We start from the raw sequence: 72,089 nt of genomic DNA, 5'->3' as shown, positions 1-72,089 counted from the left end.
AATATCAAAACTGTATTTTTCATTTGCATTTATTTTCATGGATCGACTCATATATCAACTAAATAAGAATTATGAACAGTTTAAGGTTACAAATAATTTGAATTATACTGTCTAAGTTGTATCAGGTTATATCAAATAAAGTATACTTTACATACTCCATACATCATGTGCGATATAAAACAGTTGATGTGAAAAGGATTCGCTATCATGTTTCGTGTTGGCGAAGATTTTAAAGCCTTCTCTCTATACTCTATAAATGGAAATGGAAACACAAAGGGCAACAAATCCTCCTTTTTCAATCACGATGACTTACCATCGGTTCGGACTCGCACAAGGTTTTCCAAAAAGCGTATGAGGAGGATGCCATACAATGTTTAACACATTGTTTTTGTTTTTTTACTAAAGTGTAACGAAAGTAATAGAGGCCTCTAATTTAAGACAAAGAAAGGGAATTACACAAAATTCGTCCTAACGATTACTCTGGTCATTTGTGAATGTGTAAAGCAAATCCTCGACACACAAGGTGTGATATAACTATTTCACACTGAAGTGATAAGTGATATAATTCTGCTTAAAATGGACGCAGAATAAAATCTTTCCGCCACCGTCATCTACATACTAATGATTCCTGGTCAAATGTTAAGCTGTGAACAATTGAAACAAATCCGAAATTGAGTGTATGAGAGGTTCGACACATGAGATTTGTAACATGCATTCAAGGCGGGGGTAACAACTCGTATAAGCCTGCCGTGAAGGAGATCTATAACTAAAAACAACACACAGTCTAATTTGAATAAAACCACATGAACATTGATCCTAAAAATGAGTATTCAAAATACAGTTTAATAATTTCATAAGGCAAGCAGTACATATATGTTGTACAATGAACACACAGAAGAACTGGTGGACTCTTCTACTCTACAAACAAAGCAATGCTATATCTATATAATTTCATGGCTGCGTAATTTCATCATGTCATTTGCAGAGTTCTGGGCTCACACTTAGGTGAATCAGGTATCAGTTTTTCCTTGTCATTTGTGGTAAATGATAGATTCTCTGACGACTTTACAGGCGGTTGCCATGACACCGAAAAACACTCGGTGTCTGAAATAAATATTGATATAAAATAGACTTAGTCAATATCATATCTAGACCACGAGCACCACTTTAATCCTATGTGCGACTATATTATCAATGCATGTTTGCTTTGTAGCGACTTACTTAGTGATATCTCGTTAAAACGACATATTGTATCGTTTAAATGATTTACTAACTCGTACAAAAATAATTAATAATAAAAAAATAAATAATTGATATCTCGTTTAAAGGAACTTGGTCACCATTTTTTCCTCGGTAATGTATCTGAAAACACTCATAGTATTGCTATATTACTCTCTGATAGTGATTTCGCGGAAAATAAATACACTTAGAGTATATAAAAAATATTATGGTTTGAGTGGGGAGCGAACACTCGCCGGTACAAAAAGGAAAACAGAAAACAAAAGCTCACGCCCACAAAGACGCATAAACAAACGTAAGAATACCTTCACCATTTAGGCTTTTGTTGTAAAGCGAAATGAATGCTTTTATGAAAACCTTGACTTCAAAGACAATATTTCAGCATATATCAAATTTGTTGAAGGGTTCTTAGTGTTAACAATCTTTAATTCGCCAGACTTTATTTCGTCATAAAAAAGTGCATTTTACAAAAAAAAACATGAGCGAGTCCATTTAAGGCACGGTTTCATAATATTAAACGTCATAACTGCAGTGGTAGGAACGTACGCCAAGCACACCTGCTGAAACAGTTCCACGAGTACTAGAAAAACGTCCACAAACCAGGGAGTTTTCATGTTTTACACAATTTCACGACATTGTTCCATAAAAGGCCATATAACTCAACGAACAACTTTATATTTCTTGCATGCACGGTAACAGTACATTTCTGAAAGTTGCTCGTCGTATCAGCCTGAAAATTTAATAAGTATATTTTATTGATAGGCTTCCCTGCGGACGGAATTATATTTCTTCAGCTAGTGTCAACAAAAACAATCATGACACATCATGCAACATTATCGGTGATCAAATCTCAATTGATGACAATGGTATATTTATGTCCGCCGGGAACCCTTCTAGGCAACAGGTCGGCATGGTATCATTCAGGCAATCGGACTGTTCTATACAGGTTTTGAGCGTTAAAAGTCTGACAACCATTTCACAAGATTCAGAGAGCATTTTAACGAGATCATGCTGCCTAAAATAATAAAACAATCATTTTCTTTGACTAACAGGCCTAGTTTAAGCCTTCTATAAGTGAACCCCTCCCCCAATCCGTGCATAGTACACAACTTCTGTGTATTGATCTTAATCTTAATTGCCTTGTGCTATCCTATCAAATCTCCGATCTGAGTATCCTGCTGTGCAGTTTTGGAAGTGTTATTATAGAAACGGACAATACATCCTGTCTTTCAGTTGTTGTTCTTTCAAATAATAATAATAATAATAATAATAATAATAATAATAATAATATTATTATTATTATTATTATTATCATTATAATGCCATAGAATAAGATTTATGTCATATGAAATAGCCCATAAATATGATTTAATCAGGATGCTTCACAATTTGGATATAACAGTGGTGACCATGCATATAAAATGGATTTAAGTATAGATTTTATATAACTATTTAAAAACCTATCACTCTTGTTTGTTTAGCTTGTTTTTTTTCCAATCGGTATAATAAATAAACACATTGGTTATGCATATTTGTATATATATATATTTTAGTGAGACAATGAGACAATCTACTCGAAAAGTGTCAACCCTAAATGGCACTGGACCAAAAAATAAATACAGATGGAATTGGCCCTTTCTGTGACACCAGTGCAATGAACAGGAGATGCACAGTAGGGTATTCTTCCAAACATTCCTTAAACTAGGCCTTTAAGCTAAAGAAATATAATTCCGTCTGCAAGGAAGCCTATCTAGAATAAAAATATTTTCAGGCTTATACGAATAGTTACTTTCAGATGTGATTCATTACCGTGCATACAATGAATATATAGAGTTGTCCGTTGCCATATTGGTTTTCATAGAACTATGTCGAAAAAAAGTGTAAAACAGAAAAAAACCGGTTTGTTGACCCGTTCTTAGTATGAGTGGATCTGTTTCAGCAGGTGCGCGTGACGTACGTTACTACCATTGATACTTCCGTTGCAGCACGCTATATAAAACACACGTACTGTTGTTGTCAAATGCTAAGATATTATCACGTGGAGAATAATACACTGTTAATAAAAGTAAGTCATTACTTTTGTTATAAGAATTTTCTATCCTTGCTATATCAATAGTTGAACCTGTTGAACTCGACTGCTGCTGAAGTGGTGGTCATTCGGATGGAATTTTAATTCGGATAATGTAATTTTTCGATTTATATTCTCAAGCGGAGAAAAACTTCTTAGAAATCAACTGAACCGTCTCTGTATTTGCTGTAACTGTAGGTTAAATGTAGTATTTTGAAATTATGAATAAGTCTTTATGCGCTCAAAATAATTCGCAAAAATGTATAGTATACATACAGAAAACATAGAAATTGTAATTAAAGCGTGCAACCTTAAACGAACTACGCTTCGTTAATCAAAACGCCTTGGCGTATTTGTTGATAATAAACTAGTTTTGGTTTAATTCCAGTTTGGCGATTATATTTTTATTGTGACAATAGTATTGTTTTTTTTTCGTTCCATCCAGAACTAGCTCACTTTGAAAAATACAACATGTCAAACTGTGATTCAACACGTGTGTTGAAACACCATTTAGTAACAAAAGCAAACGACCATCTGCGTCCTCATTGTTTTAAAGAAATTCCGAAATAATGGCTACATGCAGAAGCCCCATCATCAAAACGGCCTTAGTAAGTCATCACTCGATCAGACGACTAACTTTATAAATTGAACGATTCACTTCCTCGGTTAAACGACTTTTAAAATTACTCATGTGAACGAATGTGAACGTATTTCATCCTTGTTTGTTGTCCTACATATAACTACACTTACCTGTATGTTTATTACCCTTTTTGCTGTCGGAAGTATGCACCATACTTCCGACAGCACAAGGGATAGTCAACATACAAGCGTCATCTCTTTTTGGTTGGTATTGGTTGTGGTAGTTGTTGGTGTTGCTGACGGTGGGATTTAAGGGCCAGCATGACTACCCTGGGTGCTACCAGAAGTATGGTGCATAGTGAGCGCCATCTTTATGCTGGGTTTGATTGGATTGGTGGTAGTGGCAGTTGCTGTGACTCATGATGGGGCTTGAGGGGGAGCCCGAACTACACACGTTAGAACATATAAAGACGCTTACTTGTATGCTGACTACTTTGTGCACTATCAGAAGTATGGTGCACAATCAGCGCCATCTCTATGTTGGTTTGGTTGGTGCCGGTAGTTGGTGCTGATGCTGGAGCTTGAGAGGCAGCGTGAACTACGTTAGAAAAAAGTATGAACCTGTATTTTAAAGTATGTATTTAGAAATCATGTGTTTTTCTCTCTAAAAATATCATATAATCTTTCAAACATTAAGATAATTCACCATGAGACAAGTCTGATATTGTTTTAGTTTTAGATATTCTTAAATATATTCTTTGTTTGGTTTGAAGCTAATTCTATAATAAGCAGAGTTTATTGTAGGTGAATGTTGTTTATTTATTTTCAAACAGACCTTGTAGGTTAAATAAACAGGATTAATAGGTTCATATCATCAAATGTATGATGTGTGTGTTACATTTGCATTACCATGGCTTTGTTTAAAGGGACTGTGTTACAGATTGGCACCAAGTTTTTTTTTTCTGTAACGAATCTCAGGACAATTATCTAATAGAATGTGTTACGCTTTGATATCATAATTGTAAAAAAGTACCACAATGTAAAAAAGAAATTGTGTCGGTGACCGGGTTCGAACCCGCGTCGCCAAAATTGAAATCCAACGTTTTACTAATTGAGCTATTAAGGCTTACTCTTATCAAGTGACATAATTAAGCTATACACATACCTCGGTAATATCACGTGATAACACCGACTAGCCAATCACGCATAAGGAATAATTCTACCAGATATCTTTTTTAATGGAAAAATACGAAATAACTGCTGAACTTAATTAAATTGTAAACTATGTGGTACTTCAGTTAGTAAGTTCCAATGCATTGTACACATCGATGCCAAGTTTATGTCATTTTTCGACAATTTTCTTTTTCCCCGCTATTTTATCATCTGTGAGACAGCCCCTTTAACGTTTATAACATAAAACTTGGTGTCAATTATTTCATGTTATATACGTGTATGCATATTCCAAACCGATATTAATTATGTAAATGTTAAATTTATACAGGTTTTAATCATAATCCGTGTATTTGAAAAAAAAAATCGTGACGGAACATTTGTTAAAATAAAGATGAAAAAATGTACCGAACACGTCTGTAAAGCGCCTTAACGTTCGATTCGACTTACCTCTCCGCTTAGCGATTTTTACGGCGGCGTAAATTGCAAACCAAGAGGCAAGCATGATGAGCAGTGTGACCGCAATAAACACGTCCCAGTGGATCCGTGGAAACATGTTGTAACGGTAGAGGGCGCTACTGTGACCATGGAGGACATACGGAAACTGATGGACTCCTCCTACAATGTAGCCATCTTGGATGGAATAAAAAGTAATAATATTCTAAAAAGTACTTATTTAGTTATGAACAGCTAGTTAACAAGTTCATAATTATTATGACAACATTTATAAAATCTCTGTAGTGGGTACGGTATAGGGTGTTGCTTTGTGCTGCGGCCATGAGAAAATGTGCATAAAGAAATGGAGAGTTCAAACTTGGTCGCCATCTTGGCAATTGTCAATGGAATTTGAAAAGTTCAGTTTCGTGGAAATGTGGACAAACGGACTGGATGCATGAATAATGGTGTCGTTTTTAATCTAGAAAGAGTAAAAGTGGGTATAAAGAGCAAAGTATGACCTATCATGAATGAAAACGGTGTAAACATCATTCTTATTTATATGGTGTTGAAATTGTCTAACATGGGGACCATCTTTTATCGAAAAACGCGTTTGGTCTTACCCTCTGCGTGTTCTGTGTAGAACTTGATCCTGAAAGATTGTGCTGGTTTTATGACGTCCTTATATTGAATGTCAAGGTGGAGGTTGAGAGCGGGTAGGCAGACAGGACTAAAGTCGAACATCCCACACCAGAACTTCTGTAGGTACAAAATGCGTAATGTACTATATGAATAAAATAACAGTGCATATCTTTGTAAGCGTGTACACATAGCTTTAAAAAATGAAAACCAAGAATAAGGTACTGTTATAACTCTGGTCAAGAGAATTAAAATGCCCGTTTGATTCAGACTATACTCACAATATCATCATCATTATTATTATTATTATTATTATTATTATTATTATTATTATTATTATTATTATGAATATTCCCGTTTGATTCTGACTACACCAACAAGAATTATATCCAAAAAAGACGAGACAATAAGAATTATTTTTATTATTAGTAGTACATGTAGTAGTAGTAGTAGTAGTAGTAGTAGTAGTAGTAGTAGTAGTAGTAGTAGTAGTAGTTGTAGTAGTAGTAGTAGTAGCATTATTATTATTATTATTATTAGTAGTAGTAGTAGTAGTAGTAGTAGTGGTGGTAGTGGTGGTGGTGGTGGTGGTGGTGGTGGTATTATTATTACTATTATTATTATTATTATTATTATTATTATTATTATTATTATTATTATTATATGCGAACATACATGCCTACTGAAGAATGCGAAGTGTTCCGATTTGGATTGCCATCTCACTTTGAGGTCACAGTCTACGTCCTCATGGTTGGGTGACAGAATCAGTACACATATTCGGAGTGCCTCGTCAGTGTTCGTTATATCGAACGAACATTTCTCGGCTAGCCCATTTTCCCAAGTATATGCCAGAGTTACCGTTTTTGAGCTGTTTAATGCTTCACTCCCTCCACATCTTGAAGGCAATTTAATCTGTGCATCTACAATATATATGTTTGTTCACTGGTTTTATTGTTTGCCTTGTTGCTATGACAACGTTATAGAAATGTACATACATATATAAATGTTTAGTATGTACGTTCTAAGTATAATTTCTAGTATTAACAAAAATAAAAAAAATGCTTTATGAGTTCTGGCCATTACATGAAAGTTAATTCTTGTTTCTAAAACATTAACAACATTACAGCTTTGTTAAATGAGCCTGTTTCACTTTCTAATCTATAGGCTCGGGCTTTAATTAAAGGAAAACCCTTATTCAAAGTTGATACCATGTACGCTTCAATGGATTGTCACGAAATATGTATGGCATTGCCTAGCAACAACAGTTTAACAACGGATTGTTTTCTATACATTGCTTTTGTCATTTAAATACGGCTCTCCCAATTAAACAAAAAAAAAATAATAATAAAGATGACTCAATTGTTTTACAACTTCGCGCCATATGTCTTTTTTATACTTATCTTGGTCTTTGAAAAGTAAAAGTAATATTTATACCAAAACATGAGGCCAATGTGAACAGCATTGGCAACAAACTGCCGTACTTGAACCCCTGCATGTGTCTGAAATCAGAGTATATCATTTGATATTATTAATAATGATAATATAAAGTCACAATAGTTTGATTCACGTTATATTTCGTACGAATGAGTATTATTAAAGGTGCACTCTTACTCCCAATTAAGATTTACCACTATTAATACAATGGTTTTAATATATCAAAAAAAGGTGAATAAACGTCAAAAACAATGATTCTTATGAAGGATACTGAGTTTAATTTGAAAGAAAGGTGCAGAAAACACGGCATTTCCACCTTTTGAGACGATAGTAGATCACAGTAAATATTTTTGCACTCACCAATCATTTAATATTTTTGCGTTTTCAACTATTAAATACAAGGTTGCAATCTTGTTATCAGTAAATGCATTTTTAGTAAGTAGTTAAAGGTTTATAACTCATTTTTTTTTTTTTTGATAAGCATGTGTTTGTATTGATTTTGAGTGTCACTTTATAATACGTACAGATCTCCATCGAGTTATCGTCTATTTACGGTAAAATATGTGTTCAACAACATCTCTTCTTGCCATTGAATACAGGATCAAAGAGCTTGTTTTATTGTCATATTCTCATATTCCATAGATAGGATCATTAATGAAAGCCATAATATTCCATTTTTTGTTTGATACAACATGCGAAGCTATGCACCATGAGACAGTGGTGGTTTCAACTTCAAAGGTATGATGATATCGAGTGCATATTTTTAATGATGTAGTTCAGCACCCTTTTTTGTATCATGTCGTAGCTGTTTCGCCTTGCTAGTGATGCTTAGAAACAGGTCTGTAAGTCGATGCTAGAAAACTATTACAACGAAGCATGACATTTAAGCAAAGATTAAATTATTTTCTGGATTGCGAACAATTACCGAACGTCAAAGTCGAATAAAGAACCACGTTTTGCAGTCCAAGATGAATTGCTGTTTTATATGTATGATAAATTGGTGGCCATGCTTATATATTAGTATATACATCTTAAGCCGGATTATCTTTTAAATTATGTATACAGTGTGTGTATACCACGTGATAAATTGTGTCATAAATGCGACGTCGGAAGGCAATAGTTTGCTTCGAACTTTAAACAAAGATAACTTCACTATTTCTTCACCATTTTAAACGAAACATAGCGCAGTCTACGCTGCTTACGGAACCCCGCCTTCGGTGTTTTACCAGAGTTTGATTGAGATATTAGTTTCTCTTAAAACACTTCCACAAACCTTTTCATAATAAAGCCGTCTGACAGAGCACTGTAAAAACATTATTTTGGAATCAGGTTTTGTGCTTGATGAAACTAAACACCTTATCAAACTCCGGTAATAAAACGAAGGTGGAGCTCTTTAAGCGGCATAGACTGTCCTTTGTTTGATTTAAATTGGTGTTGTTAAACAAAAGTTATCTTTGTTTTAAGTGTTCATTTTAAGCAAAAATCAAGAGTTAAGTTATATGTTTACATATTTTTATGCACTTAAAGTGATTTAATAATATATTTGTTTTATGATATGAATGTCACATTTCGTATATTTTCAATCACATCTGTCCCAAAAAGAGAAATAATTATGTGTATGCACACCTGCATTAGGTGGTCACCTGCCTTAAGCAGCCAATGTGGTCGTTTCCCTTAGGTGGCTGCTAAACACAGGCTCAACTATAGGTGTTTTACTCCTGCAAGATGTTTTGTTTTTCAAGTGTTTAAAACTGTCAAAGTGTGATACAGGAAATAGATAGGTTGATTATGTTTTATGAACTCATATAAAAACATATCAAACAACTTGTTCGAGTTTATTAATAATATTGAATGATTCATATATATAATTTTATTATATACGCGGTACCAATATGCAAGCAATGCATATTGCATAACTCCACCTAGTGCAATGCAGGCGTAGTACTTGACTCATGCAGTTTTGTGTGCTGATTTCCATTTCACTCAGCAATCGCCTCGTGCAATTCGAATCGGCGAAAATCGACTCGAGTCAAATACAATATCCCGAAAAAAACGCAGTACTAATAACCCTATTGTGCATCACTTCTACTCAAAAACCTTTGAGACAAACATAGATATATTCTAACACTTGTTTTAAAACGTATGCATATCTGTACAAGCAGTATATACTTTAATTTCTTCTTTGTAAACGAGAACACAAAAAGAATGATATTATACAACAGTTCTGATACCTACAGTGTTAATACGTGTATCCTCCTAATGAATAACGTCAATGATTCATGACATCTCATCCTTGATATCACCTACATGAACTGTCTTGTCCAATGCAATATCGATTCATGGAAGTTCTACTTATAACATCTCTGAACCTTATTAAGGCAGACATGGTCTATAATTTCCGCTAACAATCCTAGAAGTTAAGGCGTAACAAAAAATGTTTTGTTTACGGTTTTCCGACCTTCCCTAATTCATTCCCTCCGACCGTATGTTTTGTAGTTTGTTTATGGACATTTTTGTTTGATTGTTTTATCTCATTGTTGGTACATCTTTTCGGCAGTTTCTTAGTTCGAGTAAATGAATTGTTTACATAGAGATTGTTCGAGTTACCGTTTATCTAGACCAAGTGACGCCTCTTTTAAGGGTGAAAATAATAGTCCGACACCACTCTACCTAAAAGTACAAAATAAACTAAACCCTCCCTTTTGCGGCCTCAAATATGAAAACAAACTATTATTTTTAGGCCTTAAACTATACAACAGTGTGCGCCTTGTCGGAATTATATCGTTATTACATGATAAAACCAAAATTATTACATTGAGTGTTTTCGAATTACCAATATTTTGATATTATACTAGTATTAAAAGACATGGGTATCCATGGTGTAGGCATGTGACATATACCGTGTATGGCTAAGCCTAGAAAAGTTGCATTAACGCAGATTATGAGAAAAAAACAGCAGCTTACTCAAACATGCGCCAATTAAGGGCCTTCCACATGTGTACAAAAGTGGGTGGGGAACGCATAAAATACTTATCAATTTTTGAGGATCAATCTCTTTCTGGAGTAAATCATACATCCTTTGCGACATGGTGTGTGGTAATACGGATTTGACATTTTTTATGATAGAATATTTTATCAGATTTGGGATCAAAAAGCATTTGCATTTTATTGAAAAAGTGTTTTGACAATATAAGTATATTTTGTGTCAAGATTCTTCAGATGTCCAAATCAACAATGTCTAGGGGTTTAATTCCTGTTGATATATTTTCAAATAAGAAAGATATTCAATAAAAGGGTGAAAAATTGGATCAAATTCAATTCCTGGTTACAAAAATGCAAATATCCTTTTAGGGGGAATAGAAGCAATCACCACAATGCCGCAAAACATTGTTGATAGGGTAATGATAACTATTTTTTGTATAAACATTTCTGAAAATGCAAATGCTTTTTGATTGAAACTTTGATAAAATCTTTCTTTATAAAATTGCTCAACACCTTAATTATTATACCTACAAATGTTGCAAAGGATGTAAGTATTAAAAATTGAACCTTAAAACTAAATAAAATATTATGTTTTTAAACATGTTATCTTCTGTTCCTTCAAACAACTTCTGCACTGGTGAAGCCCTTTACTTTACTGTAGTTAAAACTTAACAACTCTTCAAACATGATCAACGAATAATGAATGAATCTATATACATTTATAATATGAAAACTGGGATACACCTTTGATCAACATAACATTCAATGTGGGAAGCAACTTGTATATACATGTACACCAGAATGACGAAAACCGGGATATGGAGAAGCACAAGTAACGAAAGGCTTTGGTACAGAAAGTGGAATTTTCATGGTCATGTTTTAAAATATAGATTGCAACAATGAAGCCCTACCACCGAACATCAAAGGAGTTCTATTTAACGGATCAAAGATTGGCATTAGACCGCATTTCAATCACAATATAATGTTTGTATTTATTTAAAAATGTATATATTTCTTCCCCTACTCTAATGGGTCCTCCCTTTTAGGATGTGGATCGTGACGAGTGGTACCTGATTAACATCATAATCCTTAGCCTCAAGAAATGCATCGGCATCTTCTGGGGTCTTATCTCGAATCCTGAATGACCCAAAGAACAACCGTTTCTTACAAACCAGGTTTTGGGGTAAAACCATTATGATAACGCAGGTTGTACTCATCATACCTGATTTCCCCAAAGCATTCGAAAGGATTTCTCAAAAGCATTCGAAAGAGTTCGACGCCATAGACTTCCGAAAAGGGTTACTTTTTAATTCGGAACAACATCTTTCAGTAAAGGTAATTAATATTCCTGCAAACCCACGCCTAAACAGTCCTCGCCAATACGAAAAGTTTTATATTACGTATCCCAGATCAGCATGAGCACAACCACGTTTCTTTCATATGAAGATCATAAAACAAAGACTGGGCTTTCTATCACAAAGATACACAGCTGATACTTTTCTCAATCTTCTATTCGGAGAATAGTAGAATAGAAATTAATGGTTAACATTTTGCTCACAAAGGATATAAATACTAATTGCCGTCTCATATTTGACTTACAATCAAATATAGAAGCCAGCAATCAGCATATTAGCGTTGATTTTCAAACTAAATAACGATTTTACATTCACAACCTGAATAAAATAGCTTTGAAATGACCTATCGTGGTTCGAGAAAGAACCCATTGATTTATATGTATGTCCGTGGCAAAGCATAGCGGGTAGCAGTTTTACAACCCTACTGTAACTATTGCATATCTGGTGGTTAAATATGGGAATTTACCACTGGAGCAAAACAAACAGTTGATGTACATGATCTCCAAAAGGACATCAATATGCATAAATTATTTCCTTTTTATATGGTATCATGCCATTGAAACTGATTGCACACGTTTTTGCTGGGAAGACTTACAGCTTTATGTAGCCTATTTTCTTTTTCTGCATTACCCTTTCTTTCGTTTAAAATGAGTGCGCAGGCGCAAGCGTCACTTCCTTGTCAAAATGTCAACATGGCGTCAGATGAGGATAAAGATACACTTTATTGCATTTGTAGGCAACCCTACGATGAGAATGAGTTTATGATTGAGTGTGACATATGCAACGATTGGTTTCACGGAAGGTGAACTTAATTTTCATGTCCATTTCGATTGCCTTTCATGCATTTTTGCTATGTAGGTCAAAACCTGTCAAATTTTATTTTCAAAACAAAAAAATAAGAACATTTTGTCAGTATGTTTTTTATCTTATTTTTACTAACCAGATGTATAATTTTTGTTTAAAAGGAAAACTGTTGTGCGTGTGAGTAAGAATTGTAGTGTGTAGGGGTTTAAACCAGCTGTCAGTTCGTTACAATTAAAGCGCTCTGCTACTGTTTTGGCGACTGTGGGTATGAGTGCCACGACGGTCTAACTTTCCTGTCACAGGTTTGTTTTAATAATGGCAGCAGTAGACGGCAGGAGTACCTCCATCGACCAAAAACGTAATTGTAGAGGAGTGTAGTGGTTGTAAGTTAGAACCAGCCACCTGGTTTGTTTAGTTAGTTAGCACACTGTACTAGTGTTCAGGTGGTTGTGGGTATAAGCCCCACACTTTGCACACTTTAACTCTCACGTTTACTTAAGAATGAGCATTCTGGTTAGCTTAATTGGTTAAGCGCTGTGCTGTAACTTCTAGTCCTTGGAAGTTGGGTAAGAGCTTTCGATTCTGCAAACATTTTTTGGAAGGATTTTTATAGAAATGTATATTCTTTTGTAGCAATTTGTGTTTGTAAATTGTATGTTGACACAAGATTTAAATCACTTTGTTGATGTAAAGTTTTAACCATTTGTTGCTTGTCAAGTCATAATTATTTCATGTGTCGTAATTCGTATGAATGAGCAGTATCCTGTGAAATTGTGTGTTCTTTACACTTGACAGCTTTATATGTTACTATATTTATTTTATGTTTTCAAATTCATTTCAGTTGTGTCGGAATTCTAGAACATCAGGCACCAGATATTGAAATTTATCATTGCCCTAACTGTGCTGTTCGCAACGGGCCATTAGTTTGTAAGTTGTATTAATGATACATATAAAAAAAAATGATGTTAATGACAATTATCCAATTATTTGAATGACAAGTTATATGTTAAAAAATTAAAAAAAGAATATATATGTTTTTTCTCTACTGATGGCTCAATAAATAATGCTAATAATTCTGGTTTCTGAAATTTCAAATGTATAAAGTTGTGCCGCATCTTAATGCAAAATGCAAAATAAATAGTCCAATGAGAAAATGGTGTCCTTTTATGTGATAAAAGTGTCAGACAATGATTGGACATCTCATAGAGAAGCAGAAATACTGAACCTTTAAAAATTGTAACTTTTGAAATTGTAATTTCAGCATTTTGTAAACAAACCATGAATAATCATAATTAAGAAAATGCAAAAAAACATTGATACTGATAATTTTTAAGCCCCTGTGTTTTGATGTGAGGTCATTGATATGTTTTCCTTGCGATTTCTAGAGATGAACATTCACACTATCTTAATTGATTTTTTTGTCAATTTCAAGGGAAATGACTCTAATGTCAACTATTTGGCGGGTAGATTTGACAGAAATTTAAATATATTTTTTATCTATAGACAATGTGTTTTTTTTCGAGTTGTTCTGGCCACTTTGGGGCTCTTTCCACTCCTGAAAAAGGATATATTTTCCGCCTAGCTAGGTCACATAATCTCCCTTTTTTGAGGAGCATTAACCTCTTTACATTAATGAAATGTGGCAATAAAGTGCCATTCATTAATATGTCAATAGATTTTTGAATACAAGGTTTGAAAACAAGTTGAACATTATTTTAATCATGTTAGTATTTTTCCCCTTTTTGCCAACATGACACTATTTTTCCACTATTAAAGGGCCCTGCCAGCATTCTCTTAAAAATGGGGAAAAGCACTGATAGTCAAAATTAATGATAATTGGCTGTTTGCCTACATAGACATATTTATATCCATTATCCAACCACTTTATTGTTTTTACTTTTTCCATGTACAGCAATGATGCAAAGTTGAAAATAATTGATATATCCATTTTAATATTTACTGTCAAATAAGGTATAAACAACTATTTATTTGGGCTTGTCATGATGAAAGTATTTTAATTTTATGTTAATTGATCTTTTCCTAAATCTCATTACTAACTTTCAGTGAAGCAAAGAAGAAATTGGCATCGCCATGATTACTCTGACAGTGGCGCATCAAAGGTAAGATCTGCAGCTGAGTCGTTACAGACAAACAGTTTGTTTTCTTTATTTATTTTTCTTCATTGTCCTGGCAATTGTAAAATGCTTGACGACCTGTTCAAAATTTTGTTTTAAGGTAATCCGTTTTGTTTATAAATAAACTATTCAGGAAATGTATGCATATAAAATGAGAAGCAAAAAATAAAAATAAAACAAGTATTCAATGATATTATTCAGTCAGATATTTGGTTATGATACAGGATGATAACCTGTCAAACTCTTTAGTTTATAATTATGACATACCCCTTCTGTCTGACTGGACATTATATATTCTTCTTTTTCAGGCTGTGCAGACAGGCACTGTTGTGTTTATTAAAGAACTCAAGAGTAGACCATTCCCATCGTAAGTGTACTTCTTTAAAAGGTCATGCTTTTATTGAAAAAAAACAGCTGATTCAGTCTGGACTTATTCTTAAATATATATTTAAAAACTTTTCAAACAGAAGTCACCAATTTCTTAACTGATGATGTTAGTATTTTCCTTTTTGACAAAACGACGCTTTATCCATATTGTCACCATTCCCTAAAAATTGAGAAAAAATCACTGGTTATAGCCTTCTTCTGTCATGGTCATTATGTTCATTCTGTATTTGGAATTAAGTGGATAAAATTGGGTTTTGTTCATGAAATGCTGTTTTCAAAAAGCACCTATTCCATGCAAATGTCATGATATTTTCCAAGAATTAAAAATTCCTTGCAAAAATATAAGGAAGACGTGAATATGAAAAAATATACAATGGTCGAATTAAATACAATGGTCAAATTTGTAAATAGTTACTTGATTGGCAGTTATAATAATATGATTCAGACATTAAGTATTGTTCTATAAATGGAATGGGTTTCATTTTATAAGACATACCGGTGCTCTTTTTTCCTCAAAATGTGGGACTTGGTATGATAATTGTTCCAATCCAAATGTCACACACAGTCATTTACAGGCAAAATCCCTGGCATGTAATGATATTCGCTGAATATTTGTAATATACATCTCATCACTTTTTTGTCAGAGCTGATGAACTTCCCATTCTTCGGTTGCCCGGTCATGCACCGAGCAAGAATTACTTTGACAAGCATGGGTTTGACGTTCCAATTCTGATAGAGAACAAGGACGGGCTAGACCTGAAAGTTCCACCCCCTAGCTTCACGATACAGGATGTTGAAGATCATGTCGGTATGTGTCTGAACTTAATTTTACATCTAACTGTAGGTATCTGTATCTACAGGTCTTTGTATATGGGACTTGATTTGTAAGTCTCATCACCTATTATCTTCACTATATCGGATGTCTCAGACCCTGTTGGTATGGGTCTGTATGTCTGTTGTTTTTTCTACTTGAGACCTGTTTGGAGTCCCTTTTATTTCCCTGTACACATGTGTTATCATAGGTCAAGGCCATCTCTGGTAACACTAACAAATAACATGTCCATATTTTAGGCACCTTTTTTGGGGGGGGGTTGCATGCATAAACAATGACATAAATTCGTACTAATAATATTTTGAGCAACTCAGTACAATATTCAAAAAGTGACATTTTCCCTTTACCTTCGAAGCATTATAACTTGATGATATTGGTGTAGGTTGACCTTAACACGCAATCATACATGTAGTTAAAAAAATGTAGCTACATGTATAAATCACTCTTAAGCTAGTTGGAGGTACCAAAAGATTAATTTAGTTTCATTTCACAGTATATTATTATGTCCTTTTGGGTATAGATTGTCCTTGTCTACCAGGGACAAAACAATACATGTACAATCAAGTCGCAATAAATTTAGCTCACACAATTATAACTTGAGATATAACATGACGATGTCTGAAAGAAAGGGAATATAGCCGGGGCCATGAGAAAGGAGTTTTCAGTGTTTACTTTGCTAAAAAGGGAATTTCCTGATTTTACAGATTCAAAATTAAAAACAACAATTTAATTCATATTCATGTATTATACATGTATCAAAACACTTTACACAATCAATATTTTTTCAATAATAAAGGAAACAATTTGACTTGCAATCATTTTTTTCTTCAAATTTAAGGTTTCCAACATTAGGGATTATGGAGGGGGATTTTAACCAAAATTGTGGGGGTGCATATTCATTGGCTTGAGGAAGGGGCCTCATATCATCTTCAAGATTTGTCAAAAGACAGGGCTGTCTAAAGTATATTTTGAATCTTGTTTTCCAGGCTCGATGCGGGAGATAGACGTTATAGATGTATCTCGTCAGGAAGACTATAAAATGCTGATGCGGGAATGGACAGATTACTATAACAGTACTGACAGAGAAAAAATCCTCAATGTCATCAGTCTGGAATTCTCAAAATCAAGGTAATGCTTTAAAATTCATGGTGTACTTTACAAGGACTTCCTGAAAATTAAGAGTCTATGCTGGGGACCCATAGTTTTCAACTAACTGTCCATCCTTTGGACCCCTAAAAACATTTTGAATACTTACTGTTATCCTTACTGTCAACCATGGGGGTCACATGAACCCCAGTAGAAAAAGCAATGGTACATCTTATCCTGTTGCTGTGTAGAATAGTATTGATTGATTAAATTTTAAACTCATAATAAAGAAATGGATACAAAGAGGCCCATTCTGGGGTATCACATTTATTAATCATGTTACAAAGAGGCCCATCTTTGTGTCGCACATATATGAATTATGATACAAAGAGGCCAATTCGTGGGTTGCACATTTATGAATTATTATACAAAGAGGTCAGTCCTGGATAAGAAGATTTATTAATAATGAAAAAAGAGGCTCATCTTTGGGTCTCAAATTTATTGATTTTAATATAAAGAGGACCATCCTTGGGTTTCACATTCATCAATTACGATATAAAGAGGCCATTCACATTCATCAATTATGATATAAAGAGGCCATTAACATTCATCAATTACGATATAAAGAGGCCATTCACATTCATCAATTACGATATAAAGAGGCCATTCACATTCATCAATTACAATATAAAGAGGCCAATCCGAACAGTTTAAAAAAGCAGGTTTAAAAATTGTTGATCTTCAAATTAATTTGCTATATTTTGTAGACAAAATTATATAATAATAATCTGGTTAGGATTTAGAAGTCCAATGAGAATAGCACAAGACAACATCAGAATTACCAATGAAAATCATCACTTAACCAAGTATGTGATTGAGACATTTTCTGAAACTGGCAACCATTTTCAATCACAAATATTTACATTTTCCCTTGTGTAATTATAAATTTATTTTTATTTACTATTTTCTCAAGGATGTCTGAGCGTGTTGAAGTCCCCCGCGCAGTTCGAGAGATAAGCTGGGTGTGTAACGGGGTCTGGCCCGACACTTTGCCAGAAGATTGCACATACTCTAAGCCCGAGGTGCAGAAATATTGCCTCATGGGTGTAAAAGACAGTTTTACCGACTTCCATATTGACTTTGGCGGGACATCTGTGTGGTACCATGTGCTTAAGGTGGGGTTTTTCAAGTGTTAAAGAAATTTAAATAAAAAGTTTAACATAAATTCTTAAATATTTTAATAAAAGGGTTCACATAAAATGATAGTATCATTGGGGGGGAGGGGGGGACAAGCGCTTTTTCAAACAAGCAATCTCTAGTTTAATTACTAGACTTCATTCAAACTCCATGCAAGGGTTACTTCCCTTTGCTTGTACACTTGAATCACGTATAGCAGACGGTGATGATCAGAATCATATGACTGTGTTGAAAATCTTGAAATATTTTATTATTCAAAACTACTTTATGTTTTGGATATAAAAAAGAGTTATTATTTTATAGAATTAAACAACAGATAAAGTAAGAAAAGCATCTTAAAAAGTTATATAGCTGAAATGCAGATGATAGAGATCTTCTGTGCTAGTCAATGGAGTTTATTGCATTGGAGATGGGACTATATGGTCATGAATCTTCCAGCTTTCAGAGTTTTAACAGATGTATATTTATTAAATGAGTGTTTAACTTTCAGGGAGAGAAGGTGTTTTTCCTGATCCGACCAACCAACGCAAACCTAGGATTGTATGAAACATGGCTTGGAGCTTCTAATCAAAGTGAATTGTTCTTCGGTGATCAGGTGTGTGAATATTTCTGGTGAATTTAATTTTTTGCTCATCATTTGTTCCCATTTGTGGTTGACTGAGATATTTTTTTGTCAGAAACCATGTTGCCATAGATCTAAGAATTCAGTGTGTGTAACATCAGCTAGAAGTTCTCTAATAAAACTGCTTACTTGTAAGGGAAGTGTTATGTGTCGGCTTCAGAGCCCATTGTTACAAACATTCTCAAGTCAGGCTTTATTTTTCTAAAAGGAATGGAAAAAAAGAGTTCTTTTTTAACTTTATATAAGTGCTTTTCTGAGTCTGGGTCTAAACTATGAACCCAGGGACCGTGATTACGAACAGTTCTTAAGTCCGAGTCCAGACTCAGACTCAGAAAACACTTTAATTTAATTACAAAGAATCATCTTTATTCCATTTTATTTATAAAAATAAATGTAAATGCTTGATCAATTTCGAATAGTAATATAATTCAACAATTTTCATCATTAATACTTCACTAGAAGGAAAAATACAATGAAAGGAAGATTTGCAGTTTTGCCACTTGAGTCTGTACTCAGATTTGAGACTGTTTGTAATCATGGCCTTTTGGGCTCATGTTTATAAACAGTCTCAAGTCCAAGACTAGACCCAGAAAAGCATCTTTATTAAATCACAAAGAATTTTCTTTATTCAATTTGTTTTACGAAAATAAGTGTTAATAACTGGACAATTCCAACAGCAATTGAATTCAGTAAACTTTATTATCAATACTCAACTAGAAGGGAAGTTACAATGAAATAAAGATATGCAGTTTTGCAATTTAAGTCTGAACTCAGACTTGAACCTGTTCGTAATCATGGCCCATGGTCTTTTATAAAGTAAGTCCAAATACAAAAAAAATTACCATAGCACATAGTAGTAGAATATAACAATGACATTTCACTTCCAGGTGGATAAATGTTACAAGTGTGTGATCCGACAGGGGCAGACAATTATGATTCCCACGGGCTGGATTCACGCTGTGTTTACACCACTGGATTCACTGGTGTTTGGCGGCAACTTCCTTCACACCTATAACATCCCTCTCCAGCTGGAGTATGTAGATTAAAAGCTCATTAAACTGTTATTGAAGTGTGTTAGATTTTAGCTTGACTAAAGGGTCAAGGTATTGTGATAGCTGATGGTGTCATTGTTAGCATCATCATCATCATCACTCATAAAGCTTAGCCATAACTCTAAAAGCATTCAAGATATTCAAAGGGAAAGTGGTACACATGTTGCCAGAGAGAGATGTTGGCACTTGTATATATCAAGGCACATAACTCTGGCTTTAGTTATGGTCAAGTTATGCCTGAAGTTTGAATGAGGTTAGATTAATTTAGTTTAAACTTTATTTAATTTTACAACGATTGTGAAACAAGCTATTAGAACTTATATTAATCACTCTCATTGCACGATGTTGCGAGAGTGTGGTCTTGTGTTGTTGGGGAAACCGGAGTACCCGCAGAAAATCCACTTGTCTGGCTTGGTAACCACTAACCAAACTCACTTGCGCCCAGGCCGGGAATCGAACCAGGGTCACCTTGGTGAAGAGTGAGGGCGCTAACCACTGCTCATACCGGACAACCATAGGTTAGATTAACACCCAGATAGAGGTCAGATTGTTCAAGAAATATATAAAAAAAAATGACTATTATCTTCTATAGTAAACTGTGCAAGCATAAATTTTGGTTAGAAATGTTAATTTTGTTATTTATATTGAATGATATTCATCAAGGCTCCTGAAATTTTGTTATTGAATATAAAAATGCTTGAATTACTGTCTGCCAGTTCGCTAATAACTCTGATTGAACTATTTCAGGGTTTATGCAATAGAGAAACGAGTAAAGACCTCAGAGAAATATTTGTTTCCATCTTATGAAACCATCAACTGGTATGCTGCTAAATATGTGCTGGACACAATGAAAGGTATTGCCATGTAAAACTGATTACCTGGTAGTTTAACATTAATCAAATTATTCATTACACATAAACTTATTCAGACATCATCATCACATGATGAACTTTATGATTAATTTTAGGTGAGGTGCTAATTCTTAAAGTTAAAGATATTTTGCAAAAATAATGTAAAACCATATACATTATTCAGTGCTCCTGCAGGTTTAAAATCTTGAACAAAAAAAAATATTTGAAATATTTTAACTTTAAGATATGACACATTTTTTAGCTCACCTGTCACTTTGTGACAAGGTGAGCTTTTGTGATCGCCTTTTGTCCGGCGTCCTTCGTGCATCGTGCGTCGTCCGTCAACAATTTACTTAAAAGACATCTCCTCCTTAACCGCCTGGCCAATATTAATAAAACTTCATAGGGATGTCCCTTGGGTGGTCTTCTATCAAAGTTGTTCAAAGAATTCAATTCCATGCAGAACTCTGGTTGCCATGGCAACCAAAAATGAAAAACTTTAAAAATCTTTTTCTCCCAAACCACAAGGCTTAGGCCGTTGATATTTGGTAGGTAGGATCACCAAATGGTCCTCTACCAAGATTGTTCAAATTATGGCCCTTGGGTCAAAATTGGCCTCGCCCCGGGGGGTCATGGGTTTTCTCTATATGTTTATAGTGAAAACTTAAAAAATCTTCTCCTCTGAACTTCCTTGGCCTAGAGCTTAGATATTTGGCATGATTCATTGTCTAGTGGACCTCTACAAAGTTTGTTCAAATTATGGCCCTGGGGTCAAAATTGGCCCCGCCCCGGGGGGTCATGGGTATTTTCTATATGTTTATAGTTAAAACTTCAAAAATCTTCTCCTCTGAACTTACTTGGACTAGAGCTTAGATATTTGGCATGATTCATCGTCTAGTGGACCTTTACAAAGATTGTTCAAATTATGGCCTTTGGGTCAAAATTGGCCCCGCCCTGGGGGGTCATGGGTTTTCTCTATATGTTTATAGTGAAAACTTCAAAAATCATCTCCTCTGAACTTACTTGGACTAGAGCTTAGATATTTGGCATGATTCATTGTCTAGTGGACCTCTACAAAGATTGTTCAAATTATGGCCTTGGGGTCAAAATTGGCCTCGCCCCGGGGGGTCATGGGTTTTCTCTATATGTTTATAGTGAAAACTTAAAAAATCTTCTCCTCTTAACTTACTTGGACTAGAGCTTAGATATTTAGCATGATTCATCGTCTAGTGGACCTCTACAAAGTTTGTTCAAATTATGGCCCTGGGGTCAAAATTGGCCCCGCCCCGGGGGGTCATGGGTATTTTCTATATGTTTATAGTTAAAACTTCAAAAATCTTCTCCTCTGAACTTACTTGGACTAGAGCTTAGATATTTGGCATGATTCACCGTCTAGTGGACCGTTACAAAGATTGTTCAAATTATGGCCTTGGGGTCAAAATTGGCCCCGCCCTGGGGGGTCATGGGTTTTCTCTATATGTTTATAGTGAAAACTTAAAAAATCTTCTCCTCTGAACTTCCTTGGCCTAGAGCTTAGATATTTGGCATGATTCATCGTCTAGTGGACCTCTACAAAGTTTGTTCAAATTATGGCCCTGGGGTCAAAATTGGCCCCGCCCCGGGGGGTCATGGGTATTTTCTATATGTTTATAGTTAAAACTTCAAAAATCTTCTCCTCTGAACTTACTTGGACTAGATCTTAGATATTTGGCATGATTCATCGTCTAGTGGACCTCTACAAAGATTGTTCAAATTATGGCCTTTGGGTCAAAATTGGCCCCGCCCCGGGGGGTCATGGGTTTTCTCTATATGTTTATAGTGAAAACTTCAAAAATCTTCTCCTTTGAACTTACTTGGACTAGAGCTTAGATATTTGGCATGATTCATCGTCTAGTGGACCTCTACAAAGATTGTTCAAATTATGGCCTTGGGGTCAAAATTGGCCTCGCCCCGGGGGGTCATGGGTTTTCTCTATATGTTTATAGTGAAAACTTAAAAAATCTTCTCCTCTTAACTTACTTGGACTAGAGCTTAGATATTTAGCATGATTCATCGTCTAGTAGACCTCTACAAAGTTTGTTCAAATTATGGCCCTGGGGTCAAAATTGGCCCCGCCCCGGGGGGTCATGGGTATTTTCTATATGTTTATAGTTAAAACTTCAAAAATCTTCTCCTCTGAACTTACTTGGACTAGAGCTTAGATATTTGGCATGATTCATCGTCTAGTGGACCGTTACAAAGATTGTTCAAATTATGGCCTTGGGGTCAAAATTGGCCCCGCCCTGGGGGGACATGGGTTTTCTCTATATGTTTATAGTGAAAACTTAAAAAATCTTCTCCTTTGAACTTACTTGGACTAGAGCTTAGATATTTGGCATGATTCATCGTCTAGTGGACCTCTACAAAGATTGTTCAAATTATGGCCTTGGGGTCAAAATTGGCCCCGCCCTGGGGGGTCATGGGTATACTCGATATGTTTATAGTTAAAACTTCAAATCTTCTCCTCTTAACTTACTTCGACTAGAGCTTAGATATTTGGCATGATTCATCGTCTAGTGGACCTCTACAAAGATTGTTCAAATTATGGCCCTGGGGTCAAAATTGGCCCCGCCCCCGGGGGGTTATGGGTTTTCTCTATATGTTTATAGTTAAAACTTCAAAAATCTTCTCCTTTGAACTTACTTGGACTAGAGCTTAGATATTTGGCATGATTCATCGTCTAGTGGACCTCTACAAAGATTGTTCAAATTATGGCCCTGGGGTCAAAATTGGCCCCACCCCGGGGGGTTAGGGTATTCTCTATATGTTTATAGTTAAAACTTCAAAAATCTTCTCCTCTGAACTTACTTGGACTAGAGCTTAGATATTTGGCATGATTCATCGTCTAGTGGACCTCTACAAAGATTGTTCAAATTATGGCATTGGGGTCAAAATTGGCCCCGCCCCCTGGGGGGTCATGGGTTTTCTCTATATGTTTATAGTGAAAACTTCAAAAATCATCTCCTCTGAACTTACGTGGCTTAGAGCTTAGATATTTGGCATGATTCATCGTCTAGTGGACCTCTACAAAGTTTGTTCAAATTATGGCCCTAGGGTCAAAATTGGCCACACCCCGGGGCTGATGGGTTTTCTCTATATGTGTTATAGTGAAAACTTAAAAAATCTTCTCCGAACTCACAAAGACAAGTAACATCTTAATTTAAACTGGATAACATATTTAGTACACATACCAATTTTCAATATGGGCCACATACAACAATTAATAACAAATATACATATATATAGATACACACGTAAAATCAAGTAGTGACAAGAGCTTAGATATTTGGCATGATATATCATCTAGTTGACCTGTACCAATATTGTTCAATCTTTGGCCCTGGGGTCAAAAAATGGCCCCACCCGGGCGGTCATGGGTTTCCTTATATATGTATATGATGAAAACTTAAAAAATCTTCTTCTCCGAAACCAAAAGGCGAAGGCCTTAGATATTTGGTATGAAGCATCGTTTATCGGACCACTATTAAGATTGTTCAAACTTTAGCCCTGGGGTCAAAATTGGCCACGCCCCGTGTTCATAGGCTTAGGTTTTCAATATTTGTATATAATGGAAGCATTAAAAAAAATTCTCTCCGAATTCACAAGGACTAGAGCTATTTGGCATAATACATCATTAAGTGGACCTCTACCTTTATTGTCCAAACTTTGGCATTGGGGTAAAAAATGACCCTGCCCCGGGAGGTCATTGGTTTTCCTTATATGTATATAGTAAAACCTTAAAAAAAAATTCTTCTCCAAAACAACAAGGCTTAGGTCTCCAAAACAACAAGGCTTAGGTCTTAGATATTTGGCGTGAAGCATTGTTTAGTAGACCTCTACCAACATTGTTCAAACTTAAGCTTCAAAATTATCCACGTTCCAGGGGTCATGGGTTTCTAGCTCCCCAGTCACTTTGTGACAAGGTGAGCTTTTGTGACCGCCTTTTGTCTGTCGTCCATCATGGGTCGTCCCTCATGCGTTGTAAGTCAACAATATACTTAAACAACGTAGCAACCAGTGATTTTTTTAGCATCCAGTGACTTCCTTCATCAACCAATGACCTTTTAACAACCTGGGATTTCCCTTGTAACTAGTGATAAACCATTATTTTTGTCACTTTTAAGTCGGGCTTGTATATAGAGAATTTACACTAATCCGAGAGAAAAAATACTAGTTTTTTGCTGTCGGGCTAGTACTAGTTTCGACCACTGCTCATGACCAACATTGGACCTACTTTTTTGAGCGTAGTACTATAGAAAATAGTTACTGAGTAAATCGGTTTCCCGCAAACGTTTTGCTATCGCAATTAAACTAATTCTTGTTGTTCATACACCAGACTCCATGTTATCATCACTGTTCAACATATCATCCTCTTACTTGATATACTCCATAAGTCCTAGCTTATTCCAGACTTCTAAAAAACCTTAACTACTTTGAACCATCCAGATTTCTTATCAAACCAATGTGCAATATATGACAGGTGAGCAATTCAGGGCCATTTGGCCCTCTTGTTTATTTAAAGAATTTAAACAAAAAAATTCTTTAATGGAATTAAATAAATAAAATTTCTGAAAATACAAACTGAAATCTTTGCCTTTTAGCTTAACATGGTTACTATTGCCTTCTTGCTTTGCATAGTAACCATTGCCTCCTAGCTTTACATTGTTACCATTGCCTTCTAGCTTTACATCATTGTTACTATTGCCTTCTAGTTTTACATTGTTACTGTTGCTTTCTTGCTTTACATTGTTACCATTGCCTTCTAGCTTTACATTGTTACTATTGCCTTCTAGCTTTACATTGTTACTATTGCCTTCTAGCTTTATATTGTTACTATTGCCTTCTAGCTTTACATGGTTACTATTGCGTTCTAGCTTTACATGGTAACTATTGCGTTCTAGCTTTACATGGTTACTATTGCGTTCTAGCTTTACATGGTTACTATTGCGTTCTAGCTTTACATTGTTACTATTGCTTTCTAGCTTTACATTGTTAATATTGCCTTCTAGATTTACATGGTTACTATTGCCTGCTAGCTTTACATGGTTACTATTGCTTTCTAGCTTTACATGGTTACTATTGCTTTCTAGCTTTACATGGTTACTATTGCGTTCTAGCTTTACATTGTTACTATTGCTTTCTAGCTTTACATTGTTAATATTGCCTTCTAGATTTACATGGTTACTATTGCCTGCTAGCTTTACATTGTTACTATTGCTTTCTAGCTTTACATTGTTACTGTTGCCTTTTAGCTTTACATTGTTACTATTGGTTTCTAGCTTTACATTGTTACTGTTGCCTTCTAGCTTTACATGGTTACTATTGCCTTCTAGCTTTACATTGTTACCATTAAATTCTAGCTTTACATGGTTACTATTGCCTGCTAGCTTTACATGGTTACTATTGCCTTCTAGCTTTACATGGTTACTATTGCCTTCTAGCTTTATATTGTTACCATTAAATTCTTGCTTTACATGGAACCTTACTATTGCCTTCTAGCTTTACATGGTTACTATTGCCTTCAAGCTTTACATGGTTACTATTGCCTTCTAGCTTTACATTGTTACTATTGCCTGCTAGCTTTACATTGTTACCATTAAATTCTAGCTTTACATTGTTACTGTTGCCTTCTAGCTTTACATGGTTACTATTGCCTTCTAGCTTTACATGGTTACTATTGCGTTCTAGCTTTACATTGTTACCATTGAATTCTAGCTTTACATTGTTACTGTTGCCTTCTAGCTTTTCATGGTTACTATTGCCTTCTAGCTTTATATTGTTACCATTAAATTCTTGCTTTACATGGAACCTTACTATTGCCTTCTAGCTTTACATGGTTACTATTGCCTTCAAGCTTTACATGGTTACTATTGCCTTCTAGCTTTACATTGTTACTATTGCCTGCTAGCTTTACATTGTTACCATTAAATTCTAGCTTTACATTGTTACTATTGCCTTCAAGCATTACATGGTTACTATTGCCTTCTAGCTTTACATGGTTACCATTGCCTGCTAGCTTTATATTGTTACCATTAAATTCTAGCTTTACATGGTTACTATTGCCTTCTAGCTTTACATGGTTACTTTTGCCTTCTAGCTTTATATTGTTACCATTAAATTCTAGCTTTACATGGTTACTATTGCCTTCTAGCTTTACATGGTTACTATTGCCTTCTAGCTTTATATTGTTACCATTAAATTCTAGCTTTACATGGAACCTTACTATTGCCTTCTAGCTTTACATGGTTACTATTGCCTTCTAGCTTTACATTGTTACTATTGCCTTCTAGCTTTACATTGTTACTATTGCCTTCAAGCTTTACATTGTTACTATTGCGTTCTAGCTTTACATTGTTACTGTTGCCTTCTAGCTTTACATGGTTACTATTGCCTTCTAGCTTTATATTGTTACCATTAAATTCTTGCTTTACATGGAACCTTACTATTGCCTTCTAGCTTTACATTGTTACTATTGCCTTCTAGCTTTACATGGTTACTATTGCTTTCTAGCTTTACATTGTTACTATTGCCTGCTAGCTTTACATTGTTACTTTTGCCTGCTAGCTTTACATTGTTACCATTAAATTCTAGCTTTACATTGTTACTATTGCCTTCTAGCTTTACATTGTTACTATTGCCTTCTAGCTTTACATTGTTACTATTGCCTTCTAGCTTTACATGGTTACTATTGCCTTCTAGCTTTACATGGTTACTATTGCCTTCTAGCTTTTCATTGTTACTGTTGCCTTCTAGCTTTACATGGTTACTATTGCCTTCTAGCTTTACATGGTTACTATTGCCTGCTAGCTTTACATTGTTACCATTAAATTCTAGCTTTACATTGTTACTATTGCCTTCTAGCTTTACATGGTTACTATTGCCTTCTAGCTTTACATGGTTACTATTGCCTGCTAGCTTTACATGGTTACTATTGCCTGCTAGCTTTACATGGTTACTATTGCCTGCTAGCTTTACATGGTTACTATTGGTTTCTAGCTTTACATTGTTACTATTGCCTTCAAGCTTTACATGGTAACTATTGCCTTCTAGCTTTACATGGTTACTATTGCCTTCTAGCTTTTCATTGTTACTATTGCCTTCTAGTTTTACATTGTTACCATTAAATTCTAGCTTTACATGGTTACTATTGCCTGCTAGCTTTACATGGTTACTATTGCCTTCTTCTTCGCAATCAAGCTGAAATAAACTCATATAAACCTACAAACTCACTTTCTGTTTTCACAGAATATATAGAAGAAGGTCAGAAACCTCCAGACTACATTTATGAGGGGGCGAAGGCTCTAGTTTACCATCTCCGATCCTGGACTCAGAGAAAAGATGTAGGTTTGTTTGGTGTCTAGTTGTAGCTTTTGTCAGAATCAGTGCTCCAGCTAGGATTCCTAAATAGGGAAATAGGTTTTCTGGTTGTTGGGATGGACTGGTGGAGAAAGCTCTCATAATGTTTAAAAACTTTTAACACTGTTTTTCAGAAAATATTTAATATGTACCATATAGTATAGAAACATATATTTTTATATACCTATACTTCTACATGTAAATTTGCAATTGATAAATACAACACAGAACAGAGGAAAGTTATAACCTTAATTATAATGTTACGGGAGGTAAAATGCTTGGGTCTAGCTGGAGCACTTGGTATTGGCTATCCCAGTTTACAGGGATTTTCTGATAACCATATTAAAATGATAGTTTTGAACGGTTCATTTAAGGGGATATAACATTTTTTCGTTACTGAGTTTTAACGGTGCCTAAAAATTTGTGTCTAACCCAACCCCTGTAAAAAAAATCATGTGCATCAATTATTTTAATTGATAATGACACTAAATTAAAATAGAACAATTTTAGAACAGCAGAGTCTGAATAATTAACATCAACAAAAATATTTGTACAAAATTAAATGAAAACCACAAAACCGCGTCGTCAATCGGGAACTTTTTTACATTTACTTAAAGTTACTGCGCATCATGATGTTGGCATCAATAAACAACTAAGTCTGCACAATGTGGTGGATTATCTTTAAACAACACTTACACCGTAAAAACTGCAGTTCAATTTAAATTTCGGTATACAAAAAAAGTATTGTTCAAATGTATGCGGGGCAGATGGAAAAATCCAACCCTTGAGCATGCTGCGTGGCCAGTAACTCAGCAAGCCTCGTTACCAGCTTCCACACATGTCCAAGTGTCAGATTTTTCATTCTTCCCGCAGACATGTGAAAGATACTTACAACGTTTGTGTGTCATACATGTAGTTGAAATGGAGTAAAAATTGTTCTAAGTAAGGTTTGAGAGAGAGCTTTTTCAATTTAAATTCTCATCTATAGACATTTAGTATTTGCTGATGTATATGATCAATTTGTTCTTGAATATTTCTTTAAAAATGAAGCATTTAAGACTGCTTTTGCAAAGTTGCATACAGTAGCTTTTAATTTAAAGTAGACAGCAAATTTTATTCAGAGTTTAGTTTTGTAATAAATGAAAAAAAATGTTTCCAATAATTCCAAAAAACGATTGCTTTCACAGTTGTTTATGTTTATTATTAAATATGAAAATATTCCTTATAATATTGTATTTCTACTGCTAGAAAATACTTGTATGAGTTTCTACCTTGTGAAATATTTGTCAAGGCAGCTGGCAGGAATGTCACGGTTCACATGTAGCATTGATGTAGAAATCAATAACGCAGTATGGCTTACTCAAGTTATGAACTAATAACATACCAATCCCAGGAGAAGGACTATTAATTGTTGTTGAATACTTGTGTGAGATAGGAGAATGGAGAATCATCTATTTTTAAAGTGATAATAGGGTACTGTAAACTCAGTAATAAATGTGTAGCCTTTATTTTAGTGAATTTTACAATTTTCTGAATAAAAGTGAAAGAGAAAATGAAATTAGAATTGGATGAAAAACAGAAGTGTGAGAATCGATATTGTTATGTTCAAGAGACTTTCAATTTAGTTTTATTTGTGTTGCAGGGAAAATGATATTTTTCAAATAACAATGAAAAATTTTGGATGAGCAAATTGTAATGCTTTCTCAAATCTTTTGCTTTATGTTCGCTATTCACAGCTCAACCTGATACTTGTGAGTGTTGAAAAATGTTATTGCCTGGATCTTTTTCATGTGTCTGTTAGACATAATAGCCGAGCCAGTGTGTTTGTTTTTTTGCGTTTTTATTTGTTATGAACAAGTGTATTAAATTTTAGCTATTTTTATCAATCATAAATTTTGTTTTGTTTTCTTCTCCTCTTTGTTATTGGAATCGTGTTGTGTGATTTGATATTCTGTGAAACGGAATTTTTAGGTCAAAAATGTCAAATTACAAAGATATGGAAATTGTTCGTACGAATGGCACTAATGGATTGAAAATAAAAATGGTAATTAAAATTGAAAAAAAATCATGACATCAAATTACTGTAACCAGTGTAGAATAAGGTCCAATATATTTGTAAATAATAATTCAGGATAAACTAAAGGTGTGAATTTTATTGTGGTAATATTGCATAAACAGTCCTTAGTTTTACTTAGTGTGAAAAGCACTGGAATTTATTTCTCATATTCAGTTTCACACCACTTGCATTTAATATATTGTCATACTTCTATTTCTGGTATTCAATTATTTTCACAATTAAAAAGTGTTATATTACAGTACATTGAAATAATTCTGATGAATAATTCATTTTCACTCTTTATGTTTTTTCCCACCAAAAGGATCTCATTCTATGCTGGTCACACATCTTAATTTATAAGCATGCATTTGTTATCACATTTATTGTATGATTTATCCGGTGGTCTATAGAAATTAAAAAAAAAAATATTTCAGTGTAAGATCACAAGTGATTATAATTACACCAAAAATAAGTATTGCACTTTAGGCTGCACCACTCATGAAATTTAACTTTTGGTGCTACTCAGTGAAATATTATAAGAATCTTCCATGGCTGAATGTTAGTTAGTTTCATCCAAACCTGAGTGTAGGGTGTACCTCTGTAAACCTCATTTCTGCAGAAAACCCTGCATGAGGGTTGGGATGAACCTATCTGACACAAGCAGCCTTGGAAGATGCTTTCTCTCCCACCTCAGTGAAACAAAGTATTGTAAAAATGTATTTTGATGTACCGGTATATTCAACATGGGGTACTTTTTATCTTTACCCATGGGCAAGACAAGAATTTCCAGCATGGCCAAATATTTGGATCTACTTTTCTCCTTTCTCAGTAGATTTAAACATTTGGGTAGGTTGGAAATTCTTATCTTGCCCACTGGCAAAGATAAAACAAGTATGGAACTCCTTTTTTATTGTCATCACACTTTTACCTTCCTTGTTGAAGACCGTTCTCTGTAGAATCATGGAAAATTGTTTTGTGGCAATATTTCAATACCAAATTAATTATATCTGAAATAAAGCTGCACTCTTCTCAGAACTATTTAAAGAAAGATTTGACTATTAACATAATCACTGCGCGCATATCCATGACAACCACAAATTATCACATATCAATACACAAATTGTTTTCACTATGCACAAAAGAGTTCCAGTGAAAAAATACATTTCAACTTTATTTTGCTTAAATGAGGTGGGAGAAAAAGCCTCTTCTATGGCCAAGAGTGTAAGATAGGTTCATCCCAACTCTCGCGCAGGGTGTTCTATGGAAACTCGGTAAATCTCGTTTCCGCAAAATACCCTACGGTTGGGTTAGGATGAGCCTATCATACTCTCTCGGCCATGGAAGATACTTATAATCTGGGGTGGGAGAAAATGATTTCTTCCACTGAAACAAACAATAAGGGCAAGTTATTTTGTCTTGACAGATAATGAAAATAGTTCAAGCAGCTGTATCTATAGAAGTGTATTCTCTTTTCTGCTTGGTCACGGTATACATATAGGCTTCCGTAGTCATGTTTCAAGATGTAAGTTGAATGCAAAATAATTGAAAAAATATTATATATTCACAAATTGCTTGATTAGTATTGCATAGAAATGTATAATTGTTTAGGTAAAACCAAGGAAAGAAAATTGGTTATAAAATTTTGTTTCAGATCAGAAAAACTGGTCAAATTTTCCAATGCTCATAAACATTAAGTACCTATTTAAGAGTCTTTAAACATTGAAAGAAAGTATTATGCCGTTCTCTTTTGTTGGAAGAAATTAAATATTTGATCTGAAACATAAGTTTTAGGGCTCATCCTATAGGGTGACATGGGCGAACTTGTCGCTTGTTGTTGAAGGGTGTCGCTTTTTACAAAACTAAATAAAAGAGCATTTTGCCGTAGTTGTGAAAAATACATATATATTTTTTTAGAACATCAGTACTCGCGTGCTTCACTTTAATGCCGACAGTCTGTATGTGATGTGTTCACTAATAATAATGGAGTGAATGAATTGTTTTGTCCTTAAGGATGACAGGTTTGATAATTTATACTTTATATAATGGAAAACTTCTCCCTCCACAGTGGAAACTTCTCCTTTTTTCAACTTGGGAGATGTCACTTCTCCCTGAAATTTAGATGTAGGATGAGCCCTGAGTTTATTTTAAAGCCAAATAAAATAAACAGCTAAACTTAATGGCAAACTCAACCATCGATTGCTGGAATTGAAAAAAAAGCAGAGGTCATAGAGACTAAATTTGATATTGCCTCGTAAAACAGCCTAGCCCTTTCTTTACTGAATTAACACTCAAATGTCTTGTACATGTACACGTGTGTAGTTGCTTTCTTATTATACAATAGTTTAGTGGAGTGTTCACCAAAATCTAAAATTACATGTACTCAACTAATGTGTGTTACCTTGGTGATATTTTTTTCTGATAATTTTTGTATTTTTAAAGCATGCGTTGTATTTCCACTAGCTTTTGGATAGGTACATGTATCATTCTCAGTATCATTTATCATACATTGCCATTGTAATTCATCTCACTAATTGTGTTTGTAAGTATTTGTTTGAAATGTGTGGTGCTTTCTTACAGTTTGTGATACACATAAGAATTGGTCTAAAAAGGATCACATTTTAGTGCTGAAATTACCTTATGTTCTTACCTTGAGCTGCATCAGCATAGAGCTATTAAAAAGCACCACATTAAAGCTCTATTTGTCTAATTAACCACTTGGATCAAAATAGCACTGTTTAAAAATAGAAATAATCATCAGTTGAAAATGAAGGGGAAAGTTAATGCGCGATCACATGGTTTTTATCACACAGATTTTCTATGCAAAGACCTGACTTGAAATATAGATATCAGCCATTGCTTAGAATTTGGTTGTAGAGCCCCAAATAGAAACAGTTTAAACGACACAACCCTCATGTCAAGTGACAATGTCTGTTTACTGTGTCAGGGATGTGATTTGTCAGCAGATTCACAGATTTTCGCGAATCTTATGGCTCCAGGAACCAAAAAACTCATTAAAAAAATCTTACTGGTTGCCATTGGTTGTGACTCTATGGGGAGGCATATTGTTTTTCCTGGAGCTGTCTGTTTGTTTTTCTGTCTGTCCGTCACAAATCGTGTCCACTCCACATTTCTTGAACTGCTTGAAGGATTTTGAATTTACTTCCCAAATATGTACACCATACCGAGATGAGGTGCAGAGTGCATGTAACAAAAAGCTTATTTCAAGGTTAGGGCTACACTTAAGGGTCAAAGCTCAAGACTTGTGGTGTCCACTCCATATCTCATGAACTGCTGGAAGATTTTGAAATCACAACAGACAAATGTTTACTTTACTAAGACCATGTACAGCACACCTGTTACAACAAGCTTAGTTAAAGGTCACACTTAAAGGTCAAAGGTCATGTGACTGTAATATCACTATATTTCATGTCTGATGTCTTATATTGAGAAGATGTGCAGAGAGCATGTTACAAACAGCTTGGTTAAAGGTCAGGGTCACACAAAAAAGTTTGACCTTTAATACAGAAGTTTAGGATTTTTTCCTGTGGTGTGGGTTTTCAAATTGTTTCATCAAAACAGCTAAATAAAAAGAAAAGAGTAATTTTCATTATTTTCATACAATGAGTCTAAGATATATATTGCTGGATTTAATGTTTTGCGTTATCGATTTAAATAAGTACATTTAAATTGCTAATGCAATTTATCACCTTTTCCATAATTACAAACAATGCAAATTCAGACAATATGTTGCATATTTGCAAATGCCTCTAATATTCGTACCAATCGAATCGGTATTATGCCAAGAAAAAAGATACTTAAATTTGTGTTATTACCGGTAATCTTGTTAAGAGCTGCCCTAAGCTGAAATTGTAAGAAGCCATAACTGATAAAAAATAAATAGTCTCTTGAATTATTAGTTACGGTATAAGCAGCTTTATAACTATTCGGACAAAATGTTCCATATCATTTCTCATAATCACTCATTATCAATCATAAACCATATGCATCATGCCTAGATTGTTTGGTGTCACACACACATGTATTTATATATATATTTATATATGCATGATTTGAACGAGCATAACTTGGCCTTACCTACTGTAGGTGTTTTCACCTCGGAACTCTTGTTTTATTTTGCCTTTCCTTGATCTATATATTAAATGGATATTCAATTTATTGAACACTTTATATCAAAATTCTACTATAACTGCTTTCTTGAATAACAATACTGCTTTATTTCATAAGTGTATTAGTTTTTTTCTGATTTACTATTTATGATAAAATGCTAAATGGTGCTTTGAATGAATGCATATTTTGAATGATGAATCAGTCTCTTATTCTTCTGAACTTTTGAAAAATGACAGTTACTTTTGTTATGTTTTCTGTTTATGTTATGATTTATATTTTTGCTAAAACATTTTCTCTTACTTCATCGCCAGTATGCAAAATCAGCGAAGCATGACGTTCCAGAACACATCCAATATGGCCGCCTGCTGAAGGATCTTGGGAAAGAAGTGAAGTCATGCGATGAAATTATGGTTGGTACAAATGTACATATAAAGATTCTGGTTATATTTAGTGAGTACAACATTAGTGACATCGCAGTCTGTAGAAAAACCGAATTCACTATTTGTATTCTTAAAGAAAAAGGTTTTTATTAATATTGAGTTTTAATATGTATGCATATCGCAAAGAACTCTTGTCTGTATTCCGCCTAGTGCAATATTGCGACATCCCACTCTGCTGATGACATGTCATAAAGAATATCATGACGCAATGTTAAAATGACGTCATAAAACAAATCAGTGTGTCATTAAGATGTAATTTATTATGTTATTACATGTCTTTTAGTGAGTGAAATCAGAAATGTGTATTAACAAAGGGTTATTGTTACTTCGTTTTGATCTGGGAGGTCACATTCAACTCTTGTTGATTTTTGAAGGTTTCAACTTTCGGCAAGGGCGTTGGGAAATCTGAATCAACAAAAATCCACTCGAGTCAAATACAACCTTCCAGATCATAACATAGTACAAATAACCTATAAGATTGGTTCATTTTTTCTTGTTTTCCAATGGTGAGCTATTGAAGTGCAAACATGAAATAAAGAGAAAATATGTGATTTGTCCGCGGATTCACGGAATTCCGCGGATCTAATGGCGCCAGGGACCCCCCCCCCCCCCCCAAAAAAAATAAAATAATAATAATAATATTTTTTTTTTTAAAAATGAAATAAAAAAAATTTCATTAACAGATTAAAAAAGTTACTAGTGTGCTTTTGGTTGTTAGCGTTGATATCCCAGTTTGCTTCAAATTTTAAGTCAGAAGAACCCTCAAAATAGCTTCTAAAAAGCCAGTTTTCTTCTACGGCAGTGTGCTTTTGACCTCAAAAGTTCCCCAAGAACCCATGGCCAAAATGGTTTCAGCCCTCCAGCTGCCAGGTCAATCACATCCCTGATTTCGGTAAAGGATCTGTTTGGATATCATTTCACCATTTGTGGCTCTTTACAGATTTTGGTTACATTGGCCTTGTGAAATCCAAATCTATAAAATTCACTCAGGTTGAATAAAACCTCCCGGATCAAAACACAGTACAAATAACCCTATTGTACACCAACATGTATTATAATCATACATATGGTCTTTTAGAAGCCCAGCTCAAAGCCTCGTCCTGAAAGAAAACACAAGAAAAAGAAAAAGGGTGCGAGCAAGGCGATCGAGGGGCTCGATATTCTCGACATGCACACGCACTCAAAACTGCAGGAGATGGAGCAGGAACGGCACAATATCTACAACTTTGATGTAAAAAAACACATTAAAGTATTTTACTTAAATACCCAATTTTTAAAGCTCGTCTGTTTTTCGAATAAAATAAGTCAAGGTATTTTAATGACCTTGGTGTAGTTTTTTCTTTCGGCAATGTCAAGGTGCAAAAACTTGAATCTTGGCAATAGCTGAAAATGTTCAAAATTTTCAAATAATAAAAAAAAAAACATATAAGACATTCAAATATAATTGGTACACATGTTGCCAAATGCTATGTTCAGTGTTTATGCATTATTGTGAAAATATTGATTTTTATATCGTCATTGACAGTATTAAAATTAAGGTTATTGTAAATTTATTATCAGTGTTCTGTACATGTAAATGAAATACATTAATGTTAAATAATGAACAGAAGTTATTTTCTCTCAGACTCATATCTGGTCTTCAAGCTTTTATGCTAATTTTTGAAAATGTTGATACAACATTAAATGTTAAGTGACAAACTTTATTTAGGTAAGAAAATAGCAAACTGAGGAATTTGAGAACACACTAAACCTAGATTAATTTGTCAGCTATCATATTGCGCAAAAGACACATTTTCTCACCCCAGCAGGATGAAGATGGTGACATGACCTCCCCTGTGCGAGTTCCAAAGCCCGGAGCTTTCACAGAATCGTCGGAGAGTGATTCCCCAGATAAGATCAACCCTCGAACCTCGCTAACACTGAAAGTCTCAAATGGCAAAATTGTGAGGTAATGGTGATTGTTTAGTTTTTAAATGGTATAGAGTTTAAGGTGATGGAAAGGGAGCTGCACCCTGGCTAATCTGTCAGCCCCCTTGTGCCCTTATAGAGACAAGCATGTGTACTATTCTGCTTTCATAGAATTTAATGCTATCAATAATCAAATAATTCCCATGTTTTTGTTGAAAAGTTTTATTCAGTATCTAAAGTCTTAAGATGGATATCCATATTAAATGCACTTTGGGTTTCAGTTACATCTGGGGCCGTTTGATACATTGTATTATAATAGTTTTTCTTTGAAGAAGTTGCGTCTAACAACGTTCTTTACATCCCATTCGCAAACCCCCTAAATGATGCATGACTTTTCATGTCAACATATATTATAGATGAAAGCGTTTGATTCTTCAGTGACCGGAAGGTTCGAAAGGGTGAGTTCCAGCCATTGGTTGGCAGCGAACATGAAGACAGTGACAGTGAGGGGCTGGTTGTGGACGAAAACCCGAGCAAGGCACGGAAATCTAGAGACTCAAAAACACCAAAGCTCAAGCTCAAACTTTCATGTAAGTGATGATGTCATAACAACCTGTAAGTCATGATGTCATAACAACCTGTAAGTCATGATGTCATAACTGCCCTGTAAGTCATGATGTCATAACAACCTGTAAGTCATGATGTCATAACTGCCCTGTAAGTCATGATGTCATAACAATCTGTAAGTGATGATGTCATAACTGCCCTGTAAGTCATGATGTCATCACAATCTGTAAGTGATGATGTCATAACAACCTGTAAGTCATGATGTCATAACTGCCCTGTAAGTCATGATGTCATAACAATCTGTAAGTGATGATGTCATAACAACCTGTAAGTGATGATGTCATAACAACCTGTAAGTCATGATGTCATAACTGCCCTGTAAGTCATGATGTCATAACTGCCCTGTAAGTCATGATGTCATAACTGCCCTGTAAGTCTTGATGTCATAACAACCTGTAAGTCATGATGTCATAACAATCTGTAAGTCATGATGTCATAACTGCCCTGTAAGCCATGATGTCATAACAATCTGTAAGTGATGATGTCATAACAACCTGTAAGTCATGATGTCATAACAACCTGTAAGTCATGATGTCATAACAACCTGTAAGTGATGATGTCATAACAACCTGTAAGTCATGATGTCATAACAACCTGTAAGTCATGATGTCATAACAATCTGTAAGTGATGATGTCATAACAACCTGTAAGTGATGATGTCATAACAACCTGTAAGTGATGATGTCATCACAATCTGTAAGTGATGATGTCATAACAACCTGTAAGTCATGATGTCATAACTGCCCTGTAAGTCATGATGTCATCACAATCTGTAAGTGATGATGTCATAACAACCTGTAAGTCATGATGTGATAACAACCTGTAAGTCATGATGTCATAACTGCCCTGTAAGTCATGATGTCATCACAATCTGTAAGTGATGATGTCATAACAATCTGTAAGTGATGATGTCATAACAACCTGTAAGTCATGATGTCATAACTGCCCTGTAAGTCATGATGTCATAACTGACCTGTAAATGATGATGTCATAACAGACCTGTAATTGATGATGTCATAACAACCAGTAATTGATGATGCCATAACAACCTGTAAGTGATGATGTCATAACAATCTGTAATTGATGATGTCATAACTGCCCTGTAAGTGATGATGTCATAACAGACCTGTAATTGATGATGTCATAACAGACCTGTAATTGATAATGTCATTACAATTTGTAAGTGATGATGTGATAACAACCTGTAAGTGATGATGTGATAACTGCCCTGTAAGTGATGATGTCATACCAACCTGTAAGTGACGATGTCATAACAACCTGTAAGTGACGATGTCATAACAACCTGTAAGTGATGATGTCATAACAACCTGTAAGTGATGATGTGATAACAATCTGTAAGTGATGATGTCATAACAGACCTGTAATTGATAATGTCATTACAATTTGTAAGTGATGATGTGATAACAATCTGTAAGTGATGATGTCATAACAGACCTGTGATGTCATACCAACCTGTAAGTGACGATGTCATAACAACCTGTAAGTGACGATGTCATAACAACCTGTAAGTGACGATGTCATAACAACCTGTAAGTGATGATGTGATAACAATCTGTAAGTGATGATGTCATAACAGCCTGTAAGTGATGATGTCAGAACAGCCTTGTTAGTGATGATGTCATAACAACCCGTAAGTGATGATGTCATAACAACCTGTAAGTGATGATGTCAGATCAGCCTTGTTAGTGATGATGTCATAACAACCCGTAAGTGATGATGTCATAACAACCTGTAAGTGATGATGTCAGATCAGCCTTGTTAATGATGATGTCATAACAACCTGTAATGATGTCAAAATAGTCTGTAAGTGATGATATCAAAACAGCCTTGTTAATGATGATGTCATAACAAGCTGTAAGTGATGATGTCAGAACAGCCCTGTTAGTGATCAAGTCAAGTCAGTACATATAACAAAGTATATTACCATCCTATAAGTGAAATTGGCTTATAGCCATGCTCACTTTATTTATATTCATGAACTATTTAATACATAAACTTAAAATACCAATAACTTTCATATTTTTTATGGACTTGAAACATACTTTCGGTTATTTCAAGATATTATTTTCCTTTAAGCGATAAAGGTAAAATGTGGATGTATCCAGTGATTATATAAGGTTTACCATCATAATGATATTATTTTGATTAAAAAAGGGACTATAAATAATATGTTTTTAACAAGGCTATTAGACATTTTATGTCTAAAAGGTTATTTACAAAATGAATGTGTCCAAAATTGAAGCCAATAATCTCACATAACTATTAAACAAAGTTTGTGTCTTTCTTGTCTCTTTCTTTTTTATTCAAATCTTTTTATGGGCATTTTCTTTCTTTTTATGCCTCCGAAATCGCACCGTCCGTCCGCCTGTCCGTCTGTCCTTCCGTCCGTCCGTGTGTCCGGCTCAATAACTCGTGTCCGGGCTGCAACTTTCCCTTGTATGGACAGATTTTAAAATAACTTGCCACATGTGTTCGGCATACCAAGACGACGTGTGGCGTGCAAGAACCGTGTCCCTACCTCTAAGGTCAAGGTCACACTTAGGTGTTTATTCACAATTAAATGCTGCATATAAGGACATAGAGTATAGGTTGTCATGTCCGGACTGTAACTTCCCCTTGTATGGCCAGATTTTAAAATAACTTGCCACATGTGTTCGGTATACCAAGACCACGTGTCGCGTGCAAAACCCGTGTCCCTACCTCTTAGGTCAAGGTCACACTTAGTGTTTATTCACAATGGAATGCTGCATATAAGGACATAAGAATGTAGGTTGTCAAGTATGGGTGGTATTTTTTTATGTTCAGAGGCAATTTAAAATAACTTGCCAGATGTATTTGTTTGATCTTTTAACTTTTCATGTACTGACCTTGTTCATAGGTCAATGTCACATTCGGGGGTATTCATCACATACTGTGACAGCTCTTGTTTATTTTATTTTTTCGCGCAATCCTTTTTTTTTCTATATCGAAAAATAGCAAAACAATTGGAAGTTCATATGAAAAATACTTTTTTTTATATAAATTTCAAATGTTTCCTCATGTAGCTGTATGAATTGCTTTTTTGTATACAGTTGAATAAAAAAACAAAGAAACTATTAAATATTAGTTGCAGATTATATTTCATTCCATGTATATGTGATCTCTTTCAGTTCACCACCCTCAGCCACCATCAGACATCAAATCAGAAACCTCAGATCTCGCCGCCCTGGAGAAGCCCCCAGTCCTACCCAACCATCCCCTCACCTCACCCCCTAGGGCAGCACTTAAACCAACCCTAGGGTCACCGAGGGGACCAACATCTCGCAAGACATTCACTGTGCCTCCAATATCAACGCTTCTGCCTCCAAAGTCTCAGAGTTCAGACATTAGTCGCGTTAGTCAAACAATAAAATTGGAAATGAAATCTTCATCATCTACTGCTGTAAAAAGTGATTTGACGCTTAGTGACATTATTAAAAACCAGTCTATGAACAATACTCTCTCTACCATTGGAAAAGTAGAGCCTTTAAGTGCAGGCGTAGGGGAGTCTAGTTTAGAGCAGGAATTACGGAGAAATATTCCGACAATACGTGGAGGGCTCAATGGAAGTATAGCGGATATTTTGGAAGCAAGCGGGTATGGGACAGAAACTGCCTTTACTGTCGATGAGGAGAATGAGTAAGTTATATTTGTGAAATTTGGTCACTTTATTTATTTGGGCATTAGATTATGATATATATATATATAATGATAATTATAATTTAAGGATTTTGACACTCACTCAGATTCCAAATATTGGGCCTGTTATGATATGTAAAGGATTTTAATTATTACTTCAAAAAATTAAATCTATACAAATGTCACAACTTTGAATACACTGTTGATGCAAAAAGGGAATGGCAGGATGCTGTCATGGGCAGAGCAAATCCTTTAAGCAACTGAACTGAAATTGAAAGTTAGGAACAAATTTTAACAATTTGTTTTCTAGTTGTGCAAGGCAATTCAGGGATTGTTGACAATATTGTGGGGCAACCTTAGGGTGATGCAGCTGTTTTTGAAGGCAGAAAGCAATAGACAGGCAACTTACATAAAATTAAGAAATTGTTTTCTATAAGAGCGCCATCTCCAAAAACATGCTAGGCAATTCAGGGAATGTTGTCAGTATAATGCAGTGGACTTAATGGGTTGCAGCTGTCTTCATGGGCAGAAAGCAGACCTCAGGGGCAGCTTATCTAAATTAAAGAATTTATTTTCTAGTCGAGCACCATCTCCGAGCATGCGTGAGGCAATTCAGGGAATGTTGTCAATGTCCCGGGGTGGGCTTACCGGAATGCAGCTGTTTTCGCGGGCGGAGAGCAGACGACAAGCAATACGGGCGCGAAGCGGGCTGGCTGAAGAAGACGAGGTGGAACAATTATCAAAATGCTACCAGGATGATGAATTTGGTACGGTAACTACCATGTCTTAGTTATGAAAAAGGTAAAAAGATATTTGGTTATAAAATATAAATGCAAGATAATATATGGATTAATCTGTACAAACTCAAACCAATTCCCCTTCTTTTTAACAGTTTACCCAACCCTAGAAATGGATGAGGAAGAACAAGAACAAATGTTGAAAGCCCACAGTAAACCTGGCAAAGATGAAACCTGGAACCCGAAAGGTGAGTTACAAAGATGAATCAAGTTGTTGATAACTGCCATTATCATTCTTTAAAGACCTTTCTTATGTCATTTTGAGAAATTACTGTTACTTTCTAATTTAATAAACTTTGATGGATGGGGAAAAAAGGATGAAATTGATCCTTTTTTCACTTCTTTAAAAAGTTGGTTTGAAACTTGGTTTGACCATAGTGCACATGAATTGAAGCCTTGGATTCTAAGGTTTGATCTAGGAATTGGCCTATGGAATCAACTCAGAATATCTCCATTAATTGCTCTTTATTTGAATGTTATACTTTCAGCTCGAGTGAATATCTCGGTGCCGCTTGGTGAGAGGACACATAGAGAGGGAGCCGTGAAGGAATCAGTGAAAAACAGCCTCGAGGCGTCCTCAGCAAAAATTGCTGCTGCACCAGTTAGTATTTATTGTCATGGCGTTATGTCAACTAACTTTGATTCAATGAATGACTTGAATGGTGTCGATTCAATGAATGACTTGAATGGTGTCGATTTAATGAATGACTTGAATGGTGTCGATTTAATGAATGACTTGAATGGTGTCGATTCAATGAATGACTTGAATGGTGTCGATTCAATGAATGACTTTAATGGTGTCAATTTAATGAATGACTTTAATGGTGTCGATTTAATGAATAACTTGAATGGTGTTGATTCAATGAATGACTTAAATGGTGTCGATTTAATGAATTACTTGAATGGTGTCGATTTAATGAATGGCTTGAATGGTGTCGATTCAATGAATTACTTTAAATGTGTCCTTTTAATGAATGACTTGACTAGTGATGTTTAATAAATGACTTGACATTTTATGTTTTAAGTGCTCTATATCACCAAATATTATTCTTTTTTAATAGATCAGTATTCCACTCCTAAAGTAGTCTCTATACTGGAAAGATGGAAATATATTCAAATCTGTCTTATTTATATATAAAAGCGATATTAAGGAAAGTTTCAATATTCTTTCAGAAGGTAAAGCGTCCATATAAGAAAAAGCCGAAACTTGAGATGGACGTGATGCCCGGCCCGTCCAGTTCCTTTATGTCCCCAGGGCAGTCACCTTCTGCCTTTAGGCCAGGCCTTACAGTAGCAGGCGCTCCAGGGAGTGACGCTCTGAAACGTAAGTGTATTGCTTGCCTTTCTGCAACTTCATATTGTATACAAACCAATCTCTCAACATTATACGAAGCCTTAAGATTTTAAAAAACCTCTTCAAACTATGACTGCCACTAGTCTTGAAGGTTTGGTTGATTATTTAGACAATAAGAGTTCTAAAATAATAAAACTTGTTAGAAATGGAATTAATGAGCAGATGTCATGACCTCAAGTGTGTTTGGTACAAGGTTTGATCGTCATTAATTTTTCATCATCTGTCGATGCAATTTCTTCGGATTTGTATGACATGGGATTACATCAACAGGATTATTTTAGAGTTTGATTTATTTTACAGTAAAAATAAAAAAAAATAAAGCAAAGATTGTTATGTCATTTCTACCAATTGTTTTCAGGCAAGAGACCGAAGAAAGGGGAGGCAACTGCCAAGCAACGGCTCGGGAAGAAACTCAAGATTCACAAACTTGGCATGCACTAAACACTACATTGTTGTTCGCATTGCATCTTTGTGTTATGAATACCATAAATACCATACATTTGTTTCTATCAACTGCAGACCGCCTTAAAAAAGCACTAGTTCTGAAATCAGCATTGAGAGCTTTTAACATCGACTTTTGTAATGTTGTCAAGATTAGATATTTGTTTTATTTGCTTCGACCTTTGCATCAATAACAGTACGAAGTACCTCAAAGATTTTAAATTACTTTATAAACAATTTAAGAAGGAGTCAAAACCCCTTATACCCTACTTTAAGAACAAATTTCTCGTACTAAAACAGAACCCCAAGGATTGACAGTAACCAACCTGTTGCAACCCCTGAAATTACTTATTGAGGATTTTATTAGCCTGTTGTTGTTTTTTAAGAAAATGTCAAGGTATTGTCATCACATTTGGTGTTGTCCTAATCATTGTTGGTGTTGTTGTCATTGTAGTGCACAAACTTCTAACCTTGGCCACAGCCCAAAAACCTTGTAAGATATTCACCTGAAACTTGGTACACATGTTGCATAAGACATTACGCGAGTGTAAAGTGAGGCCTTAAGCTCTGGTTTTAATCATTGTTTTAGTAAGGTCCTTTTTTGACTAATAAATATCAAAATGACGGTCCCGCAATGAAGAGTTATTTGTTTTGATTCCCGTTTGTGTTTTCAACTAACATTCAAGCTAAAGTTCTGTTCTTACAAATTAGCACACACAATATCAGAAATATGCCACTGTAATAATCTCACTTAACAACTCAGGTCTTTAATGAAATCGGGCACTATGATAGGTTGATGAAAAATAGAAATGTATTATTTTGTCTGCTTGTTGTGCATGTATATGTTTTGCAATTTTTCTCCACAATATCTCTAGCAATATTCTGCCATGACAGTTATCAAAATTAGACGTTTGGATGAACAAGATTGATTTTTACATAAGTGCTTGGCATCCAAGTTTTTAACTATCTTTGCTATATAGAGTCCAGAATTTGAGCAAGCCCAAAATGCACTTGACCAGTGCAGGGCTTGCGGGCTTGTGCTAATTTTGACCACTGCCTTGATTGTTTGGGTAACCCTTATTATTGGGATATCATCATTAAGACTACATACATGCACTTTTTTTTCCCAATCACAATCATAAAGTAATATAATCATGTAGGAAAATAAATATATTGATCTCAGAGACATTTGTATTTAAGCAGTAATCACTTATCTGTTAGCCGCTGAATATTTTTGGCCAGTAAAATCATTAAATATATAGTTTTTTTGACGCAAATATGTTGTATTTTGGTCTGACAGTCATAAACCATTATCAAAATACATTAAAACAAATCATATTAACATATTCACACAGAAATCACTTATATTAATCTAGATAAATGAGGCAACGCCATTTGGTCCAGAACTGGTCACGCGGTGACCCCATATTTTTCCATATTGGGTCACCAAACTTATTTTGTACCAAAATGGCGTCTTTTTTCCGATTCCGATGAATATTCCGATTAATAAATGAAACATTTAAACATGTGAACAGGTTGTCAACATGATATATACATTACGGGGCTTGTTGGAATTGACCCTAATTGGATTTACGGGGCGCATGAAACCATTTTGTATGGTTTCCTTTGCCCCGTATATCCCATTTTGGGTCACCTACTAGCCTCATAACTTATAATATTCCACAGAATATATTATGTTCAGGAAAATGTCATATTTTTACTGTCGAAAGAAAATCATGTTGCAAAATGGAATACACAATACATGTTTCAGACTGAGGAGAAAAATTGTTTGTTCCGAGGATTTGAAATAGGTATTGTCATTATAGGACTCTTTTTATAAAAGATGTCACAGATTACTGCACGTTAAGTAGTAAAATATGAATGAGTCTGTTTAATTAATATTTGTATAGTGTAATAAAAAAGAGTCTATGTTATAAACATGTAATGAAATGAGATCGTTTACCTGTATGCTACATAAATATACATATCAAGTTGTTAAGTGCTATTACAATAACAAGCCAATTAAAACTGCCAAAATTATAGTTATATATCCCTACTTACATATTATTCCTTTCATTCCTTTTTAAAATGAAAAAAGTATGTCTATAAAGATGAATATTGTATATATATATATATATATAATTTTTTTGCTGAATGTTTCACTTAAGTAATTTCCATCCTGACATTTAATTGATAAGAGAAAAAATTGATCATCACCACTCTCAAAAATGACAGACTTTGTTGAACAAAAGAATGTATAGAATCAAAGTCCATGTGCATTCATATGTGAAAGGTGTATCATGTGACTTGAGTAGATCTCTCCTTTGGTTTATTACTGATGTATATAAATATCCGGGTGGTTCAGCATCATGTTAATTATAGGAATGGAAATAGAACATTAATGCCTATATGCAAGCATTCAGAAAATGAAATATATTTTACAATTCAGGCTGTTGATGTAAAAGAAGTAATGATATTATTTGTTTTTCTGAAATGGTAAATGTTATGCTTTTCGGGGAAGAATGAAAGTAGACCAAGTGTTTTGTAACATTGCAAGCTACTGTTTGAATTTGATTTAAGAGTACAATTGATGCAATTTTTAAAACACTCTTTCAAATTTTAAGATTTAGGGCCCATCTCAATAACATGTGTACCATACGATCATCTTTTTTTCAAATTAATATTCACGAGTACAGTCAAAACCAGTTGGCTCGGTATCCCATGCCAAAATACTTCAAGGCTTGCGAATATTAAGCCAAGCTGGAATGAAGAGTAGAACAAAATCAGTCCAAAACATACAGTTTGTGCCAACGAGGAAATCGAAACCAAGCGATATTGAGCCAAAGGGTTTCGACTGTAGTTATATTTTTATTTTGAAACAAACGGCTTCATTGGTCAGTGTTGGCAAATTATAGACAGGTAAAACCCTTACTTTGAATAGGATGCTCTGAAAATAATTATTCTATGATATTTAGTTATTGATGAGATTGGCCCCCACAGTTACTTTGTGAGTAGTTTTTATTTAGTGTTATTTACATCATTTCGTTTCTGGATTGTTAAGGGTTTATTTAGTATTTCAATTTGATCTGTATGACATTTTTGTTTTACAACATTAAGTGTTTAAGGATGTTTCATGTATATACAACAGGTGCATACACGTATACATGTATTTTTAATCATGTATTGTTTAATCTAAAAGTAATAATTGTACAAATTTCCATCATTTTGTGTTTGTATAATTATTTATGTATTTATTCTCATACAAATTATTACATTTACATGTATGTACATAGGCATGGATTCATTTCGGCTCATCTGATCATCGAAGATTAACTGATGAGGTATGGTCCTAGCCTTGGCGTCATGCAAAAACTTACACCCTAAACTGTTTAAAATACTCAAATGAAACTTGGTTCACACGTTGAAAGAGAGAAAGTAGCAAAGCCTATAGTTCTGGCATAAATAATTGTCATGTTACGCCCCTTTTTCAACTGAAAATCAACAGATGAGCGTTAGAGTTTTTTCTGCAGAGCTCTTGTTTTGTGTATAAATATGTAAATAAGATCAGTATTTTAAACTCGACAAGAGCTAGTTTTTAGTTTGATCCATTGTGCTGTTATTCATAAAGCAACCAAGTGATTTTGTTCAAAACTTTCAATCTTATTTGCCTAAACAATCTTAATTGTTCTATAAAAATTGATTTATAATAATAAGGCTTTTTTCAGGCATGGTTTGTTTTTTCTTTCATTCAACAATAAATTGCAATAGAGAATGAGATGAAGACAGCCTTTGGTCAGAGTCAGTCCATGTTCATTTGTTTATCAAGGAATTTAATCGGCCAGTAGATTGAATGGAATCACTGTGGTCAGTGTAAGAGTAACATTTATATTGAATACTGGCCCGGGGTTCTAAACATACAATGTATTTTCATTGGTTTAACAAATAAGAGGGGATTAGCATAATGCCATTTTTTTTTTTTAAATAACTTGTGTTGCTTTATGAATACAGCGCCAGGTCTGATATGTGTCATAAATGTTCCTTCTAGTCTGTTAAGCATTATTGATTTGGCTGCTCTTTTTAAAGTCAAATCTTACATCTTTTGGGCAAAATCGTCTCTTTTCTATTATGAACTTGGCTTCCATGTATAGAACAATTGAAAATGGCATTTTATAGATGCTTTGTAAAATAAAAGGTTCAACTGAAAAAAGTTAAAACGCTATTTTGCAAATATTAATTCGCCGTTGATTGCTGTTTATTTTTGTCAAATTCTCTCACATGCATTTTATTCTATAAACATTTTTTTCCCACTATGTCATGGCAGCTAAATGCATAAGTAAGTTATATGAATGTGTACTTAAGCATAACTGAGGCATATAAAAGACATATTAAACCATTTTCATTGATGTATTCTCTTCTTTAACTGTTTTAGTCCCCACAATCTTTGTATATGAATTCATACATTTAGAATCATAACTTTGTACCTGAAAACGAATAAAACTACACAAAATCTGTTATTTTGTTTTTCAGTATTTTTGTTCATATTTTCTTTGTAATAAATCCCAGATGTAAACTTTATTACATATAAATTGTAGGCATATGTGACATACATGTAATTCGAACCTGTTAAAATTACTTGTAGATTTGAATAATATGCCAAGGACTAAAAATGGTTTGTGTCGGCATCTAGGCACCCTGTATTACTTTTGGCCTGGGTGTTGTGTGCAGACAATTAATTAGTTTATTATCCAATCATGATATAACTTGGTGACAGTGTTTGAGGGCATACTGTCAAGGTCACGTTTGATTGTGGGGTGAATAAACCCAGTATCTTTAAGAGTTATGCTCCTTTTACATCAAACAAGAGCCATCACAGAGATGGCGTGCCTGACTTTTCAGCCGCATTTGTATTTAAGGATTGTCATGTTTTAGCAAAACATGCATTGATCACTGCAAAATTAGATTAAATGCAAAACCTTAACCAGAATTTCAAAGTCAAAATATGAAAAGGCAAAATTTGCATTATATGCAAGATAGAGTTACCCTTCTTTATTGTCTAAAGTTTCAGGCAATAAATCATGAAGTTGCTGAGCCAGAATCACAAAGTCCAATAATAAAGGGCCATTACTTGCAAAATACAATTATCTAACTAGGTTACTCACGAAGGTTGGGTGGTTGAGTACCATTGTATAAAGTCTTATTGCAATTCATCAAGTAGTTGCCGAGAAATTAAACTACTTTTGTTTACATGCAAAACCTTTACCAAAGAATAAAGGCCCATATTTTACATTATTTTTAAATTAGTGTTAACTAACTTCCTTTATTAATATCAAAGTTTGGATAGTTTGGAATACATATCTAAAGTTTCAATGCAATACCTTATGCACTTGCTGAGATAATGATTTAAAGGGACTTATATGCAAAACCTTTACCAAGGTGTGACGCCGGCTCTAGGGTGAGTAGTATAGCTCTCTTTATTCTTCTCATAGTCAAGCTAAAATTAGGTTTATGTCTTGTGCAGACTGTGAATTCCTTGACCCATTCATGCCTCTTTTAGGCATTAAGTTGAATGTTGTATAACATTTGGACTGAAGTAAAAAGAGACACAGTTATAAAGGCTCCTTTGAATTTTATTAATACATCTTACGTCTGCCAGATCTATGTAATTGTAGAAATTTTCAAAGCCAATGTCTATCTATATGAAAATAAAAAAAACAATCAGTATAAAAATGCTGAGTTTATGCTTAACACACATGCCAAGTTTTCAAGATTGATTAATTTAAAAATCTAAATGTACAATTAAACCAGTATCTGAATAAACATGCATGAAACAAAAGTCTCTCTGATTACAAACAGAACAAACCTGTTTAAAAATTCTTAACCTCATCACAGCGTTATTTGGCAAATGTGAGCAAAAATGGAATTGTGTTTTTGCATACATGTATTATACATAATGTAAGTTAGTGAATTAGGTAGCTCTTCATGGTAAATATATTTAAACACATTGTAAACAATGCAAATGGTTTAAAATAAACAACAGCTATCACTGGATGTGATAAATACCCCCACCATACCACCTTTTTGTAAACATTTTATAGCCCCCACCACCAAGGAGTTAGGGTATAAAAATATAAGGAAATATTGCTATAAGAATACAATACGACAGTTGTTAACATACATGAGCATATGACCATGTGATGGTTTGTTTTCATGCAATAACAAGCACAAACAACTTCCATGAAGGACAGTTCTTCCACAGATTAGAACATAATAAATTAACAAGCACTGATTATTTTGTGCCATTTATATCCAGAGAATAACAATGTTTGAAAGAGACTGGCAAATTTCAATATATATATAAATATATGCACAGCTTTCCTCTCATTTATTTGTACAATTCCAAGTCTCTCCCAAGCTTTGAATTTTGTGATAATGTACATCTCATTTCTATGAACAAGGATGTTGTTATATTATATACAAGAATAAGGACTTTTGTCTTTAATAACAGCTGTATCATTTTTTATTAGTATGCCATAGAAGAGCTTAGCAAAATGTCTAAACTGCCATAGTTTTCCTCACATTTGTTTGTTTCTCTGTGATATTCAGCATCTTGTTTGAATGGACGAGGAAGTTTTAATGGTAAATGGTCCAGCAGCTTTATTTATATATATTTACTAATCCTAAGGGACTGACAAAGAATTCACATTTTCACATCTACCTGTAGTTTTTCATACCTGAATTTCATTTATTGTTCAATTCTAACACTCTCTTTTTTGGCCACTATAATATTGGGAAATATTTGGCATCTTTTTTTTATGAGCAAAGAAGAATTTATGGTCTGTAGTTGCATTTTAATGGGACTAGTAAAACTAAGTTCTCGTTTCATTCATTTCTTAAAACTCTTTCCTCCTCTATTTCTTAACATCTAAGATCTTCTCCAATTTAGCCACTGTAATGTTGTGCATCTCGTTTCTATGAGCTAGGAAGTTGTCTTTTGCTCTCTGTCTGCTGGCAGACCATTTATACAGATCTCTGAAATTAAAACAAGTCTTAGTGCTTTCACAATAAGTGAGCAAACAATGGGTAATAATACCTTATACCAAAAAAAAAACAAAAAACGATCGCATAATTCTTGTATTTAAAAAAAAAATACACAAACTTGAAAATATGAAAATTTACACAAAATTATATTAAGCGTAGTGGCTTGAAAGAAATGTCGAAGAATGAAGCAAAAACATGTTGGCAAAATAACACCACAGCCAGAATGAATATTGCACAGTAAACAGAGAGGATAATTGTTGTTGGTTTTAAATAAAGATTGTAATATATTTCCCCCGATAGCCACTAGTAAAATATTTACTATTGTGTTCACGAGTTGAAATATTGTGCGATCTTGCGATAAAACAAACAATTTTTCTTTTTACTATATGCCTCAAAAGGATCTTAACTGACAGTCAGTTGATGTTTTTTTAGAAATTCAGGCCAAATTGTATGCAAACAACATAACTTCAAGAATGAGGTCGTTTAGTCTGAGTCCAAGCTCTGTGTGTGGCATTCAATTTGGAATTGAGAGTGGGCTAAAGTTACAAAACAGTGATAAATATCATAATGTTATTTCATTAATTAAAACAGTGAAAAATCATTTTTATTTCACTGATTATAAAATCTCTATAAACCACTGGAAAAGATACAATGCAAGTCTGAAACTTTACCTGTACACTGGCTGGACAAATTTCATCCTTCCCTGATCAGAAACAAACTGGAGAGCCTCATCAATGATTGGTTCATGCTGTGCTTGTATACAGAGTTGCAGCCATCTGAAAGCCGAGAGAGGTCTTAATTATGAAAATACAATATTGAATAATTATTTTTTCAATCTCAATGTCCCCATTGAGCATTTAATTTCAGGTGAAAAAATCTGAGGTCCTCATTAAAGATGGTATAATAATGTGCCTAAGTACACAATCTTAGCCATCAGCAGCCAATTGTGTCAACCTGGTTTATTCTTTGGCTTGGTTAAAGTTAGCCATGTGTTTTTGATTGGTCAATTTTATCCAGTAATGACTGTTGACAAATCAAGTTGCCAAACGGTGACCTGTGGATACCTGACCCAAATATATATAATATGCTGCAGCAACAAGAATTTTCATTATTGCAACAGACAGACAAATAAAACAAATATATCACATGTCGAGTTGCTGCTTGCTTTGCTTAACTTTCTGTAGATCAATTTTGTTGACAGAAGATACATTTACTTTTGGAAAACACTTAACAAAGTTTGATTCTATTAGCTCAGCCATGTACAGCATTTGTATAGACCACAAGATGAATATGGTAGTTAACTACACTTTGCTACTCTAGTGCAATAATGCAATTACTGCAGATAGAAACAGAATACATAAAGTGGGTTTTTGCTTTGACAACTTCAAAGTTTGCTGTTTTGCCTCCACAAATGTACCTGAATTTTATTTCTGCATTTGTGACGGTGTTCAATTTGTAAACCTCTCCCATGTGTTTCACCTTAGCACATGATATGGGATCCTGCAAAACAATTAAAACATCATTGAATCATTGAACTGCATTGTGCTCCAATGATTAGTATTAAAATGCTTTTTTTTTTAAAAATAGCCAATTAATAAGATAATAAAGAAAAGCAGTTCAAAATGTTTTGTTACCTGCACATAATAAAATTATGTAGAACATGTATCCGCAAAACATTTTATCAAAACTGTGATTTAAATATAGACTAACTTCATTTTCTTTTTATCCTAATCAATTTTGTCAAAAATTCAGAACGTTGCGTAAATAGACACAACCATAGTTTATATGAAATACTATTTTACGAGTGCAATATTACAATCTTCATTACATGAGATTGTCACACAATAATCCCATCAAAATGATTATAAACAAGTGAATCATGGGGGGGAAATCTGAGATTTGGGGATGGTACAAAAAAAGTGTTTGTTCATACATGATCAGCAAATCCCGACAGAAACTGTTCGATCTGCATGGGCTGAAAATCCTCAATATCGGAGAGAGTGAACTGTGTCAGCTGGTCATCAGACAGACCCAGCCAGCGATTGCGTAATTCCTCACAATTCTCAGCCAGGCTTGTGTCATACCTGCAAAAATAACAAGTCTATTGTGTGATTTCAGGATATATTTATCCACAAATATCTTTTAAAAAGTAGTGGCAAACTATTAAGCTTTAAATGACCATACAATTAATACTCTTAAATAATTTGCTGGTATTTCCATATTGTCTTTTTACATGAAATGAAACTACAGCACCCTAAGCCGTTGGCAACACTTGCCTGTTTATTTTTGCTTCAAATAGGGGCATAACTAAACACTCATCAAAACCAGAGTTATATGCCTTGCTACACATGTGTACCGTACCTCACAACATGAGTTCTATCTTTTATTCTAATATCTTGAACAGTTTCTTCAAATTATGACATCATCATCAACAACACCAAGGTTATGACAATAGTTCAATGTGTTCGAGAAACAGACAAGCTAAAATGCATTTTTAAAAAGAAATAGCCAATTAATAAGATATACCAAGAATTCATACATACACAGGTTTTTGTGGAGGCATTCCAGGTTCATACATCCAGCCCTGCCAGTCCACTGTAGCTAGCTTTCCAGCATCTTCCTACAATGAGCTGGTAAGTTGATTTCTCGAAATAACATGAACATTAATGCGTATACAGCATATTTGGACAGGTAGATCAGGGGACTGTAGTTGTAAGATTCTTAGTACAACTTTAAGAGAACTTTAAATCCACCCCAGCAAGGCACTTGCCCATTAGAAGTATGTTAAAACTTATAGAAGGAATATATGAACGGAAACCATCTTTATTTTGCCCTCCTGGGGTGCATTGTATATTTAAAAGGAATAGCCCTTAGTGAAAATACCTTATTTTTTGACAACAATTATTTCAAATCTGCTCTGTTTTCATCAAATTCAGTTATATGCATTTATCATCTAAAATTCTACAATAGACAAACCCTTGCAAAATTATAAAAAAAAAACAGATTGAGTTTGGACATTAAGCAGAGCTCAATTATTTTATGAAAAACATTCTTTGCTCCATTTGCATACCTCTGTGTTGAAATATTCTAGAAGGAAGGCCTTCCAGTCTGCAGTGGTAACAGACTTTCCCTTGAACTTGTCAATATATGCCCTCAGGTATTTCTCAAAAACCTCTGAAAAGAACAATTAAATCAGTATGTTATTAATATATGTACCCAAATCAATCTCCTACTCAGTGATCTCCCTTGATGTGCCGTGTTCTTTGCTACAATGTATACAAAAAACAGCTGGATTTCAGATATTCCCTTCTTAAAGAAATTTATTTTGTTTAGACTTTAAATTTCATATTATATGTATAAGCTGCACTCTCACAGACGGACCGTTTTGACAACTTATATTTTGTTTTAGAATGAGCCAATTTTTGCGTAAATGTCTGAGAACCAGTGATATGCTCACATAGAATCAAAATGCAGTTTTTCATATTAACCTTCATAATTGGTGTTTTATGCCGAAAACTTATCTTACTTTAAGTAAGAAACACTTTTAGCCACAAAACTTTAATTTTTGAACATAGATATTAAAAATGCGACCTGTTGTTTCGTCACCAGTCTTAAATCACTGGTTTCCAGATATTCATGCAAAGATTGGTTCATTCGAAGACAAAAAATAAGAAAAAGTTGTCAAAACAGTCAATCTGTGAGAGTGCAGTTTTAAAATGTTATTGAAACAAAAAAGGATTTTCAAGATTATGAACATGGTCACATGATTTTGACCATCATCACATGATCTGCATGATGACAGTATTCATTGTACAGCAAAGGGAGGTAAATGCTTTGTGGAGTCATTTGAACTAAAAAAAAAATCTTTAAATAACAATGCTTGTAAGTAGAACATATATACCAGGGCCTCCAAGCAGCTGTTCCAAATAGAAAAGGAAGGCCTGTCCCTTCTCATATGGAACAGAGGAGAACGATTCATCTGGATCTACTCCTAGCATGTCCGGCACGAGGCACGTGAACTTGTTCTCCGCACCTAACTGCTTTATCTGGAAAACATAAATGTGTGGGAGGTTTTTGTGTGTTATAACGGACTGATTGCACAAGCCATACTACACAGTCTCGTCCTGATCTGCTCATAACTGGTATATATATTTAGCTTGTTTACAAAATATTATTAAAATATAACAGAGTTGATATCTCCATAAATATATTTTTTATATTTTCTTAATAGGAGACTGGCAAGTATCATTCATTTAACAACGGTCTAGTTTTGTTCTCAATCAAACATAAAAATAAATTTGTAACACTAAAATGAATCATTATAGTTAATACACTTACAGTTTCTGTAAGTATTCTCCAGCCCCTACTGGCTAGGAACTGTCTGTAGACCTCACTGTCCTTTAGTCGACTCACAATCTTCCTCTCCACAAATACTGTAAAACCCTCGTTCAACCTTAGAACAGACAGCAAACATACATCCAATTGTTCACAAAAAAAATCAGTTTAAGTGAGAATTTTCTAACCTCTACTAGCTAGGACTTCACAGTCCTCTATTTTTCTTTACAAACACTGTGAAAACTCACAATCAACCTTCCAACAGAGCACCATCAAAACTTAAAATTTAAAATGGGGTTAAAGGTTGTTAAATATAAACCAGTACTTTAATAACTCACTACAAAAAACAAGAACATCAAAAGAAGATGGCAAAGCTCATATTTTTTTATAGTTGGTTAAGGGACACAACTTAACGATAATTTAAACCCGAGTTATTGGAATTGCTACATTATTATAGTGTGTCCAATAACTTGATTTCTTGTCAAAAAAAGTTGGATATAGAACCATAGTAGCTTTCAGAAGTCAATTAAGGTTAAATAATTTAGTATAAACCATGCTAAACAATGAAGTTCTTGCAGGCGATGAATGAGAAATATTGAACTGCTTCTATAGCTGATATTGCTGAAAATGAGCTTACCAGAAGTCTGACCATGACGCATTGGTAACGAGATTGCCAGTCCAGCTATGTGCGATCTCGTGAGCCACCACATCAGCTAGCGAACGATCACCAGCCTGAAAAGGAGGTCATTGTTTCAAAAGCTAAAAAATTTATTATGTCACCATATTAAGTTCTCATCAACAGTGGGATATGATCAAAAAATGAGGAATGGTTACTTCAATATTCAACTAGATAGATGCTACACAAAAAGATATTCATCCAATTCTTTTTAAAATCATAAAATCTCAAATCAATGTACCAGCTGTATTAGAATTACAGACAAAAGTTTTCAGTCCAACAATACATCAAGGAATAGGTAGATCATAATAGACCTATCAAGCCCGCGACCCCCTAAATCATTGTGTGACTGAGAATTTCTTTAAATTCTTACCAGCAGTGTTGGTGTGACAAAAGTCAGGCAGGGGTTTTCCATCCCACCATAGGGGAAAGAAGGGGGCAGTACTAGCAGGTCGTAATGGCCCCACACATACGGCCCCAACAAGCCCTCCCCTGCTTGTAACATGCTCTCCGTCTGAAATGCAGTACAGTATTTAGCTTTAATCGTTAATAAATTTACCGTTGCATACATTTTTCCATATCTATTTACCATTTCATTACTTCACACTTAATATGATTTTTAATATAACCATTATTTTTAAGATCATCAAAATTTATATAAAAAAATTGGAATCTGTGTGGGTGTTTATTTTATCTGATATGAAGATATTTGGATTTTTAAGCTGCAAAACATGAACTATTGGAAACCAATGCTTAACTATTAATCATAAGGTCAACAAAAAATATTTGTTGATGATAAATCTATTTTTAAACAGGTGTCTCAGGTGTAAAATTATTCATATACCATTGTTTAACAGCCTTCAATACACTTATATAAAATTGTTTAATATTTATTCAAAAAAGTGCTGGAGAACCTCAAGTTTATTTTTCTTGGCCTAAAATACCTCTGCAAATTCATAAGCAGCAGCTTCTATCAATTCAGGCTCCGTCCAGACTTTACTGCGAGGACCAATTTCTCTGAAAAACAAACACATTCTTGTACATATAAGGGAATAAATAGAGGATGAGAGTGGTCTAATGGCGAAGGTTGTGTCTTTCACATGAGGCACCGTCTTCAGGCCTCTAAAAAGTACACCAGTACTGGGTGCCATTTCACTCATCTCTCAGGATTTTGGACGGACTTCAAAAATCTTAAATTCATAGGAACATCACAGTTTGCAACATGTTAAGTGATTTTCATTCCTCAGGTGTGTTTCAACTTAAAAGCTACTTAAAGTTCAGTTGTTGTAACTAAATACAAATATAACATAAATATAACACGGTTTTCACCAAGATTATTTCTCTTTATGACTTCAATTATTATTAATGAATTATTATCTAAAATAAACTACTGGTAGTATACACTATAGCAGCTAAACCCCTTTATGAACTCTTAAACAATGGTCTTTTTTGGCTATGTTAGTCAAAAACCTTAAATGTCAGTGAAAGTAAAAAAAATGTATATATATCGTTGTTGTTTCTCCCCAAATGTAAATATTCTCAACTTTGTGAGAAAATCAGAACACATTTTTATAATGTTAAGTTTATAATTCACACTGTTTGTCACCAAGGTGCATCAATTTCAGCCTTTTCTCTATTAAGTAACCACTTAATCCATAATTTGAGACAATACTTACCGGTATAAAAGAAACAAAAGATATTATGTTCAAGTGTTTACAGTGAGAAAGACTTAAATATTTTGACAATGTTATTTTTCACATTAACTCAAGGCAACTTTATATTTCATTTGTTAATAGTCTATTCAACAATCATCCCTACTTGGACACAATATCTCCAGCTACAATGGCAATGAGGTAGCTCGGCATTGGCTGGTTCTGGCGGAAGCTGTGCACCATCTGTCCGTCCTCAGTCTTTTCCGATCCCTCCAACAACGCACTCATCAGCACCTTCACAACCGACGGAGCTTTAATCTGAAAAACAAACATTTAATAGTAAGACATTCTTATATTAAGTAGGCATTGCTTTCTTTCTACCATCACAAGGTTGCCACGACATAGTATGTATATGTTTTCGGTCTCCATAGCTCCTTAAGTTTACTAAAACTCTTGTAATAATTTAAAAATGTTTTGCACTTAAAGCGGATTAAAGTAAAAAAATAGTTTTATTAGTTTATTATGTCTAGGAACCTTAAACTGTACACAAAGTCATGATTTTAAACAGTACAATATTGTGTAACTGAATCAACTGATTGTTAACAATGCATATACTGTTTTATTACACAACAGTTGAGAAAACTACAGTAAAACTGCGATCGCTCGAGGTCGCCAGGGACCGAGCCAAAACCTCCAGGGAACCGATGTTTCGAACGACCCGATTTTCAATTTTCCAGTTTGATATGAAATATGAAATATTTTTCAGTGTATTTTAAGTTTGAAGTCGTCAAACAGACTGTTTACTAAGAAACTGATTATGTGTTGCGTTGTGGAAATCGCTAATATGTTCAAAGGTTGATGTAAACTAAATGTAAAACGCAAAAGAAAAAACAATAAATGAATAAATAGAAATGTTTATTTTAACAAAAAATAAACATTTTCGTAACAAGCAACATTTGAATGACCGTACATATTGTGGCATTAGTCAGATTTAAGTTTCGCAAAATCAAGGATTGCTGATTGGCGCATCTTGTCGGTTTCGCGAAATTGTTCAATCGTAATGTGACGTGACAGCGTACAGAGCGTCTGAAGATCACGGTCAGCATCGGCAGTGAATTCAAAGAACCTTCTGACCACATCTAAAGCGTTAACTTCTCGTCATTAACTTCTCATAATTATCATCTCAAATGCCCATATCAACTAATATCGGTCATGCGTTAACAGTGAAAAACAGTTTTTCACACCTTATCAAATGCATTGCAATTTTTACTACTTGCGAAAATTCTAACACCTAGCAATTGTTTGTTTATTTTGAAACACGCGTTCGGGAAAAAATGTGAAATTATGTCCTCGAGGGAGCCATAAGGTTTTGTGCACGATTTGTGTACTTGGGACCGAGGATATTGCTCGACTGCTCGACATAATTAGGTTTCGAGGCAGCGTGGGTATATTTTATTTGAAAGTAGAAGGAAAAAAGTTCGGTACCAAGCTCCGACCTCGAGGGATCGCCGGTTCTCGAACGACCGCTTGTTTGAGGGAACGCAGTTTCACTGTATTTAATATTTGAGCGAGAATACTTGTATGTGCATTTTGCAGGTAGAACTTACCTTAGCGGTGTATGGGGCTTTCACAGAGGGCGTATCTTGGCATGGAATCATACTTCTGCAGTGAATAGCCTGAAAGTAAACGAATGATCAGAGCAACAATTAAACTCAGATCTACTAAAATTAAATCATTTCAATTAAATCTAGATGTTAGTCAGCACAAAATACCTCAATTGGCTTTGTAGTTGTTTTGAATGCTTGACTTTGAAAAACTGTATATTTTTCACTTTCTTTTCTTCTAATATCACGACTAGTCCTGTGAACATTTAATAATAGTTCTTTTTTTGTAATGGGGTTTTAATCCATCCATTTTCTGAGCACAAACTTAAAAGCCCTTTTAACACAAACCCTATCTCACATTATCAGAAGAGATAAAGCTTTTTTTCCACATCATCTGTTTAGAGATGAGTAACTGAAGCAAAAAGCACTCAAGAGACTTTCTAGTAAAAACAACCAAATTTAAGCATAACACAAACCTTACCACACTTACATGCAGTCTTTTCAACTTAAACTCAAAAAAGCATAAACCATACACTCATGAAGTCCATACAACTAAAACTCAACAAAGCTTAAACCGTACTTCATGAAGTTCATCCAATTAAACATAACAAATCCTACCTCACATTGGCTAAAGAGATATGGCTGCCTCTTCCCCGCTGTCTGTTCAGGTCTCAGCCACTGAAGGGCGGAGCATTCCGGAGAAGTCTCATAGGTTATCTCTATGGTGTGCCTGCAAAAAAATAGGCACTCAGCCACTGTTAATGCATAAGATTCACATTCACCTACCGTATTATATCATGCATAGGACGCACTTTTTTACCCCCAATTCTCGTCTTAAAAATTGCCTGCGTCCTTTCTATGCTATTAGAATTTCATCTGTTTTTCTCCAAGTTCTTTTCAGGTCGAAAATATCAAATCTTTTCAAATGTGCGAAGGTGTGAAAAACACCCGCTGTCTGTCATTAGAAAAAGATCAATAGAACAAACTATTGCGATGGTAATACCGTATGGTTGTTTGTTCGCACTTTACCCGACGTGCCTTCCACTGGCAAGGCTTATTACTGACACGCATTAATTATGCCGACATGCTTTAATCCGCGCAGCGACACGCCTTAACAAAACAATCATCAGTTTTGACAATACACAGTTGCGATTGCAACGGCTGCAACGGTTGCAACGGTTGACTGTTATTCAGAAGGCATGTGGGGACTATTGCAACGGATGCAACGGTTGACTGTTATTCAGAAGGCATGTGGGGACTATTGCAACGGATGCAACGGTTGACTGTCAGTCAGAAGGCGTGTCGGGAATATTACGGCATTTGTAATATGCGTGAATGTTCTCAAAATGTCAAGACATATCATTGTTGTGTATGCTAAATTACCGAAATACGACGATAATTATCGAAATACACAATACAGTTATAGAATTATGCCTTATATACAATTTTTTGTTTGTTTTTTACTTCAATATATGTTATAAATACTTTACCAACCTCAATTTTTCGGCTCCAATTTTGACATTTTTCCACTGCGTCCTATCTTATATATTAAGGGTTTTTACCCGTTTTTTCAACTATTATTTTGCCTGCGTCCTATCTATGCTAGCGTCCTATACATGATATAATACGGTAGTCCTTTGTAAAAGAAAATCTTGATACTATATTGTTTAACACGCAAGGAGTTAAAATGTCATTGCTTATTTCAATATTGTGCTCAAATTGGACTAACGCGACATCACTTAATCAAAGATATATGACCTACCAAATATCAGCTATTCTTTTTTACAAACGTATGTTGTCTGTTACATTTGTTTTAAGAACAAACACTCTGTTGCAGAGCATACTGCTAATTTTCAATCATAATATGCTTCTGTTTATGCTTTATAAACACAGTAGGGCAAGAGAGCAAATTACCAAGAAGCAGTAGCGTGCTTCATAAAACATGCTAGCGTGCCCTACTGCAAGAAAAAATGCAATCAAACCTTATATATTGATCAATGTTGTAAAGAGAAGATATGCAGTGTATTCAGTAAGGCGAGCATCGAGCATTTACAAAATGCTAGCAAACATTTTGTATTCCTGTTGCAAAGCGGGGAACCAAACAGAAAAAATTCGCCATAAACATGTCTACTGAACGCAAGGCTGTTCATACTTAATGAAAGGTTGACAGTACATGCGTACTTCATCACCCCTTCATCTGTTAGCAACTTATTTGAAGGGATTAATTAATCAGAATATATAACACTCACACTAATGCCTGTAAAGTAAGAAGTTTTCATTTCCATTGGTAAGCTATAAAACTGTGTTTTCTGAAGTTTTGAATTTACAACAGGATATTGCTAACGAAATGGACACAAAAATGAAGCAATCTACTGTATAGATTGGCAGGGACGGAGTTAGCAAAATGTTTAGGAGAAATATTTTTGGGGAGCCAAAACTGGTAGCATTTAAAACAAAAATCAGGAATTTGGAACAAATTCCAGCTGGAAATTGTAAAAGGCTGCATTATTAAAAATAAATGCCTTGAAAAATGGTCAGAAAATAAAATATCTGACTAGTAGGATGCCTAGAAAACTAGTCAATTCTTTGGTTGAGCCAAAGATAGCCAACATGACTAACGATTGATCAAAACTTAACCAATAATTATCCTTAACCAATCTAATCATTTAAGTGAAAAAACTAGCCTAAAGATAACCTGTGGACAACTTATTAAACTTTCATATAATTGTCTGCTGAAGACCTACTCTGTTTTCCTGTTTGTCAATCTAATGGTCAATTTAGAACCAAAGACAGCCACTTTTTCAGCGAGGGTGTATTGGAGCTTTTCTGCACTTTCCAAATCAACCACTGATGTAACTGTTATGCCACGAGTATCCAGTACCTGTATGGCAAAACATAATGCAATGTTAATTTTTAAGAAAAACAAAAAAGCTGACTTTCAATATAGCAACTTTTACTTAAGCCATTGTTTTGCAGTTGACCAGCCATTGTTTTGCAGTTGACCAGCCATTGTTTTGCAGTTGACCAGCCATTGTTTTGCAATTGATCAGCCATTGTTTTGCAGTTGACCAGCCATTGTTTTGCAGTTGACCAGCCATTGTTTCGCAGCTGACCAGCCATTGTTTTGGAGTTGACTTTGCAGTTGACCAGCCATTGTTTTGCAGTTGACCAGCCATTGTTTTGCAATTGACCATTGTGTTTTTAGATTGTAGTAATGAAATGCTTAACTGGAACTATTTATTACATTTGGCTTTTGGATGAACAATACCAGGTCTTTTGATCTGACACTTGTTCTAGGCATTCTTTGACAAGCCCTTCTACATAGTATAAAGAATTTGCGCAAGCCTGGAAAGCGTGTTACCAGTATAGGGCTTGTGCTAATTTCGACCACTGTAAAACCCATTTTTGAATTAATAAAATAAGGCCAATATCAATTAATAGCTAGATTTTCATCATTTTTTTTTTTAAAAAGGGCGGGTGGAACCATTTTATTTCTTATCTTTCTTAGATGACTGTTTTACCATTAACTGTGTTTATGCACATTCTTATTGCATTACGGACCATATACATGTGTTTCTAGCCGAAACACAAACATTTGCGTAACAATTCTTTTTTTTACAAGTGATTGTTATATCAACACTGGCTGGTATGAATAAATGCCATTCCCAGACAGTACAGGTCAATACACAAGTATAGACCCAGTTCAACATTTTTATATGAGTCAATAAAATTTAAGGAGCAGCGGAAAAAAAATGCAGGGATGAAAAACTAGCAATAGACTTATAGTCGCCTAGCAAATGTGACATAATGAGATCAATTTAATAAAATCTAAAATCTCATTATATATGTACATAACACTACAGAAAACTGTTGACAAATGCTCTTTGCACAAGCTAAAACACAATCTTTAAAACCATATTTACCACAAACTCGGCCTCAGGCTTAACCCTCTTCAGCTTGAGCTGGACCGATCCTGACAGAGTGTGCTTCGTAAAGCAGACAGTGAGATCTAGATGTATGTGTTCCACTAGTACATCTTCAGGATTGGAAAAAGAGGATGGATCTGTCTGACTTAGGGCAGGCATTGTGGGAATGTTACACAGGTTTTCTGAAATTTATAAGAAGTTTTCTTCTAAAGGTACATTAAAACTTTTAAACATCAATGGGCATTGAAGCTCTGAGAAAGGAGAATTTAGTGTTATTTCTGCTAAAAATGGGAAGTTTTAAATTGACCGAAACACAACAAAAACAAACTTTTAATGCAAATTGATGTAATATACATGTATCAAAACAAAGAATACGATGTAACTCAAACCTGATGAAAATAAGCCTGCAATTTCTTATTTTTATATACATTAAATTTTAAATTTTTAAAAAACACACACACACACACAGTGAACTGGTGAATTTCTGAAAAGTAGTTTTATTTGTGGGGTGTCATAAATCAAGTGATTATGGTCTGGTTTTACACATCACCTCCGATAGCAGGAGGTAATGATCTCTGGTAATTGATGGTATTTCAATCTGGTTTTGTGAATTGGATGTGGTAAGCCTTATATTTTCTATAACTAAGTAACTGTAGTTGTAAACACCTTCAACCTTTTCCGAATATTTTCCTAAACATTTTCCTAAGCTGTTTAATTTATTGATTACATATTTCTATAAGAATATGATTATGATCAGTTTCTTTTCATCATCAAACAACTTAGAAGTTCATTTTAACTGCCACTTGTCGTTCAAATGTTTTTCGGTAGGCAGCAGGAGACACTGACATATTGGATAAATTCCATTTGACGAATGAATAAGTAAATATTTTCTTTAAAATTTCCTTTTGGTTTGTGTGTTTAAGTTATATGAATGTAATCAGGTCCACAGTTACCTGGTGTTTGGACTGCAGTTTCAGCCAGTCGAGCTATTTGATTCAAGCGATTTGGCCCCTAGGGTGATCTTTTGGTCTGAAATTTATAAAAAAATTGTGTTCTTGTAAGTACTCTATAAAACACAAATGAACAATTGATCTACTTTGATGGCATAATTTTACATATTAAATAATTTCCTATTTTCTAATATATCTATCTTTAATGTGAATTTAAATGTAAAAACAATAAATTTGTTGATATATGAGGCGTATTTCGGTAACTTTCTTGCGTTTTACGGGTAATTATCTTTGTCTTTCGTTAATTTAGCGTGATTAAGTCCAGTATCTGGGTTGATTAGTTCACAGACGTACTGGTTGACGGTACATTTCTGAACAGGGCACAAATCTGGAACAATGGCTAAAACACGCATTTATTTACCGTGATTGATTATTCGATGATCTAGTTCAATACAGAAGCTGGCCTTGGTCACACTTGCGAAGTTTCATCTTGTTTCGTTAAGTATTTTTCTAAAAAAATGCCATTCAATGTTTATACGCTTAAAGATCAAAATGTAGCATATGGGGGAATGACGTCAGAGGGTGCATGCGCATCTTTAGGTTTTGCAATTATGTGGACCTACTAGCCACAATAATTTACGTATAGGGAACTTTTTTAACATTTGGACATTCATTTTGTTCCCTAAACGCCACAAGTCAACTGAGCAGTACCAATGTAAAAAATATTCTTCAACTATTACTCCACAACACTTTACTGTTGAATTAAAACACATAAATTACACTAAAAATAGATATTTTAGCCAATACCTTTTACATATTACACTTAAGTGTTTTATGAAACACAAATATTTAGTTTAATTCAGATCGACTTCTGTCAATAAAGCATGGCCATTATGAAACCATCTAGCAGGGGCCCGTTATCTTTCCGCTCAATATACTTTGCGCTGGGATCTGTCATTCTTGGCTAGGAAAACAACTAGTGGGTTATGGACGCGTAGAGTCACCAAATCAAAAATCGTCAAAGAACCTGAAGCGGCTGTTTATATGAACTAGTGGACCTACATTCAAGATATTTATAAATAGAAATCGCGCTTTAGAGTTGAAGTGCATGTTTTGAAAACATCGGAAACAATAAATAACTTTGCAGCCAAGTGTTTATTTAATATAGCATACTTATTAATTATAAATGTATGACCATGTATTTTCTCTTTGCAAGTGTTCAGTATTTGTGCCCTCCATAGCATAAATTTAAGGGTGATTTACTGTCCACAAAATGAACGATTGTCAATATAAAATTGATGAGATAGTGAATCTTTACTTTGAAAGATGTTGTCACATTAACCAAAGATGTTTCATACGCAATTTTTACTTACTACAACAAAAACTCTTCAAGATAATTGTGAAAAACCTCGAAAAGTGCCTTAGACTCTATCTATCTATCTCTATCTCTGTTTAATGTCAACTCCTCTTCCGAGTGTTACTGACATGAACGGTGCGCGCCGGCTTGTTAGTGAAAAAATAAAACACTGATGAGGCAAATCACATCAGAAAAGTGAGAACTAGGGTATAAAAGAGAACACAATTTAGGTAACATGATAAAAAGTGACTGGTAAAAGGATAAAAACACTGCTCGCTTATCTAATGCTTAATGGTTGTCACAGCCACCTTGAATGTGTCAGGGGTGGGGATAGTGACAATATGATTTGGCAAACTGTTCTGAAGTACAACCGAGTGAGGATAGAATGAAAATTTGTAATAGTCAGTTTTTACTTGAATTTGTCTGAAACATAGTGGGTGCATTAGTCTGGTAAATCTTATTGGTGTTTGAATATAAGATGGCAGCGTAATAGACAGAACAGTGCAGTACCAAATGTACAGAAAAAACGTTTGATCAGCAGCAGCCAAAATAAAATAAACGAAAATTCAATTGTTTAAATGAAAGCAATACAAATTCATTTAAGCTGCATATAATGTATCTTAATATTTTGCAGATTTACAACTTTCGATACAAACCGGTACGAGGTAGCACTCAATGTTTTTGCAAACCGCGACAAGAGAAGCACTTTGACTTAGTCTGGATTATCTACCCCTGATAAACAATACGCCATCATCATCACTGTAAAGGGGATTCGTCCAAATTTACTTACTATAACAATTTCGGGGAAGAAAGTAAAGATGCACCATTTCGGACTGGAAATTGTAAACATATTCTTGATGGAGTACATTCCAAATTCCGCCACAAAAATTTAAACCATTTCATTTTCGGTTTGTTCGGAAGGGGATAATGTCAAAATGCTGTGCCCTGGGTAACGTCCTCTCTAATTAATAACTTCGAATCCGGGACATTTAACACACACATATATATATATATATATTGCAACCATTGCTCAAAATTATCCTGTCATGCATGGGCCTTTTTAACATAATTTGCTTTTATGTAAAAAGGACTTTGATACTTATAATTATATTTCAACCAATTGAGTATCGCTGTATAAGCTAGGTGTGTACGGTTGCATAACTGTTTATAAACTATTGATATAGTCTTGTGTGCTGTCTGTTTTCTGCTAATGTTCAAATTTGTCACTTTATATCTGAAATAATGCTGCACTCTCCTTAGAACTATTTAAAGTAGGATTTGAGTATTAACATAATCACTGCGCGCATATCCATGATAACCACGATCGAATTATCACATATAGATTCTATACACATATTGTTTTCACTATGCACAAAAGAGTTCCAGCAAAAAAATACATTTCAACTTTATTTTGTTTAAATGAGGTGGGAGAAAAAGCCTCTTCTATGGCCAAGTGTGTAAGATAGGTTCATCAGAACTCTCGCGCAGGGTATTCTATGGAAACTCGGTAAATCTCGTTTCCGCAAAATATCCTACGCTTGGGTTAGGATGATCCTATCTTCCACTTTCGGCCATGGAAGATACATATAATCTGGATTGAGAGAAATTGCTCTCTTCCACTGGAACAAACAATCAAGGGCAAGTTATTTTGTCTTGACAGATAATGAAAATAGTTCAAATAGCTGTATCTATAGAAGTGTATTCTCTTTTCTGCTTGGTCACGGTATACATGTAGGCTTCTGTAGTCGTGTTTCAAGATATAAATAGTATTTGAATGCAAAATAATTGAAAAAAATAATATGTTCACAAATTGCTTTATTAGTATTGCATAGAAATGTACAATTGTTTGGTAAAACCTAGGACAGAAAACTAGTTATAAAATTTTGTTTTTCAGATCAGAAAAAAAACTGGTCAAATTTTCCAATGCCCATAACATTAAGTACCTATTTAAGAGTCTTTAAACATTGAAAGAAAGTATTATGCCGCACTCTTTTGTTGGAAGAAATTAAATATTTGATCTGAAACATAAGTTTTAGGGCTCATCCTATAGGGTGACATGGGCGAATTTGTTGCTTGTTGTTGAAGGGTGTCGCTTTTTACAAAGCTAAATAAAAGAGCATTTTGCCGTAGATGTGATAAATACATATATTTTTAAAACATCAGTACTCGCGTGCTTCACTTTAATGCCGACAGTCTGTATGTGATGTGTTCACTAATGATAATGGAGTGAAAGAATTGATCATAAGGATGACGGGTTTGATAATTTATATAATGGAAAACTTCTCCTTCCACAGTGGTAACCTCTCCATTTTTCAACTGGGGAGATGTCACTTCTCCCTGAAGTTTAGCTGTAGGATGAGCCCTGTGTTTATTTTAAAGCCAAATAAAATAAACAGCTAAACTTAATGGCAAACTCAACCATCGATTGCTGGAATTGAAAAAAAAGCAGAGGTCATAGAGACTAAATTTGATATTGCCTCGTAAAATAGCCTAGCCCTTTCTTTACTGAATTAACACTCAGATGTCTTGTACACGTATGTAGTTGCTTTCTTCTTACACAATAGTTTAGTGGAGTGTTCACCAAAATCTAAAATTATATGTACTCAACTAATGTGTGTTACCTTGGTGATATTTTTTCTGATATTTTTATGCCCCCACAAAGTGGCGGCATATAGGGTTGCCCTTGTCCGTACGTACGTCTGTCTGTCTGTACGTACGTACGTACGTCCCGAAGATTGTTTCCGATCTAATTCTTGAAAACCGTTTGTCCAATCCTCACCAAACTTTAAACACATGTTTGTGACCATAATATCTTGATCAAGTTCGATAGTCATGGAAATCGCTTTAGTCATTTAGGAGTTACGGCCCTTTTTTGCCAAAAATACTTCAAAAATATATGTTTCCAATCTAATTCTTGAAAAGTATGTGTCCAATCCTCACCAAACTTTACATACATGATTGTGACCATAATATCTTGATCAAGTTCGAAAGCCATGGAAATCGCTTTAATCATTTAGGAGTTAGGGCCCTTTATTTACCAACAATACTTAAAAAATATCATCTCGATGTAAATGAGATGTGGATCCAACAAGTTTTTTCCTGCCTGAATGGCGCCATATAACCTATACAGTCTTGCGATGCCGTAAAACCTAACTCAACTCAACTTATCCTATATGTGCAGATTATCCTGAATAATCATTATGGCTTATTTTTTGTATTTTTAAAGCATGCGTTGTATTTCCACTAGCTTTTGGATAGATACATGTATCATTCTCAGTATCCTTCATCATACATTGCCATTGTAATTCATCTCACTAATTGTGTTTGTATGTATTTGTTTGAAATGCGTGGTGCTTTCTTAAAATGCCTTCAATGTTCTTACCTTGAGCTGCATCAGCATAGAGCTATTAAAAAGCACCACATTAACATTAAAGCTCTATTTGTCTAATCAACGACTTAAATCATTAAGCACTGGTTAAAAATAGAAATAATCATCAGTAGAAAATGAGCAGGAAAGGTAATGTTATTTGGTTTTTATCACACAGATTTTCTATGCAAAGACCTGACTCGAAATATAGATATCAGCCATTGCTTAGAATTTGGTTGTAGAGCCCCAAATAGAAACAGTTTAAACGACCCAACCCTCATGTTAAGTGACAATGTCTGTTTACTGTGTCAGGGATGTGATTTGTCAGCAGATTCACAGATTCCGGCGAATCTTATGGCTCCAGGAACCAAAAACACATTAAAAAAGCTAACTGGTTGCCATTGGTTGTGACTCTATGGGGAGGCATATTGTTTTTCCTGGAGTTGTCTGTTTGTTTTTCTGTCTGTCCGTCACAAATCGTGTCCACTCCACATCTCTTGAACTGCCTGAAGGATTTTGAAATTACTTCCCTACACCCTACTGAGAAGAGATGCAGAGTGCATGTAACAAAAAATCTTATTTCAAGGTTAAGGCTACCGGTACACTTAAAGGTCAAAGCTCATGACTTCAGGTGTCAGCTCCATATCTCTTGAACTGCTCAAAGGATTTTGAAATTACAACAGACAAATGTTCACTTTACTGAGACCATGTGCAGCACACCTGTTACAACCAGCTTAGTTAAAGGTCACACTTAAAGGTCAAAGGTCATGTGACTGTAATATGACTATATTTCATGTCTGTTGTCTTATATTGAGACGATGTGCAGGGAGCATGTCACAAACAGCTTGGTTAAAGGTCAGGGTCACACAAAAAAGTTTGACCTTTACTACAGAAGTTTAGGAGTTTTTTTCTGTGGTGTGGGTTTTCAAATTGTTTCATCAAAACAGCTAAATAAAAAGAAAAGAGTAATTTTCATTATTTTCATACAATGAGTCTAAGATATATATTGCTGGATTTAATGTTTTGCGTTATCGATTTAAATAAGTACATTTAAATTGATAATGCAATTTATCACCTTTTCCATAATTACAAACAAAGCAAATTCAATCAATATGTTGCATTTTTGCAAATGCCTCTAATATTCATAGTAATCGAACCGGTATTATGCCAAGAAAAATGATACTTAAATTTGTGTTATTACCGGTAATCTTGTTAAAAGCAGGATTACTGCCCTAAGCTGAAATTGTAAGAAGTCATAACTGTTAAAAATAAATAGTCTCTTGAATTATTAGTTACGGTATAAGCAGCCTCATAACTATTCCGACAAAATGTTTCATATCATTACTCAAAATCACTCATTATCAATCATAAACCATACGCATCATGCATAGATTGTTTGGTGTCACACACATATATATATTTATATGCATGATTTGAACGAGCATAACTTGGCTTTACCTACTGTAGATGTTTTCACCTCGGAACTCTTGTTTTATTTGCATTTCCTTGACACTTTATATCAAAATTCTACTGTAATTGCTTTCTTGAATAACAATACTGCTTTATTTCAGAAGTTCATTAGTTGTTTCTGATTTACTATATATGATAAAATGCTAAATGGTGATTTGAATGAATGCATATTTTGAATGATGAATCAGTCTCTTATTCTTTTGAACATTTTGAAAATGAGAGTTACTTTTGTTATGTTTTCTGTTTATGTTATGATTTATATTTTTGCTTCGCCAGTATGCAAAATCAGCGAAGCATGACGTTCCAGAACACATCCAATATGACCGCCTGCTGAAGGATCTTGGGAAAGAAGTGAAGTCATGTGATGAAATTATGGTTGGCAACTTGGTACAAATGTACATATAAAGATTCTGGTTATATTTAGTGAGTACAACATTAGTGACATCGCAGTCTGTAGAAAAACAGAATTCCCTATTTGAATTCTTATAGAAAAAAGTTTTTTTTTAATATTGAGTTTTAATATGTATGCATATCGCAAAGAACACTTGTCCGTATTCCGCCTAGTGCAATATTGCGACATCCCACTCTGCTGATGACACGTCATAAAGAATGTCATGACACAATGTTAAAATGACGTCATAAAACAAATCAGTGTGTCATTCAGATGTAATTTTTCATGTAATTACATGTCTTTTAGTGAGTGAAATCAGAAATGTGTATTAACAAAGGGTTATTGTTACTTCGTTTTGATCTGGGAGGTCACATTCAACTTTTGTTGATTTTTGAAGGTTTCAATATAACTTTCGGCAAGGGCCTTGGGAAATCTGAATCAACAAAAATCCACTAGAGTCAAATACAACCTTCCAGAGTATAACATAGTACAAATAACCTAAAAGATTGGTTCATTTTTTCTTGCTTTCCAATGGTGAGCTATTGAAGTGCAAATATGAAATAAAGAGATAATATTTCGGTAAAGGTTCTGTTTGGATATCATTTCACCATTTGTGGCTCTTTACAGATTTTGATTACATTCGCCTTGTGAAATCCAAAGTACAAATAACAGCGTTCACAGAATCGTCAGAGAGTGATTCCCCGGATAAGATCAACCCTCGAACCTCACTTACACTGAAAGTCTCCAATGGAAAAATTGTGAGGTAACGGTGATTGTTTGTATTGTTTACAATCCTTATAGGGTCTAAGGCAATGGAATAGAAATTAATGCTTAAGAGAAATAATTTAAATATATGCTATGTTTTTTTTTTGTTTTTTTTTTGTTTAAAAGTTGTATTGAATGTCTGAAGTCTAAAGATGGATATCCATATTACATTGCTCTATACTAGCTTAAATTTACAGCTGGGGCCAGTTGATACATAGTATAATAAAAGTTATTCTTGGAAAAAGTTACATCTAACAACTTTAATCCCATTCACAACCCCTCTAAATGGTGCATGACCTTTCATGTAAACATGTTATATATGAAAGCATTTGCTTCTTCAGTGACCGGAAGGTTCGAAAGGGTGAGTTCCAGCCATTGGTTGGCAGCAAACATGAAGACAGTGACAGTGAGGGGCTGGTTGTGGACGAAAACCCGAGCAAGGCACGGAAATCTAGAGACTCAAAAACACCAAAGCCCAAGCTCAAACTTTCATGTAAGTGATGATGTCATAACAACCTGTAAGTCATGATGTCATAACTGCCCTGTAAGTCATGATGTCATAACAACCTGTAAGTCATGATGTCATAACTGCCCTGTAAGTCATGATGTCATAACTGACCTGTAAGTGATGATGTCATAACTGCCCTGTAAGTCATGATGTCATAACTGACCTGTAAGTCATGATGTCATCACAATCTGTAAGTGATGATGTCATAACAACCTGTAAGTCATAATGTCATAACTGCCCTGTAAGTCATGATGTCATCACAATCTGTAAGTGATGATGTCATAACAACCTGTAAGTGATGATGTGATAACAATCTGTAAGTGATGATGTCATAACTGCCCTGTAAGTGATGATGTCAT

The 72,089-nt window shown here is 34.5% G+C and overlaps 2 protein-coding genes and 1 pseudogene across 6 annotated transcripts; 2 read left to right on the top strand and 1 right to left on the bottom strand.

The window, feature by feature from the left end:
- The first annotated feature begins 12,585 nt into the window (after positions 1 to 12,585).
- Positions 12,586 to 48,202, top strand: LOC128216680 (lysine-specific demethylase 7B-like). 3 transcript variants are annotated; one of them, XM_052923320.1, is made up of 22 exons: positions 12,586 to 12,703; positions 13,547 to 13,632; positions 14,770 to 14,825; positions 15,149 to 15,207; positions 15,872 to 16,035; positions 17,046 to 17,187; positions 18,119 to 18,320; positions 18,833 to 18,937; positions 19,852 to 19,997; positions 20,764 to 20,870; positions 28,152 to 28,246; positions 29,999 to 30,013; positions 34,758 to 34,856; positions 35,965 to 36,117; positions 36,692 to 36,834; positions 37,233 to 37,384; positions 40,592 to 41,099; positions 41,679 to 41,866; positions 41,992 to 42,084; positions 42,385 to 42,497; positions 43,070 to 43,220; positions 43,609 to 48,202. In XM_052923320.1, exons 1-22 carry the CDS (start codon positions 12,594 to 12,596, stop codon positions 43,689 to 43,691), a joined length of 2,970 nt encoding a protein of 989 aa, XP_052779280.1. In that variant the 5' UTR covers positions 12,586 to 12,593; the 3' UTR covers positions 43,692 to 48,202. The 3 variants fall into 3 exon arrangements, with proteins under 3 accessions (XP_052779280.1, XP_052779281.1, XP_052779282.1); XM_052923321.1 differs by having other exon boundaries at positions 12,588 to 12,703; positions 36,695 to 36,834; XM_052923322.1 differs by lacking the exon at positions 29,999 to 30,013 and having other exon boundaries at positions 12,588 to 12,703.
- Positions 48,203 to 49,297: 1,095 nt separating this feature from the next.
- Positions 49,298 to 65,933, bottom strand: LOC128216682 (leukotriene A-4 hydrolase-like). Of its 3 annotated transcripts, none has more exons than XM_052923326.1 (18): positions 65,886 to 65,933; positions 63,876 to 63,951; positions 62,920 to 63,104; positions 61,741 to 61,877; positions 59,615 to 59,726; positions 59,000 to 59,068; positions 57,559 to 57,710; positions 56,685 to 56,757; positions 56,114 to 56,254; positions 55,702 to 55,796; positions 55,068 to 55,182; positions 54,631 to 54,775; positions 53,800 to 53,903; positions 53,273 to 53,349; positions 52,663 to 52,813; positions 52,147 to 52,229; positions 51,401 to 51,505; positions 49,298 to 50,720 (listed from the first exon to the last, which is right to left on the bottom strand). In XM_052923326.1, the coding sequence occupies exons 3-18, from the start codon at positions 63,079 to 63,081 to the stop codon at positions 50,600 to 50,602; spliced, it is 1,842 nt and encodes a 613-aa protein (XP_052779286.1). In that variant the 5' UTR covers positions 63,082 to 63,104; positions 63,876 to 63,951; positions 65,886 to 65,933; the 3' UTR covers positions 49,298 to 50,599. The 3 variants fall into 3 exon arrangements, with proteins under 3 accessions (XP_052779286.1, XP_052779283.1, XP_052779284.1); XM_052923323.1 differs by lacking the exon at positions 65,886 to 65,933 and adding an exon at positions 65,246 to 65,648; XM_052923324.1 differs by lacking the exon at positions 65,886 to 65,933 and adding an exon at positions 64,294 to 64,393.
- A 2,800-nt stretch (positions 65,934 to 68,733) lies between these two features.
- The window catches only part of LOC128216154 (uncharacterized), a 7,523-nt pseudogene continuing 4,167 nt past the window's right edge, over positions 68,734 to 72,089 (top strand).

Source organism: Mya arenaria, chromosome 14 (genome assembly GCF_026914265.1).
Source record: "Mya arenaria isolate MELC-2E11 chromosome 14, ASM2691426v1".
NCBI classification, from domain to species: domain Eukaryota; kingdom Metazoa; phylum Mollusca; class Bivalvia; order Myida; family Myidae; genus Mya; species Mya arenaria.
The sequence above is the reverse complement of the archived record's forward strand: the minus strand, read 5'-3'. Positions and strand labels throughout refer to the sequence as shown.

Excerpts from the sequence above, each read along its gene's own strand:
- LOC128216680 (XM_052923320.1), top strand. The coding sequence starts at position 12,594 with ATGGCGTCAGATGAGGATAAAGATACACTTTATTGCATTTGTAGGCAA. Across the intron at positions 18,938-19,851 it reads AATTGTTCTTCGGTGATCAG|GTGGATAAATGTTACAAGTG; the intron begins GTGTGTGAATAT and ends TTTCACTTCCAG. Across the intron at positions 19,998-20,763 it reads AACATCCCTCTCCAGCTGGA|GGTTTATGCAATAGAGAAAC; the intron begins GTATGTAGATTA and ends GAACTATTTCAG.
- LOC128216682 (XM_052923326.1), bottom strand. The coding sequence starts at position 63,081 with ATGCCTGCCCTAAGTCAGACAGATCCATCCTCTTTTTCCAATCCTGAA. Across the intron at positions 56,255-56,684 it reads CTGCTTATGAATTTGCAGAG|ACGGAGAGCATGTTACAAGC; the intron begins GTATTTTAGGCC and ends ACTGCATTTCAG. Across the intron at positions 55,797-56,113 it reads TTGTCACACCAACACTGCTG|GCTGGTGATCGTTCGCTAGC; the intron begins GTAAGAATTTAA and ends CCTCCTTTTCAG.